General features: G+C 43.5%; 4 protein-coding genes and 3 long non-coding RNA genes across 11 annotated transcripts in view; 4 read left to right on the top strand and 3 right to left on the bottom strand.

The window, feature by feature from the left end:
• ndufa13 (NADH:ubiquinone oxidoreductase subunit A13) overlaps positions 1 to 1,558 on the top strand; it is a 7,718-nt gene extending 6,160 nt beyond the window's left edge. Inside the window, exon 5 of the mRNA XM_063207122.1 lies at positions 1,241 to 1,558. Within this exon, the coding sequence (XP_063063192.1) occupies positions 1,241 to 1,360 (120 nt within the window). The 3' untranslated portion in view covers positions 1,361 to 1,558. The remainder of the gene's footprint in view (positions 1 to 1,240) is intronic.
• Positions 1,559 to 2,065: 507 nt separating this feature from the next.
• LOC134455817 (histone H2B-like) lies at positions 2,066 to 2,675 on the top strand. The gene has a single exon (XM_063207151.1). It carries the CDS (start codon positions 2,251 to 2,253, stop codon positions 2,623 to 2,625), a length of 375 nt encoding a protein of 124 aa, XP_063063221.1. The 5' UTR covers positions 2,066 to 2,250; the 3' UTR covers positions 2,626 to 2,675.
• A 298-nt stretch (positions 2,676 to 2,973) lies between these two features.
• Positions 2,974 to 8,214, top strand: LOC134455680 (zinc finger protein 135-like). 2 transcript variants are annotated; one of them, XM_063206908.1, is made up of 3 exons: positions 2,974 to 3,094; positions 4,764 to 5,630; positions 7,306 to 8,214. In XM_063206908.1, the coding sequence occupies exons 2-3, from the start codon at positions 4,823 to 4,825 to the stop codon at positions 8,088 to 8,090; spliced, it is 1,593 nt and encodes a 530-aa protein (XP_063062978.1). In that variant the 5' UTR covers positions 2,974 to 3,094; positions 4,764 to 4,822; the 3' UTR covers positions 8,091 to 8,214. The 2 variants fall into 2 exon arrangements, with proteins under 2 accessions (XP_063062978.1, XP_063062970.1); XM_063206900.1 differs by having other exon boundaries at positions 2,974 to 3,103.
• Positions 8,215 to 16,062: 7,848 nt separating this feature from the next.
• LOC134444336 (uncharacterized) lies at positions 16,063 to 20,919 on the bottom strand. 3 transcript variants are annotated; one of them, XR_010033944.1, is made up of 6 exons: positions 19,007 to 19,753; positions 18,815 to 18,915; positions 18,413 to 18,523; positions 18,241 to 18,315; positions 17,474 to 17,565; positions 16,063 to 16,100 (listed from the first exon to the last, which is right to left on the bottom strand). It is a non-coding gene; the product is annotated as an uncharacterized LOC134444336 (long non-coding RNA). The 3 variants fall into 3 exon arrangements; XR_010033958.1 differs by lacking the exon at positions 16,063 to 16,100 and adding an exon at positions 20,652 to 20,919 and having other exon boundaries at positions 17,196 to 17,565; positions 19,007 to 19,117; XR_010033971.1 differs by lacking the exon at positions 16,063 to 16,100 and adding an exon at positions 19,761 to 19,808 and having other exon boundaries at positions 17,196 to 17,565; positions 19,007 to 19,117.
• An 11,708-nt stretch (positions 20,920 to 32,627) lies between these two features.
• LOC134444266 (uncharacterized) lies at positions 32,628 to 33,139 on the bottom strand. Its single transcript, XR_010033921.1, has 3 exons — positions 32,954 to 33,139; positions 32,768 to 32,852; positions 32,628 to 32,658 (listed from the first exon to the last, which is right to left on the bottom strand). It is a non-coding gene; the product is annotated as an uncharacterized LOC134444266 (long non-coding RNA).
• Positions 33,140 to 38,434: 5,295 nt separating this feature from the next.
• Positions 38,435 to 40,770, top strand: LOC134444128 (uncharacterized). Of its 2 annotated transcripts, XR_010033894.1 has the most exons (4): positions 38,435 to 39,200; positions 39,306 to 39,403; positions 39,609 to 40,229; positions 40,334 to 40,770. It is a non-coding gene; the product is annotated as an uncharacterized LOC134444128 (long non-coding RNA). The 2 variants fall into 2 exon arrangements; XR_010033892.1 differs by having other exon boundaries at positions 39,609 to 40,770.
• Positions 40,771 to 53,845: 13,075 nt separating this feature from the next.
• LOC134458496 (uncharacterized) lies at positions 53,846 to 56,242 on the bottom strand. Its single transcript, XM_063210832.1, has 3 exons — positions 55,904 to 56,242; positions 55,011 to 55,102; positions 53,846 to 54,910 (listed from the first exon to the last, which is right to left on the bottom strand). The coding sequence occupies exons 1-3, from the start codon at positions 55,962 to 55,964 to the stop codon at positions 53,846 to 53,848; spliced, it is 1,218 nt and encodes a 405-aa protein (XP_063066902.1). The 5' UTR covers positions 55,965 to 56,242.
• Positions 56,243 to 71,202: the final 14,960 nt, after the last annotated feature.

Raw genomic sequence — 71,202 nt, 5'->3', positions numbered from 1 at the left:
AGGTAGGAGCTTCCTAGTAGGCAGCAAGAAGGCAGCTACCTCCCACTTGAAAGCGTTCCAACCAGCAAGTCGAACAAACTACAAACATGGAGGGACAAGAACTACATATCCACTTCTCAAAGATGTCAGCAATGTAAACAACATCATGCATGATTTTCATTTAGCCGCATTTCGTCTTTGAAGTACGCAATGTCAATATAACTACACCTTAGAATAGTTAATAGGCTGTTTTGCAACTGCTAACCTGTTTGAATCAACTTTATTTGTCCATAGAATGGTGATGTGCAACATAAACTATTCCTAATACTGTGCGCTGCCATTGCTGTGGTGACATCACGATAGTCAATGGGGCAAAGTTGGTTTGCTTCGCTTTTGCCCCAGCTCGCGACTTGAACATTCCACTTCAACAGGCGTTCCAATGCATTTCAGCAAGTAGGAGGTCAGAAACACCCCATCTCCCAACCCTGGGGAACGCACCATTAAACAGTGGACACATAATTAACTAGGCTATAAGTAGGCGGGCGGAATTGGGGGACGGGCAGGCGACTTGGTGTCACCGTCACCAACAATCCGCCCGTCATTGATAAGCGCTGCATGCTGCGCACAAGCTATCATCTTACACTTCATTATTATTGTTGTGTTGGTGGATAGTAGAGCTTAATCTTAATTCTTTTCTCCCAATAATGATACAAACAGTAACAACTTGATACAAATTACCAGTATGGGAGGAACAGTTGAATTATAGCCCCTACATGACTAGATCAAAAAATGGGAGAAAAAAAAAAAAACCCCGGGATTTCCCGGGATTCCCGGGAAATGGGTCGTCCTATCCCGGGATTTGATTCATGCCATTTTCGGGAAAAATATTAAACCCTAGTGTGCACCCCTGTTCCAGTGACCAGTGACAATTAACAAGGTGCTGTACGGAGGAGCTAGACAGAGCACTCTGTCACACGACTCCTTCACTTGACTGCTTCCTCTTTCACTTCACTTTCCTATCTCCTCCCTTCCTGTCCCATCTTTTCTTCTCCTCTGCTCTTTCTTCTCCTCTCTTCCCATCTCCTCTTGTCTCCTCTCCTCCCCTCCTCTATCCTCTCTTCTCTTCCTATCTCCGCTTGTCTCCTCTCTTCCTATCTCTTCTCCTCTCCTCCTAACCCCCAAGAGTGCTACTTATTTAACCCCTTAGCCCAGAGCCCATTTTATTTACATGCGTGTGTGTGTTTGTTTGTTTGTTTTCCAGGTGGGTGAGAGCGTGTTCCACACAGAGCGCTGGGTGAGTCCCACCAATGAGGAGCTTTTCAACCTTCGTCCTCGCGAGGAGCTCATCCGCAGCGCGTTCGGCTTCCTCAAGTACATGTAAACACACACACACACACGTGCGCTCACACACACTCGTGACCTGGACCACCATCGTTCCGCTGCCTGAACCCTCGACCGTCGGCCGTCTGTGAAGCTCCAACCAGCCGCCAGCCAAGAGGGGACACAGGCTATAATGTCTATATACTGATGTAAATGTTTAAACTATTAAAACAATAAATGTTTTCCTTTTTTTCTTGTTTCCCTGTGTCTTTCTAGTGGTGATTTAAAAAAAAAAGTCCAGTCCAGTTAGTTGTGGAATTGTGTTTTTTTCTCTCTCTCTTTAAATTAAAGATTAGTTATGTGAAGCTGGGGGTTTCTGTGGCTCACTTAATGTTATCGATTTGCTTCTTCAAACTTCAGAAGAGTAGGCCTATGCCAAAATCCTGGCTTAGTAGTAGGTTAAATTAACCTTGAGGTAATTAATTAACCATCTAATACAAGATTCTTTATTTACTTAGCCATAGGACAACTTCACGATTTATGAGTGAATTATGAATGATCAAACAAAGTGAGAAAATATATTTCACATTATGGTTTTAAGACTGAAAGACATTTTAAATCAGTTATTCACACACGTGAGCAATTGCACCCGTTGCTAACCTACACAGATTCTAAATAAGCTAAGTAAAATGATATTCGTTTAACAATTTCTATATGTAGAAAATTTTTACAAATCCGCAAGAAACTAGCAGCTGCTTTTAGATTGACCGCCTAAAAATATATCCATGGTGTCAATCAGGTCCGCGCCATTCACTTGAACCAAAAAGCCGTTGGTGGAGTTCTCAAACAGGTCCGCTACACGTCCTTATGAACTGATGAACTTGCAGTGGGTCAGTCATTCAGCGTTCTACTTTTTCATCCGTGTTGCACTAAAGTTAGAAAGTTATCATCATGCCTGAGCCAGCGAAGTCTGCACCCAAGAAGGGAGCCAAGAAGTCCGTTGCCAAGCCGGCGGGTAAGGCCGGGAAGAAGCGCAGGAGGACTAGGAGGGAGAGTTTCGCCATCTACGTCCACAAGGTCCTGAAGCAGGTTCACCCCGACACCGGCATCTCCTCCAAGGCGATGGGCATCATGAACTCCTTCGTGAACGACATCTTTGAGCGTATCGCGGCCGAGTCTTCCCGCCTGGCCCACTACAACAAGCGCCGCACCGTCTCCTCCCGGGAGATCCAGACCGCAGTGCGTCTGCTTCTGCCCGGTGAGCTGGCCAAGCACGCCGTGTCCGAGGGCACCAAGGCCGTGACTAAGTACACCAGCGCCAAGTAGGCTGTCAGCGCAGCCCGCTCAAACCCAACGGCTCTTTTAAGAGCCACCCACTTGTTTGCGAGAGAGAATATTCCATGTTCCCAGTTCGGTCTCTTGTCTAGCTGTGAACCGTTAATCATTTCGATAAGAAATCTTAGAATGTATGGATAAATGTGTGAAAACATATTTTAGTCCTAAATCCAATAGAAATGGGGAAAAATATGCAGGGAAGGATATGTGTTGTGAAAAGCATTTATGGGACACACCCATACACGCACACGCCTCACAATGCAATCAGCCAGGCAGTGGGGCACACAGGCTACCAAAAGGAGGGCTTTTATTTTGGCGTTGTTGTCGCCATGCGATGTCATCAGTAATGCGACTTCTGTAATGTTTTGCTGAACATGAGAAAATGATCTGTACCAGAGTGTACTGTTTGGGACAGTTTGGAGTGTGTGCCCCAGACCTCTTCTGTGTGTGTTCGTATTAGGTGAGCAAAGTAAGTTGACCTACTTTAAACCTGTTAATTTACTTACTGCCAAAAGTATTAGATGTTTCAAAAGAACGCGCTGCAGCCAGTTTCCTACCAACACTCACACTGCAGCTGGTCTACAGTCAGTGTAGGGACACGTACCTACCTTGCGATCAGCTGTTTCTGAGCTGTTGGTTAAAAATTAGGTAGGTCTTTCAGTGGAATAAGTGTTGCAACAAATATGTAATGTCATACTACTAGTGTTTACTGTACTTACAACAAGGATTTATTTCTACATTAACTTTACAACTCTGTGTAGCCTGCTGTTATAATGTTTATCTTCTTTATTGTCCAGTGTCCCTGCAACCATTTTTTAGTGCAGTTAAGTGTTGCCTACTCCTATTCTGTAGGACTCACAAAATTTAGTGATCTGACTTGGCTTTCTGTACGAGAAAGTGAATAATGTGGGACAAACAACTAGTGTGCCTGCTTTAAGATGAAGGGTTGAGGATTTGTGCGAGGGTTTTTCTTTAAAAAAAAAGAAAAGAAAAAAAAGTTAATTCTGATATGATAGCCTGACCTGGGCCAGTCATGGGTAAGCGCCGGATAGGGGAGTCAGACTTGTAGCCCAAAGGTTACCGGTTCGACTCCTGACCCGCCAGATTGGTGGGGGGAGTAATTAACCAGTGCTCTCCTCCATCACCCTCCATGACTGAGGTACCCTGAGCATGGTACCGTCCCACCGCACTGCTCCCTCGGGGCACCATTGAGGCCTGCTCCCTTGCACTGCTGAGGCATACAATTTTGTTGTGTGCTGTAGAGGGTGACATTTTTCAAGAATTCCCGTGGGAGTCAAAATTTTAAAGACGAACAGGAGCGGGCAAGAGTAGGAATAAAGATGAATGGGAGTGGGCAAGAGTGGGAATAAAAATGAATCGGGAATGCCAAAAATAGATGATTGATTTTTCCATTTTAAAAAACCTTGTTTATTTGACGAAACGGGAGTGGGATTGATTTTGAGTGGGAGTGGGCAGGATTGGGAAACATTCTTTACTGGACTGGATGGGATGGGCTTTGTTTCTTTAACTCCAGTCCGGGATGGGACGGGCATGGGATTTTTTTTTCTGGGACCGGGATGGGACGGGAGTGAAAATCCACTCCCGTGTCATGCTTTAGTGTGCAGTGAACACTTGTGTGCTGTGGAGAGCTGTGTTACAATGACAATGGGAGTTTGAGTTTCCCAAATGGGCTTTCATTTTCACATATTCCACCTGAATACCTATCCCCATCACTAAGCGATTGTAAATGTCGCCGGCTGTGGTCTAATGGTTAAGGAAATGGTCAGAGGGTTGCAGGTTTGAATCCCACCCTTCCACTACCACAATTCATGGGACAGCATACACCCAAACAGTGTCCTTCAAGTCTATTTAAAAAGTACCCCATTTCCACATTTGCCTCTTTGTATAAAATGCAACAGGCTGACCCTACAGTGGCTCTAACGACAGGGCACTGGGCTGCTACGCCGGCGACCTGGGTTCGATTCCGGCCCGGGTCATTTGGCAGTCCTTGCCCTTCTCTCCCCGCTCCTTCCTGTGCTATCACAAATAGTCATAAAAAGACCAAAAAATACGTAGTTCAGAAAAAAATGCTAACTGACTGATTCTTTTCGGATTCGTTTTTTCTACAGACAGAATACAGAAGAGCAATGCCTGGACCCGCCCCCCATCTCCACCACCACCACTGCAGATGACTGTAAAGGACGAAGAAGAAATAGAATTACATCATTTCCTGTTGGAGTTCCCCTGTTCCACAGAGACAGGAAGAGGGAGCTCTTCACTGCAGCACGGTTGTGAAATGGAGCTGGGTGCTGAACAGTTTTCACCGAAGAGTATTAAAATGGAAGACAACTCTCTATTTCCACAAGATTGTAAAACGGACAACTCAGACGTGTTCTGTTTCCAAAGCTGTAAAGTTGAACAGTGTTCACTAAACTGGATTAAAAGGGAAGAGAGCTCAGAAATGCAACCAGACTATGGAACATTTTCTTTTCAAAACTATACAGACGAACCGTGTTCACCAAAGAGAATGAAGAGGGAAGATAGCTCTATATTTCCACAGGGCTTTAAAAGCGACACCTCAGACACATTGTGTTTCCAAAGCTGTAAAGTTGAACAGTGTTTACCACCACTAATGCACACAGCTGTGAAGAAGGAAGAGAAAGAAGGAATAGAATTGCATCACTTCCCATCCGACCCCTGTCGGACCCCTCGTCACAGAGCCAAGGCCAACATGGCAGAGACACCAGACACTGGAGAGACATCCAACACAGTGACTGGTCATCAGGAAACCAACACTGCAGAAGGGCTTTATAGAGGGACTGGCCATGAGGAGAAAAGAAGAAAAGCCAAACAAACTCCAAAGAGAGTAGCTGCAGAGAAACATCACACTGGAGAGAAATCTAATTCAGGGACTGTTAATCGCAAGTCCAGTGCAGCAGATGCAGGAGGAACACGCAGTGGGTTCATCGCCCACCAGGAGACCAGCACCAGAGATGGTAAGATTCTATAGAACCATCGTGAATCAATTTGCTTCAGCAGAAAAAATTATACTTTCACACAATGGCTACAAAAAGCCCACACGCCCCTTTTCAATTGGCGGGTTTTTGTATAATGTTTTTTTTTTTAAATCATCAAAAGGGTGTTGGCAAGCTCGTGATTAAGTGCAGAGGATTGCACCAGAGACCGTCTATAATTAGAACTAAGAAAATCTTTGATTGTGCTAAACACTAACATACTGTACATCATATGGGGCGGTGGTGGCTCAGGTGCGGGTAGAGGAACTGTTCAGCAGCCAGAAGGTTGCAGGTTCGAGCCCCCCTCCGCCTGACTCCATCAATGTGTCCAAATTGCTCCTGGAGGCAGGGTGGTACCTGAGAGAGTAGAGAGAGAGAGGTTCCATTGGCCCATTGTTTCTGGGTTCCATAATTGCAACAGACCTAAGGACTGTTCTATTCAATGCTAATGTATTATGACACGCCCATTTAGGCAGACCGGAACCTGGTCATGTTAGGTGCCCATAGCAACCTATTACATTGGCATATCTCTATATACTTAAAGAATCTCTGGTGGTACCCTGCGTGGCAGCTACTACCACACCAATGTGTGTCCGAATGGGTGAATTTGAGGCATACAAGGTTAAGCGCTTTGAGTGCTCGACCCCCACAACCCACACCCCAAATTTACTCGGCGGCCATCAGCTTGGCTCCGCCTCAGGGTTGCAATTTCAGATTACGGTAGTAAGACCATGGGCATCTTTCCCAAAAAGATTACACAGAAATGGAACAACGGAGCAACCCACAGCCCATATGGTTGGAATCGCAATGAAAACTAGTTTATGACGGCTATCTCCGATTGGCCGTATATGAAAGCAGCACTGCAAATCATCATTTTCTTACTGATGTGTTGAACTGCACATGCACAGAATTTCATGAGACACGTTCTGTGCCGCGGTCTTTGGGAAGTGGCCGCGGACTCCGTTGCAACCTCACGAGTAGCTACCTGATGTGAACCGCACATGTCATCAGCAACTCACCAGCAGAGGCAGATTCTGAGGGCATATCGATTGGGTTTGAGCAATCACAAAAGCTTACGCGTCGAGGCAGCGAGATGATTGGATAAATGACAGCGCAGCTCAGCAAGCAATTGGCTCTTGTTGCCGAACAGGTGGGATATGTGCAAGCACGCGTCTGCATAGCGAATTGTCCCCGTTTATTCCTTTGTGCACTTTCTGAAGTTTTCCGTCTCCTTATACAGACTGTCTCTGCACACACCCCATCCCACTCAGTCTACCAAGTGTCCCACAGTGTTTCCCAACCAGGGGGCCATTGCCCCCTTCCATGGCGGTGGATTTTTTTTTAGAAAAAGCTCTGAGCGGCTCTTCTTGTCACACTTGTACTTTTTCAGGTGCTGGAAATTGGAAATCTGAAAATTTGGTGCTTGGAGATGCTTGAAAAGTGCTTGAATTTGCTCATGTAAAAGGCGTAGGAAGTTACCCTGCCAATGGTTAGGGAGGGGGTCTTAAGATCAGAGGGTTGCTATGGATAAGCCTCACCTGTGTCCCCTGTGTGTTTAATGTGCAATAATGTGTATTAGGTTTTATGCGTCGATTTGTATTAGTAATATTAGGAGTAGGATTAGTAATAGTACTCGACTCTGGTCTTCTCTGTGCAGGTGGTGTGGACAGGCCTCACCTGTGTCCCCTGTGTGGTCACGGCTTCACCCTGAAGACCAACCTCAGCAGGCACATGAGGATCCACTCTGGTGGCCAGTGGAAAGCCCACGCCTGCTCCACCTGTGACAGGAGGTTCAGGGACAGCACTGACCTGCGCCTACACCAAAACACACACAAAAACACACACTCTACGACAGACACACACTCTCACACACACTCTCAGACCCACACACACTCTTTAGATACACATTCAACAGACACACACCCTCAAAACCCAAACTCTACAGACACACAACCAGACAGCATCCATCAAAACGTACACCAGAAGAGCACACACTCTCAGCACACACACATTCAAACACAGTCTCAAAGCAGCACATCCTCACAGCCGCAAACGCACACTCAAAACACACACTCTCAAATAACACACTCTCCGACGCACACACAGCATCAGTCGTTGAAGTGTCCAGACTGTGGCAAAGACTTCAGCAGGGCCGCCAACCTGAAAAGGCACCAGTTGATCCATTCGGGCCAGAAGCCCTTCGCCTGCTCCGCCTGCCCCAAGCGCTTTAGAACCCGAGCGGAATGCGGCGTGCACCAGAGCACTCACACAGGGTTCCGGCCGCATGTGTGTGTGTCGTGCGGAGCGTCGTTCAGCCAGGCGTCGGATCTGAGGAAACACACGCTCATACACACGGACGAGAGGCCGCATGTGTGTGAGAGGTGCGGGAAGGGGTTCAGGAGGCGCACACACCTCACGCAGCACAGGAACACACACATGTAGACACAAACACACACCTCACTCAGCACAGGAACACACACATGTAGACACACACACACCTCACGCAGCACAGGAACACACACACATAGACACACACACACCTCACGCAGCATAGGAACACACACATGTAGACGTAGATGCATGCACGCACACACACACACCTCACTCAGCAGCATCAGAACAGTGTTGTGTTATAAGAGAACGTGCTATGTGTGTGTGTGATTTTTGTTGTTGTTGCAAGAGCTCCACAGATTCAGTGCAATGTGAACAAATGTTGAAATGAATCGACAACACATTTGTATAATGTGTATCTACAAACCCAACTCCGATGAAGTTGGGACGTTTGGTAAACAGTGAATAAAATCAAAATGCTATCATTTTCAAAACATTCAATCTATTCATTAGATGGAGAATAGTGAAAAGACAACATATTAAGTGTTAAAACCGAGAAAAAATATTGTTTTGGGGGACATATGTACTCATTTCTAATTTGATAAATCCAACACGTCTCAAATAAGTTGGGACGGGGATCAGTGAAATTTAGTAAACATCCAAATAAGATCAAACAACAAAGAAGAACATTTCAAAATGAATTGTACTGACGGACAATATACAGTATATCACAAAAGTGAATACACCCCTCACAGTTTTGCAGATTTTTGAGTATATCTTTTCATAGGAAAGCATTACAGAAATTTCACTTTGACACAATGATTAGTGACCTTTTAGCAACATATTTAATCGCTTAAATTTCTTGTTCACTCAGAAAAAAACTAAATACAGCCATGAATGTTTGAACATGTACTCACAAAAGTGAGTACACCCCAGATTAAAATCCGGTAGAGAAGGGGCTGTGTTGGCTCGAATCGTCTCGAATTGAAACGAAGTCATCAGTCATCAGTGTGCGTTTCAACCTTTCTTTGCATTGAACTTTTACATTTTGAGTCTGCATCTGGCTTAAATAGATTGGTGTGAGATTTGAATGCAATCCTATGGAGAATATCAGGATCTGCTTCAGTAGTCACAGTGCATGTTGACATGCATGTTTCTTTTAGGTGTATTTCAGATTACCAATGTTGACAGCATTCATGCATCCCCAAACCATGTCAGTCCCACTACCATTAAGTAGACATTTAGTAAAACATTGCAAAACATGACAAGGAATACACCCACCATTTAAGCTGGTGAAATCATGTCCAAGATAGGAATTAACACTGTTTTTATATAAAATCATCTCATCGGTTAATGTATTTAACTGTTAAGTGTTGTCTTTTGTTTTGTTTTTAGTCTTCCTCGATATTTGCTGCCATTTATTGTCCCCGTCCCAACTCTTTTGAGACTTCTGTTGGATTTATCAAATTAGAAATGAGTACATATGTCCCCCAAAACAATATTTTTTTCTCGCAGATTCACAGAAAATAAGTGGATTTAAAAAATCTCTTTACAGTATTTCTCAATTGGTTTTGTACATTTCTCACAACAAAATAATCATTGTCAGAACGTCTTGTTCAATTGTGATTTCCTGCTGTTATCTGTGCACATGGTAAAATATGTTTCTCATAGTTTTCAGCATTTAGCAAATGCTTTCATCACCATGCAGATGGTTGTGTACAATTCTCAGCTTTTTCGTACATTATCAATTGCTTTTGTCATATCACTCAAAAAGCATTGTCACTGAATACACAAAACTATCTCACCCCCCAAAACATTTAGGCCCTATGTCATAGTTTAAGTCTTGACATGCAAAATTACTTACCAAGCTGTCATAATGTGATAAGCACTGTATAATTTCCATTGGATTTTTATCTATAAATGTGATCTGAATTGGTAAATTGCTCACAGGTAAATATTGACTCTCTCTAATCAAAGGCAATAGAAGGGATAGAGAAATGGCCTTTTTCTGGAAATGCCTCTAGTCTATTGTTTGGTCTTGGAGGGAAAATGTACATTCAATCCTTTCCGTGACTGTTAGTCAGGTACACTATGTTAAGATATATGCGTTCGTTCAATTTTTGTGGGGATTTGTAAAACTTTATATTTTTGGAATACTTGGACCCTAAAGAGTCAGAAAAGCGATGTTTGACAATTTTCAAAAATCATTAATGCAATAATTTGGGGTCTGCTAATTTGCTAATATCTTGATAAATTGAAAATAAAAGTAGGTGTGAGGTAAATATTTGTATAGGAAAAGTTGTCATTCAACATCCTTAGATAGTTCAAAGGGCCATCTACACAGATTTACCACAAATAATTTAGTTCAGGGCCCCATTTTCATGGATTTTTCATTCAAAAATGAAGGTTTTTTTCTCAAGCGAGGAAATACTTCTACAGTAGATTGGGTTAAAAATAAAACTTACATGCCTCACCACACTTTCCAGCTTATCACTTAGGCTACATTGAAGTACAGGGGTTTTTTATATAAAAAGTTGTCTTCAATGGTGTGTGTGTGTCAATATGCAAACGAGTTGTAATGTACTTAAATATGCAATAATTTACATGCACACCCAAATTTGACATGTAAACAAAGGCCCAATTGGATTAAGCAGAGACTATACTTTTTAGATAGACTGAGAGTGTTTGGTGTTAAACAGAGGATAATGTTGTTACTTTTTACCGTGCTGTCCAATCCAGTGGGGTGCACAGACACTTTGGGGTTCAAGTGCTCGAGGTGGGGGGAGGAGGGCATATGGAACTTTCCGGCTGCCTTACAAGGATATAGACACAGTTGTATCAGTTGTACCTTAGCCCCATAAGACACGGCATTATAAATAAGCTCTTACCAGAATGGCAATGACCAGGTCATAAATTTATTACCATTACTAAAGGCCTCGTGCACTGTCATGATAGTAGAGTACAATAGTAGTTAACTTTCAATGTCTATTACAGCGTGCCACTGGAGGTAAGGCGTGCATTAAGGGGCTGCATGATCACGTCAACATGGACCACAGTGCGCTGTGAAAAAAAGATCAACAAAATAACTCAAAAAGGGCCTTTTTTGGCCAGTAGGGCAAAGGGGCAGATGCTTTAGCACCACCACGTCCCTGTCTGTGCACGCCTATAATACAATCACTGATTGGTTTGGAAATCTAACAGAATAAGTCAAGTTTTAATCAACAGACTGATCTGCACTGAAAGTAGTAGGGGTGAGGCAACACCCCACCCTCCAAGCAACATACTGTATGAATAGTCTGTACTCAGGAGGCCAGTAACGTGGAGTAACTGATTAGGCCTACATGTTTCCAAATTCCATTATTAAAAATACAACATTTTGAGAAGAGCTGTATTTCCTTACAGTTACTACTTCCGTGGGTGGTAATTTATCGTGAAAGTATGTGGTAGTTTCTAAAATCACGTTTTGATTTTTTATTTTGATCATTTCACACATTTGATCATTTCATGCATTACCAGAAACCACAGTGACATAATGTGTTGGTGTGGCAGTGGTTGTGTGTCTGACAGAAGGAAATTAACATGATGGACTGAACTGCGTGAGTCTTCCTTCATTTGTCTCCTGCTCAGATATCTACCTTCATCTGGCTGTCCCTGCTGGTAGCGCTCCATATCCTCCTCGGCTGAGTTTCCCAAAAACACTTTAGCCCTGCTACCTAAGTACTTGACTGGGATGAAACATTGGGCCGGGCATTTTTAACCAAGACCGATCCGACAGGCATTGAGAGAGACAATGAAGCCTGTGTCTATTACAACCTATTTTGACCACAAAAGACAAAATCAATATTTAAATCCGACTCTGTGAGGTAGCTGTAGCGGCATGAGGACTGATTGAACTGCATTGAGAGGAGGAGCAGGCAAAAATCATCGCCAGTCCACCGGGCAAATGCCCTATAGGCCTTATGAACAGTCCAGCCATGTTAGGTAGTGGTACTAAGTATGAGGCACCCCTTAGACAATATACTGACAGGGGGCCAACTCATAATTAAGTGCTATAGCCTCTTAGTGCAGACGGGCCTGTAAGCAGGGCTATTCACTCTTTGCTGAAAACAATCAACTGACATCATGACAACATTGCTATGAAAATACAGGGAGTCTTCGGTACAGTACACGATTGAGACTTTGACATTACCATTTTGGTGACAATAAGGTTATAACAGAGGGACTGTGCTAAGTGGTTAAGATTAACAACGCCTTAATACTAATTTATTTGGGGAAACCTAGCCCTGGACAATGTGCAACACCATCCTGAACAATCTGCTCCGCTACAGTCTCTCACAACACTGGGCAGCCTTTCTACCCAAAGGGAACATGGCAACACAGTGCAACTTACAGTACTAGAGCTTTGAGCACCACCCTGCATTATATGACACTTTTATACTTGGGACGGATTACCATTACACATTATTAGTCTTTTCAACTACTTGCTGTTTTCTTTTTGACAGCTAAGTTAAAGTTTCTATGTATGTATGCAGATGTCTCACTGATATGCTGCATTTCTGCAGTGTCTTTTGTACATGCCTATGTCGATGTGTTTATAAATAATATCTTGGATTTCTGTAATGTGTATTATAGAGGGTGTATATTTTGGACACCTGAATTTCAACTAGAATTAGCCTAATAGGTTCCCTGTACACACACACACACACACACACACACACACACACACACACACACACACACACACACACACACACACACACACACACACACACACACACAGACACACACACACACACACACACACACACAAACACACAGTTAAAGGATTTATCCGGAGTTGGAACAAGTTTGCCTCATTTTTGCATGTTTGGGATGAAATACAGTCACTCTAGAGCAAAATCAAGGCAAAAGGATGCATTTTGAGAAAGTTTGATAATATCCCGTTAGCCTCAGCTATATCAGCTATGCAATATGATAGAATGGGGGTATCATATCTCGGTGGTTACACACAAACATTTTAAAGTCTTGCACAACTCAAAACGACGTCGTAATACACTGTGTGCAGAATTATTAGGCAAACATGTTTTTTGACCATATTGTCCATTATATGCATATTTTCCGCCACCAACCTCTATGGACATGAACACCTATTGGATTTAAGCATTCCAGGTCATGCATATTTGTATAATAAGAGACGGTGTGATCGAAGGAGCCCAATACCCTATATCAGGTGTGCATAATTATTAGGCAACTTTGTTTTCCTCTGGGAAAATGGGCCACAAAATAGATCTAACAAACTCTGAAAAGTCATAAATAATATAAAAGATTGAAGTCTTCCAGAGGGATGTGGCTGTCTTGAAATTGCCCAGATATTGGTCATATCCATCTAATGCACTGTTACGAAGCTATCAGTGTCACATGCATTGTGCTCACAAAGTAACTGCCGGATTGAGAAGAATTGAAGGTCAAACTACCACAAAATTATTACCCTGCAGTGCTGTTATATTCCAGAACTGAAACCTACATCGAGTGTCCAGAAGAACATTGTATTCAGCACTCAGAGACATGACCAAGGTAAAACAGGTTGAAACCTGAAGACCACTCAACAAGAAACTTAAGTCAAGACTGGGTCAAGAAAGGTCTTTAGACAATTTTGTCAATGGTTTTATGAACTTGTGAAAGTGACTGTTAATGGACCAGATCGATGAGCCCATGGCTAGATCGGTAATGTGCACATACTCTTAAAAAGGCTGGGTCAAAAACAACCCAAATTGGGTTATTTTCTGACCCAGGCCCTGGTTCAGTATTGGGCCTACCCTTTGCCTGGGTTAAAATATTTTAACCCTCAGATTGGGTCATTCCTCTAAACCAACTAAATGGGTCATTCTGACCAAATTGCTGTGTTAAAAGAACCCATTACATGGGTCAGACCTACTACCACATTATTGGGTCATATTGACTTCTTTGTTGGGTTCATACTTTAACCCAATATTGGGTATTTAAATTGCAAGGAGATTTACAAAAAACAATTATGACTTTACATTAGTACATTAAGGTGAAATATACCAGAATTGTTTACCAATACAATTGAGATCAATTTAAAAAACAAAATACAAGAATGCATAATATTTCAGATCTCTTTTTTTATTGCTGAACAATGTAGATAATTAACAATACATTTCATAAAAGTATACTATAAAGATGCAAATCACAGTAGTGTAGCATTAACACATCATAGCATTGAAGCAATAAAACCTTAATTGAATTTACATGCATCTTTGTAGCCTCTATGCAAAGATGGGTTATCAGCAAGACTGATCACCCATGACCGAAAAGACTCAAATACATCACAGCAACATTGCTACGACATTACCAAGAGCCTTAAGTAAAGGGGAAGTCCAGTTTTTTTAACATTGAGGCCATTTTCTGAGTGGTCTGCAATGTTTTAGAGTCCCCCTCACCGTTTATTTCATGTTTGCTGCAGTCTCTGTTATTTGGCTGGTTTGGATTTGATCTCAACCAGCTTTAGAATGGCCGTCTATGAGCACCTGCAACTCTGTTCTTAAAATCACCTTAAACATTTGTTTTCGAAACTCTACAGCTCACAAAGTGGTTAGGGGTGTTCACTAGCAGTCCCTAACAAGTTTCAAGGCGAAATTTGGCTTCTGTCATTTTTTATTTGCCATTTTGTGAAAGAAAGTGAAAGTGAAAGTGAAACTTAATTTACAAATTGCTACATAAAACACACATAAAACATGACAGATGCCATATTTCGCTACAAAAATTGCTAAGGAACACCAGTGAATACTGCTGAACACTTGCTGAGTTGCATATTCTTCAAAACAAATGTTAAAGGTGATTTTAAGAACAGAGTAGCAGGTGCCCATAGACGGCCATTCTAAAGCTAGTTGAGATCAAATCCAAATCAGCCAAATAACAGAGACTGCAGCAATCATGAAATAAACGGTGAGGGGGACTCTAAAACATTGCAGACCACTCAGAAAATGGCCTTAATGTTAAAAAAACTGGACTTCTCCTTTAAGTAACAGGTTAAAACTCAGTCACTACAATATTGGTGACAGTAAAGTTAAAACATAGGCTCTGCTAAAAGGGGTTAAAAGGACTACTGAAGCAGATCATGATATTCTCCATAGGATTGCATTCAAATCTCACACCAATCTATTTAAGCCAGATGCAGACTCAACATTTGAAAGTTCAATGCAAAGAAAGGTTGAAACGCACACTGATGACCTCCCTTGTCATCCCTTTTCATTTCGAGACGATTCGAGCCAACATAGCCCCTTCTCTACCGGATTTTAATCTGGGGTGTACTCACTTTTGTGAGTACATGTTCAAACATTAATGGCTGTATTTTGTTTTTTTCTGAGTGAACAAGAAATGTAAGCGGTTAAATATTTTATATATAGTTGTTAAAAGGTCACTAATCATTGTGTCAAAGTTACATTTCTGTAATGATTTCCTATGAAAAGATATACTCAAAAATCTGCAAAACGGTGAGGGGTGTATTCACTTTCGTGATATACTGTATATATATATATATATAGCAGGAAGGCAGAGGAAGAAGAGATAGACAGAGAATGTAGAGTCATAAGGTCAACGTAGGTTAGTACCAGGATTCTTAGATGTGTAAGGTCCATAGTGGCTGGGCCTATCATAAGTCATAGATAGTCACACAGAGATTGGGCGCTCAGGTGCGGCCCCTGGTGGCATCAGGGGTGAGGAAAAACTCCATTTCGCTTGATTCATAGTTTGTAAGGGGGAAAAAAAAGCTGAGTGAGGTCTGAGAAAAAAGACCCCCTATAGTCAGGAAGAAACCTCAGGCAGAGACCAGCGGCCACCTAGGGGAGCCCCCTGCCAGGGCTGGTTGCGAGTAGTAAGGGCGCTGCGGCAGCTGGGACACTATGACGCCTTGGCAGCTAGGAGTTGGCAAGGATGAAGAGGTGGGTCTTCAGCTGCTTCTTGAAGGAGTCGACGGAGGTGGCTGATCGGATCTCGATGGGGAGGGCGTTCCATCTCTTGGGCGCATAGCAGGCAAACGCGGCGTCGCCGATCTTCTTCTGCAGGGGGGTGGGGGTCCTTAGCAGCTTGGCATCAGTGGACCTGAGCAGGGGCATAAAAAGAGAGCATGTCTGAGATATAACTAGGGGCAAGTCCATTTAATGCTTTAAATACTGTGAGCAGAATCTTAAAGTCGATTCTGTATGAGACAGGTAACCAGTGCAGGTCTGCCAAGACAGGAGAGATGTGCTCTCTCATTCTGGTTCTTGTTAGGATTCTTGCCGCAGAATTTTGAATGAGTTGTAATTTGTCAATTAATTTTTTTGGGAGACCAGAGAAGAGAGCATTGCAGTAGTCTATCCTACTGGTGAAAAAGGCATGAATAAGTTTCTCAGCGTCTTGTCGGGGGGCCAAGCCGCGCACTTTGTTGACATTTCTAAGATGGAAAAAAGCAGATTTTGTTATCTTGTTGATGTGAGGCTCAAAGCTCAAATCCGAGTCTATGACCACACCTAGGCTAGTAACCTTATCTTTAATGTGTATGCTTAGGTCACCTAGGCTTGAGTGGAGTTTTGCATGTTTTTTCTTAGGCCCAATGAGCAACACTTCGGTTTTATCCTCATTTAATTTTAGGAAGTTACTGTTCATCCAATCTGTGATGGCAGACATGCATTTAGTCAAGGCATGAATGCCAGTGGTTTGGCTAGGCTCGACAGAGATATATAGTTGAGTGTCATCGGCATAGCTATGAAAATCAACATTGTGCTCTCTGATGATGGAGCCCAGGGGCAACATATATAGAGAGAAGAGGAGAGGGCCCAAGCAACTACCCTGAGCAACTCCAAAAGGCACATCATACTTGTTTGAGACGTATTCTCCGATGGTGACAAAAAACTGCCTTCCTGTAATATATGTTTTGAACCACTCTAAGATGTGACCGGACAAGCCTACCCAAGATTCAAGGCGGTCAATTAGTATGTTGTGGTCTATCGTGTCAAAGGCGGCACTGAGGTCGAGGAGGATAAGTGCTGAAACTTTGTTTGCGGCAGTGCTGAGCCTAAGATCACTTATTATTATGGTTAGTGCTGTAGTGTGTGTGTATATATACACACACACACACACACACACACACACACACACACACACACACACACACACACACACACACACACACACACACACACACACACACTGGTATATAAAATGTTATTTCTGACTTGACTGCACCGGAATGACTGTGCCTACCGGTGCCCAAAGAGGAAGACAAAAAAAAAGACAACAAGTTTGAGAGTTTGGCAAACAAATAGACAGAACATACAGTAAACCGTAGCAAAATTGTCTTAAGTGACACCACACAGTAGGCATTCCATACACATTCACAGAACCAAAGAACAATATCAGGCCTCATTGTGTGTGTGTGTGAGTGTGTGTGTGCATTAACGCCTGCTGTTGTGCATTGATATAAAAAAACTTACTTCATACATGCCGATGATATCCAAGAGCTTCTTGAATAAGTAGTGTGGCCGCCGACCCAGCTGAACAGCATTCTTCTCCTTTTACTTGTGTCCTACAGCCAAAAAATAAGCAGTTATTGTGATTTTATTGTTAAAGTAATAGGCCTACAATACAGCTGACATACACATTTATCCTGAACTGCGTTGTTGGGTCCTGACAAGCCAGTGGTAGTGAGAACAATGTAATTGGATGTTGAAACTAGTAGGGATTTTCCTTTAAAGGGACACTGTGCAGGAAATGGTCAAAAAAGGTACTGCAACTATGCTGCTCGTTGAAACTGGGCTGCCTATTGCCAAATTTGATCTTTGCATGAAAGTTTACTAAGTAATAAACAAATATTTTCTAGCATGGTCCAAGTAGTCATTTTTGCAGCTAAAAATGGCTATTTTTGGAAATTCAAAATGGCGGACCATGGAGAAGATCCCCCTTTTCATGTATGAAAAGTGCAATTTTTCAAGTCATAATGAATGCTTAGAATTTGATGGTGGTGGTAAGCATTAATGAAAAAGGTAACATAAGTGAATGGGCAGCATGAATTCTGGAAATAAACAACTAAAAATCTCACACAGTGTCCCTTTAAGGTTGTGTGTGTTTATCTGTGTGTGGTGTAGAGTGGGGCTGTGCATGCGCATGTGTCCGCATGTGTGTATGAGCATATGTGTGGTGTGTGTGTGTGTGTGTGTGTGTGCACGCATGGGCTGTTATGCATGACATAAAAAGATCTTACTTCCTACATCCTGATGTTTGAGGACTCCTCGGATAAGTAGTGTCACAGACCCAGTAGAGCAGTAGTCCTCTTGTCCTACAGCAGAAAAAGAACTATGAGTAATTGGGATTTTACTTTGAAATATATAGTACAACTGGTACACATGTTTACAATTCTTGGATCATACACTCACATTTCAGTGCCGCGTTCTTTCCTCGATGCAGACACAGCTCCATACACTTTAAGCGGTTTTGGTGCCAGGTCATCACGTCCATCGAGGAACGGACTACCGGAATGACTGTGCCTGCCGGTGCCCAAAGAGGAAGACAAAAAGACAGACAACAAGTTAGAGAGTTTGGCAGACAGATAGACAGAACATACAGTAAACCGTAGCAAAATTGTCTGAAGTGACACCAGACAGTAGTCATTCCATACACATTCACAGCATCAAAGAACAATATCAGGCCAGCTCTCATTGTTTGTGTGTGTGTGTGTGTGTGTGTGTGTGTGTGTGTGTGTGTGTGTGTGTGTGTGTGCGCGCACGCGTGTGCGAGCGCATTCACGCCTGCTGTTGTGCATGACATTAAAAACTTACTTCATACATGCCGATGATATCCAAGGGCTTCTTGAATAAGTAGTGTGGCCGACGCCGACCCAGCTGAGCAGCATTCTTCTCCTCTTACTTGTGTCCTACAGCTGAAAAATAAGCAGTTGTTGTGATTTTATTGTTCAAGTAATAAGCCTACAATACAGTTGATACACATTTATCCTGAACTCACTGACTTACATCTCTCAGACAATCCAAATCGGTTTTCATCGGTTTACTTCTTCAGTGACTTAGTTCCAGTTTCCTACACACCCAGCTGTCTTGGTAACAGGTCAGAGGAGAGAAGTCCACCTTATCCAGAGCAGAAGAGACAAAAATGACAAAACGTTTCAGAGCTTTGCAGACACACCTTCAAACAGACAACAGACAACCTTAAATAAATGTATGAAAGGCTTTTGTCTCACTACTACACACAACTTTACATTTTTCATTTACATAAACAAAACTATAAACCAACCAGTCTCTTCGTAAATACTGCAGAGTACAATATCACACACTCACACTAGAACTAAGTTACACACGCACGATTTCATGCAAAGCTTGTTGAAGTAGCTGTTGCCTATAGCCACAACTTTCTTTAAACCAGGAAACTTCCCTGTAGCGTCAACAAAGCAACACATCCCTGCTCGTGAATGAAAGAAATTGGATAACTATTCCCTCCGTAATTTTGGAACACAACGACTGGTGAATGTAAACACGTTTTCCACGCGTAGCCTTCATCCGCATTTATCAAACAGCTACGTAGTAGAGCCACAGCCCTTATAAGTCTCTTACAGAATCTGTGGTAGAGCTACGACTCTAACCAAGCAAGCAAAGCACATACGAGATAAGAAACGCCAGTTGACACACAAACAATAAACAATTGTCGCGACAACATTTTCTTGCACAGGCAAGCTGCCCGAACACACGATGCGACTTACCACACCTAACATACCGGTAATATTTCATGCGCGAGCTATCCCTCCCTCTGCCTTTATCAGAGTTCGGGGTTGTGAAAGGTGCAAGTCGCAGTGAGCTGAGCTCGGAAGAACATCGCAGGAGTCAGGAGAAGTCACACAACACAAGCACTTGCTCTCATAAAACTAGTTCTAGTTGACACAGAAAACGAAGAAAGCCTGTCGACTCCCCTACAGTATGTAGAACTAACATGACACTTGTGGAAACCGAAGACAGTCTCCAGATGCCAGCTTGCGGACCCCAAACGAAAATGCTGTCGTTATGAACTGAATTCTAGGTCGAGTGGAGCCAGGTAGCGGCTAGATATAGTTAGCTAATTTCTCAGATTTGTGTCAGTTGCGTCCTACATTAGGCTAGTAGTATCACAGCCCGTATAGAAAGTATATCGCCTCACTGTGTACTGAACCTCAATTTATCGTTGAGTAGACACACTTAGCCCTCTACCTAAAAAGAATCTGCCCAACCACTGACAGCCAACCAGCCGTTATAAGCTATGCGAAATAGCAACCAAATGAATCCCAGAGGGGCTAACATTATGACTTACCGTAGTGTCTTGGTTATTAGCTACGGTAACTGACAGAACCTGGACGAAGGCTGGACGAACATACTACTTTCCAATGAAATGTAGCAAATATATTCCCAAATCCACCACAGGATAGCAAACCGCTGCAGTTATGACGAAGTGCTTATTCATTTGCTCCTTGCCCTTAAAAGAGTAGTTACCGTTTCCTCCTATTCGAAATGGGTATAGCTTTCTATGAAATGTGCCTTAATATACTCGCCACAAACAGGAACTCACGGCTGACGCATATTTACACCGCGAAAAGCAATATGGCAAGTTTATATGTAATAAAAGGCGCACACTTACCGAAACAATGCTTTCACATGCCATCCGGTGTCCTTTCTTCTGGACGTTGGTAGTCTACTGGTAGCCGTTTTGGCAATGGCGACCGGGCGGTAAAATTCAAAATTCAAATATCTTGACAAGATAACTTTATTACAGGGTTGAAATGACCCAGGGCCTGGGTGCTGATGTGGGTCTAGCGAATAACCCAGGTAATGGGTACGGAAAATGACCCAATATGGGTTATATTTAACCCATTTTTCATAGAAAAGCAATTGACCCAGGGGTTTAGTCAAAGTAATAACCCAGCTCTTTTTAGAGTGTGCACTCATATGAGTTCCTGAGTTCTACTCAAATGCCAGCAGAATACTGCATAAATACCATTGTCTTCTTGAAAGTTGCAAACTTTTCCCTCACAGATCCAGCTATGGGCTCATCCACCCTGTCTGTCAATAGTCACTTTCACCAGTCCATAATACCTTTAAAAACTCTGTCCTAGGGTATTTCTTGACCCAGTCTTGACTTAATTAACTTGTTAAATGGTTGTCTGATGTCATCCCTTCTTACCTTTGCTATGTCTCTGAGTGCTCAACAACCTGTTCTTCTGGACACCTGATGTAAGTTTGCATTCTGGAATATGATAGCACTGCAGGGTAATAATTTTCTTGTAGTTTCACCTAAAATTCTTCTCAATTTTTGTCCGTGACATTTCATGTGAGACTGATGACTTTGTAACGGTGCATTTGATACTTCTGTGCTAACGTGACCAACGTCTTGCCAATTTCAAGAGAGCCACATCCCTCTGGAAGACTTCAAAATTGTTTATAGACTTTTTAGAGTTTGTTAGATCTATTTTGTGGCCCATTTTCCCAGAAGAAAGCAAAGTTGCCTAATAATTATGCACACCGGATATTGGGTGTTGGGCTCCTTTGATCACACCCCATCTTATTATACACATATGCATGATCTGGAATGCTTAAATCCAATAGGTTTTCATGTTCATAAAGGTTGGTGGCGGTAAATACGCATTAAAATGGACAATATGGTCAAAAAACATGTTTGCCTAATAATTCTGCACACAGTGTATGTTGGGGGTATCCACACACAAACCGTAGTGTCCCAAGCCCTTCATGTATTCTTGAAAGGCCTGCAGAATGTGTTTTGTGAAGCCAGTACCTTGACAATATCTACAGTTAAGCCAACTTTTTGACACAAAAGTCCACAAAAGTAGATTGCCGAGTGCGTCGCATCATCAGCTGTGGTTACTCATAGCTCTGTAATAAGCACGGAGTTAACACAGTTGGTGTGGCCAAGTTTTTGGGTGGTATTGTAGATAGTATTGATGTGAAGGGTGTAGGCGTACCGAATTATGTGTTAGCAGAGCAGATAAGGCCGAAGTCAGTTCACTTTGGTATGCAAGCATGAAAATTGGCACACTTGTTCTTATATGCACTCTTTCAGCAGAGGGCCTTGTCCAAGCAAAAATCCAAGATGGCCACCATTTTTTTCAAGATGGCCACCCTCTCCAATTGAAAATAAGGCCAAAAATAGTTCACTTTGGTACACAAGTGTAACCGAGGGTCTTAAAGGGTCCTGGCAAAGTTTTTTTAACGACTACGCCACTGGTGGCCTTTCACCACCAGATATACTTGCATACCAATGGTTCTTAGACCATGTGTTTGACAAGAGGGTTCCCACACGCAGGCAAGTGAGTGAAAAAGGCAGAGACGTAAGGCTTCAGTCAACATAAAAGTAAATATTTATTGAAACATAAACAAACATAAAAACAGAAATATGCTGCTGATTAAATAAAATAAGGCACACAAGGGGTTTAATAAAGGTTGCCACTCAGGTTACCAATATTACATGACCAATAGGGCTAGACTAAAGCATCTCCAAGGGTTGGTCGGTTACCTGGCCATGGATGGTACTGACACACTCAAAGCACTACAAGCATAAATCACAGCAAACACTATGGTGTTCATTTACCACTACAAATATGGGGACGTGCGCAAAGAGAACGGCCCAGGTTATAGACAGATCAAACAGGCTAGGTGGGACCAACCATTGGAGGCATTCAATTTAGATACTAACTTATAGTGGCAGTCGATACCTCCCAAGGCCATGGGGTGGTGAAGCTGTACAGCAGCAGCAATTAAGCATAAGAAAATAACAAACTAAAAGAAAGAAACTCAAGATAACAAAACAGGGCAATAACTGGATCTATAAAATTCAGGCAAGGCAAAGCAGCAGTAGCATCTCTGCTGAGACAAAATCACAGTTAGCTGCATGATCACAAATGTTTACAATTTAAAATAATCACGTATGAGTGCTCTTACAAAAGGTTATTAAGATCTTGCAACTACAACATCGAAGTTAGGAGCAACATACAAATTCAATCTTTTAGAATGTTTTCCCGCTGAGCACACATGAACAAAACAAAAACATTTTGATTTACCTCCAGTCACCAGACTCAGCCTCAAACTGGCACCTGGCGTCTCAAGTGGTCACAAGGAATGCCTACTTCACATAACGAGACAGTTGCACAGATAGTTAGGCACTAGCCACAAATAAGTCTGACATTGTAAACATGTAAACATGCACTTGTAGCCTTAACATACACATCACATATAATGTAGGAAAACAAGTAGTTCATTACCATGTACAAGCCAATCAACACAACCAGCAGTCAGTGCACTCTGTGTCCTCCTGGCCAAACCTTCAGTAGAAGTTCAGAATCTACTCGGAAGCGTTTGGCAAGCTGCAGAGGCAAACCTGATTATAAAACAGCTCATTAAGATTCACTACAGATAAACGGGTCCACAGTAGTGCACGAGTACAAATATAACAACACACCTCCCGTTAAAAGCAGCGAGGACCCAGGCACAGATGACAACCCAAACTTCTGCATACCATCAGTGGCCTCAGGACTAAAGCTTTGGTAGCTGGGTCCAGTCTACCCAAAAGCGTTTAGCAGTGATGTTCCCAATGACTCTCCTGAGTCGAAGCGTGTGTCAGAAAACTGAACCAGCGCACAGCAAAGCAATGTATCGGAGCTTGATTCGTTGGCAGTTGATCACGTGATTTGTGACGTTTGAAGCTTCGTTCAGCGCTCATTCACATGACGCTTTGGTATACCTTTTGAAAGGTTTAAAAGCGCGCATTGCAGTGCGCGCGCTTGTGGGTTTGACAGTTCAGGAGTTGAGTCAAAGTGTTGCGGAGAGAGAGAGAGTAGTCGTTTGCGTTTGCGTAGTGAAAATAATAGCCTAGTGATAATACTTATCATGTTGCCTGCTCCTAAAAGAGCTCGCTCTGAGATGTGGCAGCACTTTAAACTCATATCACTTAAAGAGGTGTGCGATAGTTGTATTTTATTTGTTTTATTGATAATCGCTTTGACTCGCCCTTCATGGTAGGGGTATTGTGTTTGGCTGTTTAAGTAGGCCCTAGTTTTAAAACATAGACAAACACTACACGGATAATCGTGTAGTCGATTTTTTTAGGCTTATGTGTTTTTTTTCTTCCTTGTTTTTTTGTTCTTGTGCAATAGGCCTACAAAGGCATTACTTTGGCTTGGATGGCGTGTCTTAGCCTATAGGCTAGGCACACACACCGACTTGTTGTTCATGTGGGATTGCCGTTTAATTAGCCCATTATTGTATCAAACATTTATGCATATGGATAACAGTGCTAAGCTGTTATATGAGTTGTTTTTATTTTGATTTCATGTCCCTGCATCATCTAGTGAGTGGACCTAGTTTGAATGACATGGCTTATAAGGCTACCCCTCAGTTTTTATGTCATTTAAAGTTACCTACTTTTGTGTTGTCAGGTCCAGTGCATGGTGTGTGACAAGGTGTTGGCCTACAACAACAACACATCTACTATGCTGAGACACTTCCGTAATTATCATGGCAGTGGTGCCCAAGCTGCACCGGGTGCCCACAGTGAGTATAGGCCTACCTACCATGTTGTAATTTCATTTCATTCGAATTTATTGCAATCTGTCAAAATTCTTTGTTGTGTTATAGGTGACCTTAAGACCCAAATTGATGAGGCCATTTTGAACTTCATCGTGATGGATTCACAGCCTTTCAAGGTAGACCTAATGTTCTTTTTTTTGTGACACACATAATGGAAGTACTTCAAGCGTGTGTTAAAATGTCCTTTTCTGTTAAGGTTGTGGAATCTGAAAGTTTCAAGGACTTGATGAAGCTTGTGGCACCAACTTACGTGCTCCCATCCAGAAAAAATATCAAGGCCATGGTGGAAAAGAAATTTAACTTGGAAAAGCAGAAGGTCAAAGCTGAGGTCGAAAAGGCTACTGCTGTGGCCTTCACTTCGGACATGTGGACGTCCATCCACATGGATGCCTACCTGGCCTTGACATGCCACTATGTCAACCAAGACGACCAGCTGGCATCTGTGCTGTTGACGGTGGGCAAGTTTGGGCAGCGCCATACAGCTGCAAATATTGCTGCCGCAAAAGCCAGCATCATGGAGGAATGGGGAATCTCCAAGTCAAAGGTGATGTGCTTGACCACGGACGGAGCTGCCAATATGGGGCTGTGCAGCAATATGCTGCAACTACGACACAGCCACTGCATTGCTCATAATTTGAATTTGGTGGTCAGGAAGGCAATTCAGGCCACAACAGGCCTGGAGTCAGTCCGTTGCAAAGCCAGGGATGTGGCAACCTTTTTCAGAACAAGTACAGTTGGCAGGGAGCGTCTTCAGGCCCTGCAACTACAAATGAACGCACCAGTACACAAATTAATGCAGGAGAATGAGACAAGATGGAACAGCACATACGACATGCTAGAAAGGCTCCACGAGCAAAGGGAGCCGGTGGGTGCAGCCCTGGCCTCTCTCTCCACTGATATTGTGCCACTCAGTGCCACTGAATATCAAAGTATTGCTGAGTGCCTTCAGCTCCTGGCTCCCCTTAAAGAAGCCACAGTGGAGCTGTCCGCAGAGAAGGTGGTGTCAGGTTCTAAAATCATATCCCTCGTGAAAATGCTCCGCCACAACACAACTCTAAAAGTCAACCAACTCACCAATGACATGGCCAAGGACCTGGGCCAAAACCTGCTGACCCAGATGTCAGAACGACTTAAAAATTATGAGATGGCAGGGCACCATTCACTGGCAACCCTGCTTGATCCCAGGTTCAAGACCATGGCATTTTGTAACATAAGCAATCAGCATAATGCAGTGAAGAAACTGACTTCAGAATGTGCCTCAGTCATTCGACAAAGGACACCTGTGGATGCAGAGCAGGCTTCAACGTCGACTGCACCTCCAGCCGCAGACCCATCAGGTAAAGACCGTTGTTAGTACTGTATTGTTATTTTTCATAATTATTATATATTTTAATGCATTACTATTCTCGTTGCAGGATTGTGGGAGCTGCTGGACACTGAGGTGAAAGAGAAGGCCAGTGCTCGCAGTGCCACTGCAAATGCATCGGTGGAGACTACCCGCTACCTTACAGAGCCCAATATAGGTAGACAGGAAGACCCCCTGCTATATTGGGCTAAACACAAACATGTGTACCCACATTTGTATGTTCTTGCACGTAATCTACTGTGCATTCCGGCCTCCTCAGTGCCATGTGAGCGTGTTTTTTCAAAGGCCGGGGAGGTAGTCTCCAAAAAAAGAAACAGGCTCAACCCCAACACTGTCGAACAGATCATTTTCCTCAATAAAAATGTGTAATTCCCATCTTATCCACTCCCACCCACAACCCCAGTTCACAAGCACATCATCATTCACTTCCCCATCATTCCTCACAATCATCTAAGAGCACCACCACTGTCTCACTTGTAAACAACAACTCATTTGGCTAACTTATTTGGTTAGGCCTATAATATGACTGAATATAACAGTCTTAGCATCTTGCCTGTTGCACATACGCACAGTTCCACACACTTGGTTCATAGTGTCTTTCGCATGTAAACATTTTGCAAAGATTGTGGTCACTGAGGCCTAAGTCAAATCCATAAGGTTAAAGGTTATGGCCAATAGGATAGGCCTACAATAAAACGTGCAGTGCATGCTTCTCCGTTCTATTCCAAGTTTAGGTTATTCAACAAACAGGACACAGCAATTAACTGCACATTTCACACAGTAAATGAAATCATTGTTCATACAATGAGCAATAATTATTTCACGTTCTATTATTATTATTCTTATAGAGTAAGCCTATTCAAAGCACTGAATTAATGAGTTTTTTTTCCAACACAATTGGTATGACAGCATCACCGGTGCATAAAGCCTCAATTTCCTATCACCGCCAATAGGCAGGGATATGCCCAATGACTTCTGTGTCGAAGCTTGTATTAAAAAAACAAAACAAAAATCAAAACAAAAAAAGCAAGGGGAACACTACTATTGGTTTTGATTCCATTAGTGACGTTTGAAGCTTCAACAGTCACGTGACGAGTCGACTAGACCGAAGTGATGCCTGCGATTTAAGGTTTTCAGGCTGAAGGATTCACCGAATTCAGTGCAGATAGCGTAGTAAAATGAACAATGAGGAAATTGTGCCATATGACAACTGTAATTTGGCTTTCAAAATGGAACAGTTAAAATAAAATGTCATTACATTAGGCATTGCATTTGTCTGTGCACACTTAAGTCGTACCCTTTTTCATCTTGCAGGATTGTGTTGCCGTGGCGTAGCCTAGTGGATAGAGTGATGCGCTTCAATTCAAATGATCGCGAGTTCTATCCTTCATTCAGGTTAGAGGTAAGAAGGTTGGGACATATGACCAAAGTGTAATTAAGATTGGTTTTTACGTAATTTAGGTATGTTCATGAGCCGTTGTGGGATAAAATATTACTCCGGCTACTGCAATGCAAAAAGTGGCAAATTGGTTTTGACCGAGACATTTTATGTCCATTAGGCTATGACTCATAGGCCTATCCGTCACATTTCACAGATTAAAATGCACGCCGTTAATTTGTACTCGCAAAGTAAAGGCGAAGGCATTTTTTCAGTAATTTTATTCATGCACAAGAATCCATGCAGGCATCCATTTGGCGATTTTGGTTCAAACTGCAATTCAGCGTGTTTGCCAGCAGGTGTCATCATAGAGTATTCAAAGCACTGAATGAATGACCCATTACTCGAAGCAATTGCTACTGAAGCTTCGTGCTTCAACAAAGCTTCATTTTCCCATCACTGGCGTTTAGGTTTACTGCAGAAGTGAAACTTCTCAAGTTAAAAGCAGCGAGGACTGGGGCAGCAGTGTGACAGCAAGGCTTGTGCCTAGCCAACAGGTTAGTGCCCTTTTTATGACTGCCAAGCTAATTGCTGAATAGCCATCAACCTGCTACCTGGAGGGGGTGTGTCATCTAGAGGAGGAGCTACGGTGGCTCCAAGAGGACAACACACAGACAGTTAGACAATAGGTCGGTTACACAAGCATGAAAATTGGCACACATGTTCATTAGAATGATGTCTTTCAGTAAAGGGTGTTGTCCACGCAAAAATCCAAGATGGCCACCATTTTTCAAGATGCCCACCCTCTCTCCACTTGTAAATAAGGCCAAGAATGGTTCACTTAATGATGCAAGAATGCGGTAAGGCACAAGTGTTCATTAGAATGCACTCTTTCACAAAAAACATTTGCAACACAAAAATTCAAGATGGCTGCCATTTTTCAAGATGTCCACCCTCTCCTCTTGTCCTCTTGAGGAAACTTAGCTCAATGATGCAAGAATTAAATATGGGACAAATGTTCATTAGAATCCTCTCTTTCGAAACAGTGTGTTGGCCATAGTGGCTGCCTCTTATTCAAGATGGCCACCCTTTTCACTCATATACTATATGGCCTAGTTGACTTAATGATGCAAACATGACATTAGGCCGCACAACATGTTTTTTTAGAATCCACTCTTTGAGTAACAGGGTGCTGGCCAAAGGAAAATGGAAGATGGCTGTCTATTTCCAAGATGGCTTCATTCCATCAATGATTCCTTATAGTTAACTGATTTGTAGTATCTATAATTACTTCATGAAAAACTAAAAGCATGATCGTATAAATCAAAGACCATTTTTTTGTACAATAGTGTAACGGAGGCTAACTAGCACAGAGTTGGCGTGGAACGTTGGTAAACCTCCCTCCAATAGCCTCATACAGTCTCGTGCCGTTGGGCCGAGAGACTAGTCTCTTGGCCCAGCGGTATCGTACTGTGTCTCCCATTGCCGGACCGTTGTAGTTGACAAGATCGCACGTTCGATCCCCGAGGGGGGTGAACAGGTGCAAGATGACCTCCGTCACAGTGGTGCCGCTGACCCGGGATGGGAGTGAGGTTTAAGGGGGAGAGTGTAACGGAGGCTAACTAGCACAGAGTTGGCGTGGAACGTTGGTAAACCTCCCTCCGATAGCTTCATACAGTCTCGTGCCGTTGGGCCGAGAGACTAGTCTGTGTCTCCCATTGCCGGACCGTTGTAGTTGACGAGATTGCATGTTCGATCCCCAAGGGGGGTGAACAGGTGCAAGATTAACTCCGTCACAATAGCAAACTTTTTTCGTAATGTGGCAAAAAAACACTTGAAGTTATGAGAATCTTAACAGAAATATGTACAGGTATAGAAGGACCAGACAGACTAAATTGAACATGTTAAACTTCATAAGGCTGGGTAAATTAGACCAAGCTAGCATTTGCACCTGTTTGAGACATTCTCAACTCTGCAATGGGAGGTCCAGTTACCCAGAAGACTTACCAGTTTTCAGCAATCTTTTGGATTTTAACTGGACATATCCACAGATAAATGCCAACATACCACAGAATAGCCAACTTTCTCACCCTCAGACAAGTCAAGTGTATTGTAGTGACTGCTCTTTTAACTCTTTGCTGACCAGTTGAGGGAACCCACAGCTATTTCCTTTTGGCCTTGTTACTACACTGCGTTTACAAAGGGAAAGCCATTGGAATTCAGGTATAATGCTATACTGGTAACACCACCCCCTACACCTCTAATTGAGTTGACTGTGGTCAAAAGGTTTGACCAGGAGAACTGTAATGGTTTTGAGAATGTCCTGACCAAGTTAGAGCAGGTTTATTTTTTGGTTGTTCAGATGTCTACACCAAACTGATTGTGCTAGTGGCAATTTTCCCCACTCAGCAAAGCATACATGTGCAGCAGCTGTGGCTGATGTGTGCTCAAAGCCAGAGCCTTTGATTGATTGACATTCACCACCTTTACAGGACTGCTGGCCAAGAGAAGGTCAAAGACATGTTGTTCTTTAGTTGTGATGTGGTCTCAGTCTTCAAAACCACTGATGAAATTTTAAAAAGAAAAGGAGACCACAGTTTTACAGAGGCCACTCCAGTAACCAGCTCTCCCCAAACATTGAGGAGGACGACATTAGGGTTCTGTATGTGACAGATTGGGCTCCACCCCTCAATCTGACTGATTTTGGTCCTTTGTCTGTGATTGGCTGGCCCATTACTGGCAGGACTTTTATGTTGATAAATTTAGCTTTGGGACGTGACGTGGGTCTCTCTCCGCTCAGCTGTTGCTTTGAGGGCGAGGATGCCGGCTGGCGTGTGAGCTGCTGCTAGCCGTGATCATTATCCGGTAGATTCGGTAATACTGCACCGGTGTGTACCTCTCTTTGGTTGGTGTGTCACCCCTGTGCAGGCCTGATTTGTGGTGCTTGCGCCGGCTTTGGAGTGGCCAAAGGGGTTGGCCCCTGTGTACCTGACTGCAGTCAGTGGATGGTAAGCTGGCCTATGCTATTGTAGAGAAGTGGCTGAAACAGGAAGTACTTGTAATCGACTACGCCACCCTTAGGGAGTTTAAGTCCCCAAGGGAAAATTGTGTTTGAGTGTCACACAGCAAAACACAGGTTCGCACACCACAAAAACACAGGTTCGTGCAGAGAGAGAGTCGGAGACATTGGCTGTACTCTGAATCATAGAAATCTTTATTTTCTTTCTTGTAATCTATAAAAATATACGTTTTCACTCTTTTCTTTTAAAAGTATGTCACTCTGGTGCAGGATTAACAGTTCTAGTGTGGCAGAGATGGGACCAAGTCACTAATTTGCAAGTCGCAAGTAAGTCTCAAGTCCTTCCAATCAAGTCCGAGTCAAGTCACAAGTTACAACACATTTGACCAAGTCAAGTCCAAGTCCAAGTCGTGCCAAAGCCAAGTCAAGTCCAAGTCTTATTTTTTTCCAAGTCCTTAACAAGCCACCTTGTATTCTATGTGCAATATTGACAATTACCATTGGTCATAAATGCATTACCTCTCCACACTGCTTTGCATGTCCCCCTTCGACAGTCATGTCCCTTACGAAAATCGACCATGATTTCAGTTTTTTGAGCATGGTACGGCATTGGTTTTTGGTTTTACTAGGTTTAACTATAAATTGAACCATGGTTTTACCACGGTTTATAATTATTCATTAAGTTACTTTTATTTTTTATTCAATGCACATATTGGTGACAGTCCTTGGAACAATGTGGGGTTAGGTGCCTTGCTCAAGGGCACTCCAGTCATGGATGGAGGTGAAGGGAGAGGTGGGTCTAAGGGTGGGATTCAAACCTGCAACTCTGTGATCTTCAGTCCAACTCCCTAACCATTACACCACGGCTGCAGACACGCTTTCATGTTTTTTTTGGGTGACCAACCCACAATTGATCATATATTTTTTTAAGCATGGATTCATGTATTTTTTTCACATACAAATGCAAAAAAATGATATATTCATTGACTTGGAGCACTATTGCAAGTCATTGCAAGCTAAAACTGTCAAGTCGTGTCAAGTCACAAGTCATGGCGTACAAGTCAAGTAAAGTCACAAGTCATTCCTAATATTGGCAAGTCAAGTCTCAAGTGGAGTCATTTGTGATTCAAGTCACAAGTCAGTCCAAGTCACAAGTCCACATCTCTGCTCAGTGGGTCTACCTACTAGCCCACACACACACACACACACACGTCATACAGGGGTTGCCACTAGGGGCCGACAGTTGGCCCAACTGTAACAGGGCGCTACCTCAAAGTTAATAAAGGCAAAGAAAAGGACACAGCAAACCGAGAATCAAAGAAAAGAAATCAAACCGCAACAAACCATGCAAAATGAATGAAAGGTGCACACAATTAAACAAAAAGGTTAGACACAAGAAAAAGAATCAAAATAAAGAAAAGAGGTAGGCCTAATTTTTCCAGTCACCCCCCCCCCCCCCCCCCCCCCCCCCCCCCCCCCCCCCATGGATCCCCTCACTCATCCACTGAACACACACACCGTTCATTCACACACACACACACACACACACACACACACACTATGCGGAGCACCCACACACCAGCGCACGCGCGCACACACACACACTATGTGGAGCGGCCCACACACTAGCACACCCACACCGTACACACACGCACACTGATCGGAGCACACACACACACACACACACACACACACACACACACACACACACACACACACACACACACACACACACACACACACACACACAAACACAGTGGAGTCACCCCCACCAACACAACACCGAGCACACAATGAGACACTTAATGCCCACAGGCACCAGTTTCTGCAATACAGCAATCGTTCCCACTCTAAGCAGCAGCCGGGGTCTTGACACGGATGGCTGTCACAGCAGCAACCTAAAGCCAAACAACAGGCCAACATTAGCTAAGCCCCAGTAGTGGTGCCGGGGGCAGCAGTAAAAGTATTGGAGCCGAGAGGGACTTACCATCAGTTCGAGGTTGGCGAGCGTGGAGCCCTTGAGTACAACGAGGACACTGGTCGAGATGGGCAGCGTACTATGAAGCCACCAAGCAACAAGTAAGGCTGAACAGTCTAGAAGCCATGCAGAAGCCAAAATTAGCAATCACGAAAGAGCAGAAGAACAAGGCGCTAGCCGCCAAAGCTAGGCAAATGCACAATGCGGTTACATACCCGAGTATGGATGATGAATAACGCAAGTAGGACCAAGGCCACCTACTACGAGGTCTAGTAGGAGCAGGTAAAGGTTGAGTGCCGTGGGCAGTCTGAAAGCCATGCAAAACCAGGGTTAGCAACCATGAACGGGCAAGCCAAACAAAGCGCTAGCCGCCAAAGCTAAATGAGCACACATTTGCTAAACAATACGATACGTACCGGAGTGAATAACGCAAGTAGAACTGTGGCAGCCTACCAGGAAGCCACCAGTAGAAACAGGTAAAGGTTGAGCACCGTAGGCAACCTGAAAAGCTGTGCAAGAGCCAGGGTTAGCAGTCCTGAACGAGCAAGCAGAGCAAGAAGATAGCCACACAAGCTAGGTAAATACACAGTGCAGTTACGTACCGGAGTTCGGACAAAGTGAGTGCCCAAGTGAAAGAGACTCGAGCCAGAGGGACGACAACAGCTGCAGCCAAGAAGTCGGAAGACGCCAAAGTATAGGCCAAGCGTGCTTGTCTGCCTCTGAACAGACCGCTCATATTTATGGAAAATTGCCTGCCAAGAGATTGAGGAAGTGACACCCCCATGACGCTGAATGGCTCCGAGCCTTAAAGGGGCCAGCATCCCACTACACTACGTTGATGTTGTTGCTCTGATGGTAATGATGACCCTATTCACTAAATCTTCCCTCAGTGTGTGGTCCAAATTGCGATTGTTCCGAACCATGGATCTATGATCGGGTTAGCGGTGCCTCTTTGACGCCTTAAGTATTAATTTCTTCCTCTTGATTGTCGCTGTCACCAATTACCTCTAGGCTAGTGAGTAATGGGTACCCGTCTGTTACAGGTGGGATTGCTAGCTACACTCCTCGGAGGTTGCTGTTTTGTTGCCGTCACACTCTGCGCCGGTTCCGAACTGGCTCCACCTGCTCGTCCTGCTTTGGGCCCATTGTTTATTTGTTTAGTTTTCTTGTGACCTGACTTTTGTTTAGTTTAATTATTTTCATTTCTGTTGGTTTGTTATTTTCGGGCCCATTTCTTGGGACACCAGCCTCCTTGCTGCGCACTGCGCAGGTCTGGTTGCTACTTGTGTGTGTTGTGAGTGCGTGCGTGTTCTGTGCGTCTGTGTGCGTGTGTGGTTATCATCTAGGCACGGCGCCGGAGGCAAGTGTACACCCCCTTCAGTCAACCTACGGCGGTGTAGTTCTCTCCTCTCTCTTGCTACACGAAAGTTAAGTTGCATCTAGTCCTCACTTTGTATGCAAATGGTGTAATACATTAGCACGTGTCATTCTGGCTATTGAGTGTCTCTCTCTTCTCTCCTCCCTGGATAGGTATGGAGTTGCCATAGCGCGCCGGTCTTCAGGTGGCGGATTCCCTCACTTTTCCATCACTGTGTGCACTTGGGTGACTATTACTATTTTGCTGTGCTTAGTAGCAGTAGTAGATGTGTGTTTTATTTTTATTTTGTGTGCCTACTTTATTGTGTGTGTTTATTTTGTGTGGCCTTTTCCCTAGTCTTTAACTATCCCTTTTCAACCGTGCTGCTATTGGTTAGCCTAAGCCTAGCCCCCCCTTTAAGAGTGACACCATTGCCCTGTCTTCCCCGTACTGGGGCGTTTCGTAGGTCTGAGTGTAGCCTCCCTCCTCCCTCCTCTCTCGCAAAGGTGCCGTGCGTGTGTATGCGTGGTGTGTGTGTGTGGCCATTGGCCATATTGCTCCACATAACGGCCCGTCTAATAGGGATCAGTGCAATATTGTCTTTAATACAATTCAGTCATATTGTATTTTGGTCAGGGCTTTGAACCGTTATTTTTTTCCAAAAGTTCCGTTCCGAACAGAAACGGAATTATAACGTTTCCGGTTATGCGTTCCACCAATAAATTGACGTTCCCGAACCGGTTAGAACAAAAAAATACTGTTCCCGGAACGGTTAATTTCGTTCCTGTCAGCTGATTACTCCCCATTGGTCTAACTGACGTTAATTAACCAAGAAAGACGGAAGTGCAAATGAGGCAGCCTACTTCTTAACTGTTTATTCAAGCGGATGAAAAGAATATCCTCCAGAATGTTGTCATTCAGGGACGACCTAAGAGGAGAATAAACCTCAATGATGAAAATGCGCGCTCCACGCTGACTTGGGTCACGGCGAGCGCTATGATGGACATTGTGAGTTTGTGCATATTTGAAGCGCCCATGGATGCCCAATAACGTCAAACATTCTCGGTGCGCTTTACACACGCTTCTCTGCAATATCTTACAATGATTCAATGGAGACTCTGCCCTTTTGTATTGGTTTCTCTTATTTAAGATGTGGAGTGGAGACTTTGTAATCCACAGCTCTCTCTCCATTCAGTCAGAGAATGTCTGATCACACAGGACGTGAACCTCAGCCGTCATGGTAACGTGCACAGGAAAATAATTACTTTTTTTTTGTTTGAGGAACGGTATTAACCGGTATTAACCGGTTACCATTATTTTTAAATAAGTGTTTCCGTTCCCGAACATAAAAAATAGTAACGTTTCCGGTTTCGTTTCTGTTCCCTTTAAAATACAAAAAGTTTCTGGTTTTCGTTTTCGTTCCTTGAACCGGTTCAAAGCCCTGATTTTGTAATGTATTAGTATTTGTTCCTTTGCATCACCACTGCATATTTGCACATTTGAATTCACCTGACTCCACTGACCTGGATGTGTATTTTATTGATCTGCATGATTACTGTATTGACGATGTGTATGGACTGAACCCTGTGTCGAATGTGAAACCACAGTGTACTTGTTTGCATCCACAAGACTCATGATTTTGGCCTGATCAGCCAACACTGATTTCGAATTGTGCTGTACATATCATATCTGTGAAAAGAGAATAAACACTTGAACTTGACTCCTGCCTAAGAGTGCTCCGAACCTGTGTCCTGGTTTACTAATTTGGGGGGTAATTTCACTCCTAGGTTGTCTTCCCCCACCCTAGGTGGCGTAGTCGTGCAAGAGCTGAGTTGAATTTAATTAACTGTTAACGTGCCACTGTTACATTAGAAAGTAGTGGTGTTCATGATTGGGAGGTTCAGTACTGCAGAATATATTGATGATACAAGACATGAACATTTTGCCAGAAAGATAAGACTATATGAAGAAATTCCTCAAACAATAGTATAACTGATACATCACACTAAACATGCAACAAAGAAAGAAGGCAGGTTGTGGGTTTAGACTAGTCTGTGCCAGCCAGAAGTTAAAAATCCAACTGACTGAAAATGGGAGAGGGTTGATGAAGAATGGAGACGGCAACCAGTGCAAAGAGTTGTGAAGAGTTTGCTAAGTGTAGAAAGTGTGAATGCTAGATGCTTGATCTTACGTGCAAGGCCTAGTGAAATTGCAAATGTGAAGTGTAACTCTAGGACCTGCCTGGTCCTTTTATATCCCATCTGTCAAGGTTTTGTCAAAAACAACCAACCTTTTTTTAGATGTATGTTTTGTTTTCAATGGAAGTAACTGTACTTAAAAGCAGGCAACATTAGGAATTATTAGTTGAGAGGATAGCCATCTTGAAAAATCTCAGCCATATTGGATTTTCCTGTGGTCAATGTCCTTATTTCAAAGAGTGGATTCTAATGAACATGTGTTCCAAATTTCATCCTTCCGTCTTTAACTGAACTATTATTGGCCTTACAACTTACAAGTGGAAAGTGTGGCCATCTTGAACAATGGTGGCCATCTTGGATTTCCCTTTGGCCAACACCTCTTTTTGGAAGAGTGGATTCCAATGAACATTTGTGCCAGATTTCATGCTCACATTGTTAAGCGAAGTATTCTTGGTCTTGTTTACGTGGAAAGGGTGGCCATCTTGAATGTTACTGAAACCAATGCCCATCTTTCAGTTAACATTGAGTCCTATGAGACCAGTTAGCCGCGAACTGGTCTCATAGGACTCAATGTTAACTGCTGCACTGCCATACAAAGAGAACGGTTGAAAGTACAGGAGAACGGTAAAACCCTATTATTAAAATCAAAGACAGGTGTAAAAAAAGCTTATTTCCAAAAATGGGACAGTATCACTTTAAGCTTAGTTGATGCTTTTTATCCAAAGCGACTTACAGTTATTTAGAGGCTATTGGTTACAGTCTCTGGAGCAATGTGCGGTTAGGTGCCTTGCTCAAGGGCATTTCAGCCATGGATGGCGAGATCATAGGTTGGGATTCGAAACTGCAACGCTCTTATTTTAATACCACCTCACTAACCACTAGGCCATGGCTGCCCCACTAGGCACTTCTAGCTACACTATGGTATGAAAATGTGCTTTATAAATAAAATTATTATTATTATTATTATGGCTGTCCATGCATGAACACAAATGAATGGTAACAAATTGATGGCTGGACATTGTCCTTCAGGATTTGTTTGTAGAGAGAGCAGAATTCATGCTTATTCAGTCACAGCCGGCTGTCCGAAAAAGTCTAAACAAAAGTTTAAAAAATGTGTTGAATAATGCTAGTAGTGATTTAACTTTGTTCATTTTTTATGTCAAACTATTCAGGTATGTGAAACACAATGGTGGCATGGTGCACTGCATGAAAAGAGGAATATGTGGATGAGTTTTGCACCTTTAAGCTGGGCTTACACTGTGCGACTTTTGCCCCGATTTTGCCCTGATTTGGCACTGGCGCGACTCTTTGGGAGTCGGGCCGATTTCTTGCTCAATCGCAGGTCAATCGTGAGTCTCGCATCGTGCAGTGTACATGGGGTAACGACAAGCGATTTCGCCTCACGATAGTGCAATCGCGGGGTCGCAAGAAAATCAAAACGGTTTGATATCCAGGTCGTGGCTCGTGCATAAATCGCACAGTTAAAGCAGTGCTACGACCCGATTTGACACTTCACATGCACAAATTAATAGGGCCGTGCGATTTGCTGTTGAGCGCGACCTCATCTCCACCTCAGGTGCGCAGGTTCCCTCCTCTGCATACCGGGGAAACATGCCTGTTGCGTCGCGCAGTGGAAGCATTTGGCTCGCATCCGACTGTCGGCTCGTATAGTGTGAGGGCGTGAGTCGTGAGATGTGAACTTTTAAATAGTGAAATTCCATCGTGCAGTGTGAGCAGGAGCTTAATACCCACGAGCGAAAATATCGCACAGTGTATGCCCGGCTTAAATTGCCTCATACCTCAAGCCACAGCATTTGCGGCTCCCCCATGCCCCCCTCCCATCCCCTTCTTAGGAGAGCCTTTAATATGTAAATGCCAGTGATCAGGTCGGGAGCTGCTACAGTCAATTTCAAGTGGGGTGGGGTGGGGTGAGGTCAGGTGGGTGGGAGGGAGTGGGGGGTCGGCAGGCCTGTTTCTAGGATTTTGGGGTCCCTAGGCAACGGGATTGTTGGGGGCCCTAGGGCATTTTTTGGCCTTTTACTAAAATGTGTGTGTGTGTGTGTGTGTGTGTGTGTGTCTGTGTGTATGTTTGTTCACGCTGCCCAGTGGTGTTTTTCAGAATCACTAACCATTAAACCAGGGGTAGTGAACCTATGTCTCGAGGGCCCTTGAGGCCGTTTTATCCGGCCCCTGATATCATTATAATGTTTTGCAACTTCACATGAAATAGGCCTATGACATATTTTGCAGGCCTAAAGGAATCTTAGAAATTACATTTCCTATGTTAAGTATACTTGTTGGTGGTAAATTGTTTGACATTGCTCGTTCTCAGTTGCCTTTCCCCTGCCTAAAGATAGACAAAGGCTACCGTTAGCATGCTATTGCGTTAGCTCATCAACTAGATGCTGGGCACTGCTCATTTTTCACGTCTGCCCGGCATTTCGCTGATGAACTAACGACGTCTTGCCAATGTATTTTACAGTGGTAAAAATGCATCTAGGCGACGTTGGCAAGACTGGTGTGCCGTCTGGGTATGTTGGTTTTCAGTGCTGGGCAGTAGCGAAGCGACTAGTTTAATTACATTCCCTAGTAGCTTGGTCGTAGCGTCATTACTATGTATCGACTAACGTCCCTGTAGTTAGGAAATAAATAGTTTGGAAATCAATGTGAAATACCCTGGCATTTGCAACAGTAGGCAACCTGTCCTTAAAAAGTATGGGTCCTCAAAACAGCACTTGTTGCACAAATAAGTGTTGCATAGAGCAGTGTTTCCCAACCAGGGGTACGTGTACCACTAGGGGTACGCGAGCACCCTGCATGTATGGAGCATAGTCACATTGGGATATAAAGCATGAGTCAGGGGGTACTTGTGGTATGAGAAAAGGCTTAGGGGGTACTTAAGACAAAAAAAGGTTGGGAAACACTGGCATAGAGCACGCCACCCCGAAATCAATGTGAAATACCCTGGCATTTGCAACAGTAGGCAGCATGTCCTTAAAACGTATGGGTCCTCAAAACAGCACTTGTTGCACAAATAAGTGTAGCTGGCCTCTTCAAGAAATTGAAATTATGCATGGTCACTTTTTCTTATTGTTTCACGTGGAGGTCTACTGACATTGTCTAAATAATGTAGGCTAGTTTATGTCCATGCATTATATTAGGACCCAAGGTTAATGGGTTATTCTGTTTACCATGTTTTCACAGGCTGCTGTCTCATAATATGGCGAAGACGAGTCACTTGAAGGCCTAACAGCTCTTATGAGGAGCAGTCTTGCCATAGAAGACTGAAAGAATGTAAGATTAACTTCTTTGTGACCAATATGACTTGCTCATTGATACATTAGCTATGTCAATATGAGATGCATGGCGAAGTATTTAATTTATTTGTCTCTCTTCTAGGAGCTGTAGAAACAACAGGGTGCCTGCTGCAGTATGACGAGGACGCCCTGATCATAGAAGGTCCAGTGTCTTGGCAGGGTGAAATGGCACTGATATCGGTATGTGGTGATATCAGTTAAAATTAATGAATTAATTCTCATATCTGAATAATGTGAACACTGGATTTACCACACTCACACACACCCCTAGTCCTAGATTATACAACCAAGGTTACTTTTACCACAGCTCTGGCACTGCATCAAATTTCTTTTCTTTTTTATAGAACTGGACAGGTCATTTATTCGTTCCCCTTGTTTTTTGCAGTGTCCTGCAGGATGCTGTGTCCTGCAATCCTGTGTGCTGTGCTACAGACGCGTGTGGAGGTCAACCCGAAATGGGCACAGTAGAGTGAAAGAGGGTAAGCTTAACCTATAGCCTACGTCAGGGTTGGGGAACCTTTCTCATTCGAATGGCCACTTCAAATTCATCCGAGGGGCCATAAAAGTCCTCCAAGGGCCGTACTATGAACACAAACCAGGATTTTCCCTTTCACTTTAGGCCTATATTGAAGGCAGCCACATTTAAACAAACGCCAACTTCTTCAGGTTCCCTGAATATAACTTAATTGTATTGCTAATGTATTTTCTAAGATTCCTTTACAAAATATGTCATATTTCATGTGAAGATGGAATTGCATTAAAATTATATCGGGGGCCGGATAAAACAGCCTCAAGGGTCGCAAACGGCCCTAGAGACATAGGTTCCCCACCCCTGTCCTACATTGTCAATATGACTTGTGCTACTTTATAGATAAGTTGTCAATGCTGTGCATTGCTATGTTTTGATTTATTTTCTTACATCCTACAGATCCTGGCAGGGAGACGGTAGTGTCCTGCAGGATGGTGATGGGCAATCTTACAAGAGACCACAGAAAACTGATATAGTGTAAGATTATCCCTGTTGGGCTCAATATGTCTTGCTTATTGATATATTTGCTATGTCAATATGAGGTGCATGACGAAGTATTTATTTATTTGTTGTTTCTACAGCTCCCAGAAGTGAGACTGAGTGCCTGTTGCAGTATGACGAGGAAGCAGTGACCAGAGACCTTCAGTAGACCCTGCTGGCATGATTGGCGGCTGAAGAACATAATCAACAGCAATGTTTATAATATTGTACATACCTGTATAGTCTGCACTAAAATGCTGTACCTGTACTATTTTTCCTCTTACTTTCATATTTACCACGTATTTACTATGAATTGACAACTTTTACTCAAATCCATTTTTGTATGTGCCCTGACTAAAACTATCCTTAAACCTAACCTGTCAGAGGTGTAATAACAACCTGCTCTTAGCAATGTGGCAGCAGTCTACTTGGATGCAGCGGGGAACATAGAACCCTTTTTTTGAAAAAGCATTGTATGTTTCTGAGTTTTATGAATTGTGCCCTTCCCAAACCTAACCTGTCGTAGGGGCCTATGAAATCCGTTTTTAAAAAAAAAAAAATTTATTTACATTTTTGAACTTATTTTCCCCTATCTAAAAATAAAAAATAAAATACAAAAATTCTTAGTTATTTAGTTCAAACTGGTGGGTGGACAGAGCCAACCACTCATGGTTGAATGGTAGGTAGAGAAAAGAAAAGTAAAATTACCTACTAGCTTTTTGTAATATCAGCCCTCAAAAATATTCCAGGTAATAAGGTAGCTGTATTGTACATGCGCATATATTCTATTAAATACACGTGACGCACGCACCCAACTAGAAGGCGAATTCACTTCTGGTGCATTGAAGTTGTTGGACTCTGGCTGCATCAGGTTTTCTCGAATACTTGGCTATATTGCAACGTGCAGCTTAGAGACATTTTGGGTCACGTTATATGTAGGCATTAAATAAATAGCCTCGCAAAGTCCCTACCGTCTACCGTTTCACTCAAACACATGTTTTACAAGACGGCCGTTTTCTTCTGATGGTGACTTGACCCTTTTTCAAAGTTGATGCTAACTTTTAGTCACTATGCACGGAGAGCCGCCCGTCTTTTCTGTGTCGCATCGCATTGTCTTAACAGACGGTCAGGACAACGCGTTTATGCCTGACCTCACCTGTTCTACTAGGCAAAATTTGAGTGCTGTTGAGTATTAAGATTTCTTCAATGCTCTGACGGCCAGTGTTAGGACGTGGGAGACAATCGGAAACGCCGCTTGGGAGAGAGATGCGTGTTTGTTTCTGAGTTGTACAACCTGAGTAGGCTACTGTACATCACTGCATATAGCCTAGAGTATATTGTTTGCAGGGTATGTGTGTAGTTTTAAATTATGTATATTTATGAAATGCACGGTTCCTGTCTAAGTGTGTGTACATTGTTTGGTGTGATATTAAAAGCATTTAAAAAATTCATTTTCATTTCATTCATTTTCATTTTAGCAATAAATTCACATCATGCATGCTGAAGCCCCATCACAGTGCAGTCTATAATGATGTGAATATACAAAGTAAAATCAACCTAGGTATATTAGTAATAATAATTTTTGCATAATTATACGGACCTACCGTATAGGCCTACGGTATGCATAAATTAATCCAACGTGACCAATAGAAGGTCGTAGCTGCCGACCCTGCTAACCAACAGCGCAGCTCTTTTACTTTGAGTCACGTGTCTTTTTCGTCCAATAAGAGCAAGGCTAGTCCGCGTTCCGGGCTGGCTGTCATTGCCTTTCATGTTAATCGTTGGGCCATTAACACCCTGCTGTGAGACCTCTCCACGGCTCTGATTCGCTTCCGGGCGAGTTACGTGTCACCAAAACTTAATTTCGCATTCTCACAACGCTCAAAATCAGACGAAAGTTAGGCAAGTCCGTGGGCGATTTGGGACGAGTTCATTGTCACAAATCCCCCTTTTCGCCCTGTGGTGGATGCGCAGATTCTAGTGGAGGAAGGTACTAAGGAGACCTGTGCACTTGTCTAACGGTCAGCTCACTCTGTACTGGTCAGGATTGTACAGGTAGCCTTTTAATACCTGCTGGGCATTGCTATCTGTCGCACCTCCTCCGGTCCAATGGGTCAGCGAGAGAAAATAAGACTTGTGACACAAACATCTTTATTGTATCAATTACTACAAACAGGGAATACACATTCATAATTCATGCACAGGAGGTGCCTTCCTCAACCACCTTCGCAGGTAGCTGTAGCCTTACGCCAGAAGCAGATGTCTTCAGGTGGTGTCCAGCCTTCTCTGCTGTCTTTCGGCCCTGAACCACAACACCGCCAACTCGAGCCGGTGGGCTGACAGTGAGTGGCCATTCTCACTGCCAATCTGCTCCTGGCGTACATCTTGCACCAACAATACATACGTTCCATACATTTGATAAGCATAAAAAAACAGGAAAAAATAAGGCAGTTGAGCTGTTTGGTGTTCGTTGTATGTATACCACAAATTTACTTTTAGTTTTGACACCTCTGGTACATTCAGGTACATAGCATGGGAACTAATGATTCACACACTGTAGTAGCTCCCAGTTTATGATGGCCATCAATTATGGACAACCAAATATCACAGTCAGTGTCGTATGATGTATCTTTAGGTTGAGCACAGTGGAAGTAAACCATATTTCTCAACCTAACCTCATAACTGTAAATCACTTTGGCTAAAAGCGTCAGCTAAACGTAATGTAATCTAATCTCTCCTGCACTTTCAGTAGAAAGTGCCACTCCTGGAGTACCACTCCTGTAGAATGGCCATGCCAACCTCCCAGCACAGCTATGGAAAGACCATGGGCACATAACAGGTAAGCTTCCTCACACAATGGTTGCTCAATAACCTTCTTTTTTTCCTGAAGCTTAAGTTAGGTTGACTTGTCAAGTTTCCTACAGTGTTTTTCACAGGGTAATGTAACCCCTCATATAGCACTTGTTTTTCATGATTCCATATTTTTTGATTCCATACCATGAACATGCAGAAAAATAATTATAACAAATGAATGCAATATAGTCACATTAGGAAAGAGGAGGAGATATAGTGCATATGGGGTACTCATGATATGAAAACAAGGCTTAGGGGGTACGCTGGAGAAAAAAGGTTGGGTAAAGGGCTCTGCATACTTCACGTGCGCACTTTGGCGCGTTTGACGCGAGAACCATTAATGACGTCATCACTGGCGACAGACTATTCATACTTCAAAAGCGCCCTTACAGGCTTTCGCTCGCATTGTCGGAAGTGCCCTCTGCTGTTCATGAGAGAAACGGCAGTATCTTTCGCAACTCGCAGCGTGAGTTCTACCAAAGAGGCTTGAGACAAGAGGGCTTACTCACGTCATAACAGCGTAGTAGGAAATGATGGCGAGGGGAGTACGGAAATGTTATTCACTGTGGAACAGGTCATAGGACAGCGTGAATGTCTGTCAGCTGTCCTTAATTACCCCCAGCAATTACTGCTGACCAACAGCTGCCGTTACTTGGCCACAAATTGTCCATCATGGTGTCGCCCCCACTGACCATGTGCAAGGGAGTACGAAAATGGCATCCATCGCACTCACTGACCAATGACCATGCGCAAGGGAGTTAATTTTCCATCCACTCGTACTCAGGCAACACCCACGTACTACACCTTGGCCAATGCATTTACCTCCAAGAGATTGTTCTTTCTCTTGAGTTTCTTTGGTTCTACGGATGTATAAAATAGAAAGCCAAACACGGCTGCTGTAGGGCTACTGAACGTCTGACTTGTGACTTACCACATTGAAACATATATTTTTTGTTGTAGCCTACATTGCTAGATCATTCCAAGACCATGTGAGAGCATTGTTCTGGCGGCAGAATTTATAAATAGATCGCCGAACACAACGTGCTTCTGAACAAAGTAAACAATTGTTTCACTGAACAACATATAAGAGAGAAGATAAAATAACTCTCTATGACATTTTATTATCCTCAAAATGATGCAGGATCCATTCTGTAGTAGCCTACAGTAGTTGTAGCCTCTCTTCGCAACTCCTGCTTTGTCTGCCTACCTGCATGGTCGCTGGTGGCGCACGACAAGTTAAAAAAAATGTGGGGTGCACGACGTCGCGCCACGGCAGCTCGCGCCACGGCGTGTGACGTCATTTTGGGTCACGTGACAGCGCGAGTGAGGTCGCGAGTGAAATATGAAGGAGGCTAGCGCCAGTCACGACAAGTATGAATCCCCCTTAACACTGGCCTAGGCTGCCTGTTGATGGCTCACCCGTGAGGCAGTCCTCAGCTCTCCACCAGTGTCAGTGCTCAGTTCACCTCGCGCCACCTTGTGGTAAGCCTTGAAATAGCTGCGAACAAGCAGCGAGTGAACAAACCAACATGTGAACAAACCAACACACAAACTCAGGCGAGCACATAATCTTCTAGGCGGAGGTCATAATAACGAATGTTACCATTACATCCTATTATTTGTAGTTATGATTGTATGTGTTCTAACCTTCTGCCATGTAATCTCAATGGTAGAAAAAATATATATATGTAACCGAGTGGCAAATAGAGGTTTAAGTTTTAGGTTTGTAAATGTAATTACCGACTACGCCACCAGAGGGCGCCACAGTCCCTCTGGAAAATTGAGCTAACCCACTACTAGCACATGAATGAAGACTCACAGGTTCTCATGAAGACTCACACGGAGACAGGATGTCAGGGGAAACATGTGCTTTTCTTTTAATAATACAAAATGGTTATTACAACCTCTTTAATATATATACAAAATCACACGAGACCAACACAAATACACCTGAGCCAGTAAATGCCTATACCCCAACCTTCCAGCTTCTGTTCTAGCTAAGCACGGCAAGACAGTTTCACACAACAAACACTTCTAGTGAAAAATAAGCATGCAGGGAGAGGATAGTCACACTTGTACTCAACTCAAACGCCCATGAAACACACTCAATATCAGGTGTAATTAGGCCTACTCATTCACACATCATCCACACATAATTGGTCCGAAACTCAACCACAAACAGCAGCCCACCCAGATGACAGTCACTCACTGGATCATCCGGTCACCGTGACCGGAGAGACATGGAGGCTAGAGCTACCCTGTAGCAGCAGCAGTGAAAAGGGCACAACACCCGAGCCCAACCAACGTAGGCTGTACAGGTAGCATCACCAGCAGTCTGGCTAAACCAGCTAGCAGCCACACTCCAAGCAGCTTCACGAAGACACTACACAGGACTACCAATTTCCCATAAGTGCAGATCCGTCTGGGCCTTGACGGCCGAGCATGGAGAAAGGAAACTGGCAAGACTGCCCAAAACAGTAAAAGCTGTCACCCCCAAGGTTACCTGTTGCCCTGCTTTTAAAGATAACACCAAATGCTGCCCATTGGTGCCTACCAGTCACATGGTGAGCCATGTCACAGCAGAGTGCTGTTGGGAATTAAAGGGACATGTCTCATTATGCTACATATATTTTTTTCTACTTTATTTATGGTAGGACAGTGATGGTGGTGACAGGACGCAAGTGGAGAGAGAGATACGGGGAAGGGACGGCAAAGCACCCGGGCAGGGCATCGAGCCCGGGTCAGCCGCATGGTAGATGAGTGCCCTACTGTTTGGCCATGACAGGGCCGGAAAATTCGTTTGATAATTAATAATTCGGGAATCAAAACCATTATGTACACGTGGCCCGATGACATCACGATAGTAAGAGGAACGAAGTTGGTTTGCTTCGATTTTGCCCCAGCTTGCGAGTTGAACATTCCGCTTCAACGTGCGTTCCAATGCATTTCAGCAAGTAGGAGGTCAGAAACAGAGAATGGTATAGAGAAGGAGATAAGTCCGGCCCGTTGTTTTCCGGTATCCTGTTGACGTCAGGTGAACGCCCCTTTCGGAGACCATCCGAGTTTGAGAGTGAATTACGCCTCTAGAGTGCAATTGAATGGACAGTTCAGTTGGATGACAGTTCAGATTTCGGATGTCAAAATGCAAATTGACGTGTGTCCTCCTCGACACTTCCACCTTGAAATGCTCTTATGGAAATAAAATAAAGGGGTGAAATAGGTTTGTGTTGTGTGTCTTATTCATTGCACATCATCCAAAGACGGAACACAGGTGTGTGGAATACCTGCAGCATAGGTCGCCAAAATCCGTCCACTTCACTGAAAACGTGATATCACTATTTCAAATACTATTTAATTATGCCATCGTATATTTTTGGGTAGCGGCAACTGTGCAGATGAGGTAATGAGCAATATTAGCTAACATTGGTTGCTCTTTCTATCGTAATTTGGCGATAACGTCCAGCATGTTCACAATGTAGGCTAGCTTCAGCGCAATTCACCGGCAAAAGGCTCCCAATTCCGCCCACTTTTCAGGTCACGTCGGTATTTCCGTTACTGTTTATTATTCCTTTATACTGTTGTGCTGATTTCGCTCACACTTGCAGTCCTGGCTTTACCGCTGCAGGAACTGTGATTAGTTTGGTCGTTACTGTGGAAACGGTTGAATAATTTTAGTCCTAAAGTTAAATAGGGAAGCAGCAGGGCGAGTTTGAAGCCAGAATGTCGTTGTGAATGTGTGTATTTGTTGACTCAGAGGGCCTGCACAAGAGTTCCTATGTGCTTGGACTACTAGTTTATGCACAAATGGCAAATAAAGTACTTTGAACTTTGAACTTTAAATTAAAGTTCCATCTCTTTCCAGCTGCCGTTACGACACCCTTCATTACAATGCTGTCTATGGCCGTTTGACTCGGTTTTAAATGTCATCACCGTTTCAAATTGTAGGCCTAGGTTATAGCCTTGACATCTCTTTACCCTAGGCTATGGGGCACCTAAGTCTCCACCCCTTCCGGGCGGCTTCTGGGGCTGGCAACGGAAAAACTTTTGACTGGGTTGTAATGGACTGATCAAAGCTATTTTCCCACCCACCTCGCATTTCCCCGTGAATCACACATATGCTGTGCCTCAGAATTAATAACAACCAATGGTGTGCTTGTTGACTTCACTTGGCAAGCGATTTTTGAGTTGTGAATGTGCAAAAATATGTAATTATTTGGACTACACAACAGACGTCGCATGTCCGACGTGCAGCCACTTAAGCCACGGTGCAGCGGTAGGGTTGGCTGTGCCTCGGTTCACGTCAGATATGCGAGGCGCAAGTGTAGTCTCCAACACAGTTTTGCACAAAAGCTAAAATAACGTTTCTTGCGTGCCGAAAATGAGTGGTCTTACGACGCAAATCCAAACCTTTCAAATTCACGGTCATCATATGTGAAATCCGGAGCACATGCCAAACGGGATGAGGATTTAGCTTGACTCGCTCCATTGACTCGCATTCAAAATTTTGCGAGCTCCTGCCCCATGTATCGGAAGTAGAAGGGCGTGACTTAGGTGCCCCATTTCATTCACTTAATGGTGTCCCATGTAAAGTGGATGGTAGCCTACAGACTTCTCACGAATATTTCCTCACTGCCTAGTGCCAAAAAAGGGGGAAACTAATGTGGCTTCACTGACAACTGCAACAGTTAGCCTACTGCAAGCAACTGATATCTACCTGGAGTTGCATAAACAAACCAAAACCAAAAGTGCATTAAACACCGCGCACTGTGTAGGCATGTAGCCTGGGTTAGTTCTGCCAGGAAGACTCAGAGCACCTGTGCATTTCGCAGAGCCAATCAGCGGCTGCCATATCCTTTATAGTGACGTGTCTAACTCTCCTTTCTTGCTGGCTTTAGGCATGGCCGGTCCGAAATCTGCGCCCGCCAAAACTTTGTTTACTGCGGTTAAATGTTTCCTTTATCGTAGTTTCAGGAGCATTATCGTGCTGTCACCTCTCCCATTACTCCACTCACGCCCTTAATCGAAGGCTCCCGTACCGTTTCGCTTGTCCTCGAGGCTATTTTCGATTCAGTTCTAGGATCTCGCCATGTCTGGGAAGCTGGCTTCGGTGTCTTCATTACACTTGAGTGGTTTCGCCGGTGCTACGTTTTTCCTCTCTATCATTATGCGCCCTGTCCTACTATCACATCGACTTCTGGTTCGGACGCCCGCAGGGACAGTTGGTCTAGGAAGGTTGGCAGCGCGTGCTTTTTGTGATCACATGTGCGTAAGTCAGCGAGGCTTGCCCTCATTGTCGCTTAAAATGCATTGCTTTCATCAACCTAGGCTATTGGTTCTCAGTTTATAGTCATGCGTTTACTATCTTCTTATGTCTCGTTTCCCGTTGCCGCTGTATCTCCCCTCTGACTGCTTAGTTAACTTGTGGAGTGCCCCCTGTAACGAGTTACTAGTGGTCTTGTGTCCTCCTCGCCGACCTAGAAATATTCATAACTGGTTCATCTGGTTGTCGATTGACTGAGCGCTTGTGCACTGGTCTGTAGCCTTCGTGGCGTGGTGGCAATGTGTTATACGTCACGGTGCGTTATGTGTAGCCTACTGTCGACTCTCGACCTCTATTTTAGTCATGCAATTTACTCACGGGGTTCTCGTTCCTAAGGATCGGCTCGTTATCTCTACGGGAGCGGCTCATTGTTGACTGCTACATTTTGTGTAGTCAGTGTAGGCCTACTTATCTGTTTCTGGTGAGGTTGCCCACCGGGGTCTTTGGTGTAGTGCTGGTGGAGTTATTCGCTGGCGCAGTGGCATTAGGCCTACTTGATTAATGACGTGAACCAACAGGCTATATCTACAGAACGATTTTATTTATTTCATGATCATAGTGTAGGGTCAGATTTTCCCCCTAGTTTTTATTTTCGTCTATTTATTGTCTTGACTTTGATTTATTGACTACTTCAGTTTGGCGAAGCTGTATTTCATGTTAATTCTTGTCCTTTCGCGTTTTTCTGTTGCCTTCGCATCGAATTGCGGTGTTAGGCCTTCATGGCCCTCAGTCCTTCTATTTAGACCTGGCTGCTGGCTCTCTGGTCAGCTGCCTTCGTTGTTTTATGCTTGAAAATACTTTGGCATAACTTGAGGTTTAGATATATCATTTTGTAGACGTGGGTATTCCGGCTCCTAGGTAAATGGCTTCAAATGTTCATAGCTGTGGCTGTAGCACGTTCTGCTTTTCGCTCATGATTCAGAGACTTTGTGCCGTGGTTTCGCATGCCGGCACCCATGTTTCTCTCTCTCTGTGTGGCATGCTAATTAGCTCTGTCCATTGCCGGGACTCTGCGCAGTAGCCTAATCAGTGTGATTAACCACACATTAAAACGATGTGTTGATAATTGCCATGTTCTTTCGCTCTAGGTTCACTAACGATTGCACGCTGCATGTTCTGAGTACACGGCTGTCGGAATTATCGCATCTACGTTTGCAGCTGGAGCCCTTTCCACCTCCGATGCATAGTGTAGCAAAGTGGGCTTTGACGTTCCCTTTTCATTTGCGGTGCGTGCGTCATCACGTCACACCGACCTATCAGCTGATCTCACAGCTGATTTCACTCCAGCTGAGACGCCGGCTTTTCGCAAGCTAGGAGGAATAGCTGTCGGTCAACGTGCTTTCCTTTGTCCATCCAAACGTGCATTCTATTCTGGTCTACTCTTTGCACTCCGATCTGTTGCCAAATTCAACTTGGCGTGACACGCTCTCCGCCTCGTACAAGTGTATCTACCGGTGCCATCAGCTGTTTGTTGGCTACCCTGTTCATCTACCAAAGCTCCGAGAGCTCTCTCCTTCTGGCTCAGGTAGGCCACTCAAATGACTGCACACGTTCGCTAACATTTTGATTTGTTTGACTCGGGTCTAACCGATGTATTTTGTTGTAGCGTGGGTTTGAGTTTCCTCTGACTCGTCGGCCTTTATTGTCTCCCTCCTCTCCTCCTCTGCTGCTGTGGAACGTGAGTATACCGCTTCAACTTTTCATCACGTTGTAAAATTGGTACAATAGCCCAGTTACATCGCATTATCCTCTGTATTTGTAGGCGCCTGGGTGTAGCTGCAGACTCCCGGTTCGCTCTGAATTGCTGCTGTTTTGTCCCCCCTCGATACGTGCTTGGACTGACGCGTCGCAGTGTCTGGTCATCCGAGGGCTATCACTCCGAAAGCATTCAGCAGCCCAGCATAAGTTAACTTGCGCAGGTGGCGCAGGTGGCCGAGTTCAGTGTGTGCGTGAATGTAGTCTGTGTGAGTGAGTGTCCTGTTATGTCGTGGTGAGAGCACGATTAATTTGTTTATTTTGTACATTTTCTTTGAGGGATGTTTCTTTCTTTTGTTTGATTATTTTCTTTTGACTTGAGAACTTCAATTTGAATTATTTTGTTTTTGTTTCTATAACTACTGAATGTGCACGGCTTGTAGCCTAAACCAATGCCCCTGGCCTGAGTGTCGTTACTAATTCTCATCAGTCCTGCTCTCGCCTGTAGCAACCTCTTTCTGTGGCGAGTTAGATTTTGCTGGTGGGCCCTGCAATTCAGTTTATTTCATTTTGTTTGTCTTTATTTGCTGGGCAAGTGGCAGGCCCTTGATTACCCCTTCATTTACCCTTTCCTTTTCTGTTAACAGGTGCAGGTAATCCCAGAGGGAGGTCCTCTTCCCCCCTGGTGGTGGGTCCGGTCACGTGGTGTGCAGTGAATTGCAGTGCAGTGCAGTGTTACCTGTGTGTGAGTGCAATAATTCACCTTCACTTAGTGTGTGCATGGGCACGAGTGTTTGTGTGTACTTATCCAAGGCCTATACAGGGGGCTTAGTATAATTCCCCCCTCTTGGGTGCACCTGCCCTGTATTTGAGAACCCTCCCTTTTGTACCGATTTGTGTGAGTGTGTGTGTGAGTGTGTGTGTGCATTGTGGTGGGAAATATTTTAAATTGTCCGGATTTTTATATTTTGTTACGGAATCCACGTTTCCTCGTTAATGCAACAGAACTTGTGTGGGGGTCAAATCTAAGGTTTTCATACAGTCCCTGGGCTGTAGTTCCCATTCTTATCCCAGGGTGGCGTAGTCTATTTAGTAAGAAAAACTGTGAAATTTAGAGTTTAAAACTCTCCTGTCCTTACCACTTGGTTACACATAGTGTAGTATCTGTCCCTCTCTTTCCTCCGTCTCATAGGTTAATTCAATCAGCACTGCGCCGCTGCCTGGAAACCCGCGCGACGCCGCTTTTAACTGCTTCGTGGTGCATGGCTTCCCGTGGCTCACTTAGTTGTCGTCATGCAAATGGGCCCGGGATTCTTTTGGGGGTATCAACATGCGTACAAAGCATTAACTAGCCACACGCTTGTCTACATTTTAAGGGCGCACCTACCTAAGTGCATTTTATTTCAAACTATTACAATTGCATAACTTATGATCGTTTTTTCTTTTTCGTGCCAAGCATGACTCTACTATCTGAAGTAGGAGGACGAAATTGATGAATTGACAAAATTCGACACGAGTATCCAACCCTTTAACCATGCACAAGTTCCAGTTAACCTCTCTGCTCTCGTAGGCATGCCCAGGCCCTCTACTGCACCAATGAATCAACCGTTGCAATTTGTTCTCGCTGCTAATTTTACCCGTTCTCTGTTATCTCGTGGCTGTCTCATTCTCCTCTCTGTGTACATGCTGCATGCCAGTTCTGTTAGCAAACCACAACGTCTGCCTAGTCGTGGCAAGGAAGGGAATGCTCGCCTAGCTATAGCAAACTGTCATTGTCGCGGGTACAGGTCTTTTCGTCGAATGGATTCTTGAGAGGGGACCATTCGAACAAAACGTTGGACCATTAGTATAAGGCAGGGGATCTTTAGTCGAGGACGGTCCGTCTACCGCAAAAGCCTACGAAAGGTCATTAAAATTGAACTAAAGATCCTTAGGTTTCAACTAAAGGTCCCTTCAGTCTGCCTATATTAGAAATGTAATCAGCTTTTTTAATGCGGGTTTTCTTAGAATCAGCTTTTTTAATGCTCATTTTAACGGTTTTGTCTATTTAAATATGTTCATTTTAACGGTTTTGTCTAGCCTATTTAAATAGGCCTAAATCAGCTGTTAAGTTTTGTTTTTTGTTGATTTAAACATGTAAATCTATAAATAAAATGTACTTACTCGTTTTTACTGGTATGTTGTTGTTGTTTTTACGATTAGGCCTACGTCGTTACATTTTTTGACAATTTAGCCTACGTTTACGCCCTTACATTTTTTGACAACAAAGTTCGGCATGAACCAGAACACTAGGCTTATGTAACAGTGTTGAAAACATTAAAGAACCCATGCACCTGTGTTAAGTCCATGGCTACAGTAAAGAGAGAGAGAGAGAGAGAAGTTAAATCGTTACATTAACACTGCATAGGAGCGCGCTCTCTCTCGCTCTCTCTGCCCGGCGAGGCAATGTTCTTGGGCGGTAACTTTTTAGATGCGAAGCACCAGCAACAAGAGAAAGCTGTCTGCCGCCCCTTTGATGTTTCTGATTCTGAATGACAACAAAGTTTGCGCATGAGCCAGAGCACTATGCATATAACAGTGTTGAAAACATTACAGAACCCATGCACCTGTGTTAAGTCCATGGCTACAGTAAAGAGAGAGAGAGAGAAGTTAAATCGTTACATTAACACTGCATAGGACCGCGCTCTCTCTCTCTCTCTCTCTCTCTCTCTCTCTCTCTCTCTCTCTCTCTCTCTGCCCGGCGAGGCAATGTTCTTGGGCTATAGTTTTATTAATTGAATAAGCTGGTAGCTGCCTATTTTGTTTCATAGCCTGTCTTTTATTGTTGGAAATCGTCCATCGATCCAGTCAGGCTGCCTATTTTATATCCTATTATTCCCGTGTGTCCTAGGCCTATAATGGCACAAACTGAATGACAATAAATAGTTCGCGCATGAGGCAGAAAAAATAACAGTGTCGGAAAACATTATAGAACCCCTGCACCCGTGTTAAGTCCATGGCTACAGTAAAACAAAAACAAAAACACTAAGAGCGAGAGAGAGAAGTGAAATCGCTATATTAACACTGCATAGGAGCGCGTTCTCTCTCTCTCTCTAGTAATGTATCTAGTAGGCCTATCTAGTAATCTAGTATGTAAATCAACTGTTTTTTTTTTTTTTGCTGTTTTCAGATGTGCTTCATAAATAAAATGTACTTAGGCCTACTCATTTTAACTGGTATGTTGTCGTTTTTTTACGTTTATGCCGTAACATTTTTTGACAATTATCTAGAGAGAGAGGGGCCGAGGCACTCTGAAGTCAATATTAAAAGTCCTTTATTTAATACATGGACACCATAAAGCCGACGCGTTTCGGTCGCGTACCGACCTTCTTCAGGGCTAATTAAAAAGTGAAGCAAACAGGTGAGTCCTTAATAATCTCAAGACAGGTGACCACATCACGTGACAAGAGCCTGTCGCTACACTATTAGACACATAACACAGAACAAAGTGACAAAAAAAATAAAAATGTAAAAAAGCACATCAAGAAAGACACCCCATGATTAACTTTAAGACGAATTATAGTTTAAGACAAAAGCAATGTACAAAGCAACTCTGGTCATCACAGAAAACAGTAGAGCCCGGGACATAGACACTGTCAAACAACTACATAGGGATACCTAGGGCAGGAGTGCCAATCATACATCAGGAGAACAGCACAGGGCTTCAACAGGGGTACAGTTCAGAATTTACAGTTTTTTTCATTATTTACAAGAACACAGAAAAGTCCAGCTCCTCGTTAAGTCCAGGGAATGACACCGCCTGTAACGTGTCAATACAGAAGGATTCTCTCTGGGCCAATGTCGTCAGGAAATCACCACCCCTATTTTTTTTTTGAATTACTTCAATAACCATCACCTTAAGATCAGTGGGGTTACACTGTGTGGAGGACTGACAATGTTTGGCAATGGGGTAGTTCATGTTCTTAGTTTTTATTGCATACTTATGCTCCCCAAACCTGTCCCTCAGTCTCCTTTTTGTGAGGCCAATGTAAAAGCAACCACATTTGCAGTCCAAACGGTACACCACATGGGTGGAGTTACAATTGGCAAAATGCTTGCAATGAAAGGATCTTGTACCCATAGCATTTGTGAATGTAGTAGACTTGTTAATGTGTGGGCAGTGTCTACAGGCTCCGCATTGAAAGGTGCCTATGGGTTTCACAAGGAAAGTTTTGGGTTTGGTGGCCGGAATGTAGTTTTTGACCAACTTATCCTTGAGAGTGGGGGCCCTTTTCACAGCAAATTGCGGAGGCTCAGAGAAGACAGGGGCAAGAGTGGTGTCACTCCGTAGAATGTCCCAGTTGTTTTTGATGATTTGTTTGATACTGTTGGTTTGGTTAGTGTATTGTAGAGAGCAAAAAATTCTGTTACTCACAGGTCTTCTGGGCTTGGGTTTGAAAAGGTTTGTTCGTTCTGTTGATCTAGATTTAGACAATGCACTATTCAGAGTTCTGTCCTTGTAACCCCTTTGTTTAAATCTTTCATACATCTCAGCAGATTGAGTTTCAAAGTCAGTGTCAGAGTCGCAAATTCGTCTAAGTCTCTGAAATTGTCCGTATGGGATGTTTGAGATTAAACTGTTAGGGTGAAAGCTGTCGGCCCTGAGGATGGTGTTCCTATCGGTAGGTTTCCTGTAGATGGTGGTATGAAGAGTCCCGTCCGAGTCCACATAGATGTTCAGGTCAAGAAAGTTGATTGAAGTAGTACTGAACTCCAGGCTGAGTTTTATGTTGTGGTTGATGCTGTTCAGGTACAAATGGAAGTCTTTAAGCTGTTGGACAGAGCCAGAGAACACAAAGAGGAGGTCGTCAATGTAGCGTCCATAGTACTGTATATGATGTCTGTAAGGGTTATTAGAACTCAGAACGTACCGTTCCTCCCATAGTCCCAGATAGAGGCCTGCGTAGTTTGGAGCATATGCAGCGCCCATTGCTGTTCCCATGACCTGCCTGTACAGCTTGTCCTGAAACAGGAAAAAGTTGTTGTTAAGTGTCCAGCGTGTCAACTCAACCAGGAAGTCAGTAGGGGGGCTCAAATCAATTCTGTTTTGCAGGTAATGTTCAAGAGCACATAGTCCTTCTGAATGATCTATATTTGTATAGAGCGCTTCAACATCCATCGTCACCAGTATGTAATTAGGGTTGTAGTTAGAACTTAATTCCCCCAACTTTTTCAAGACATGTGTTGTGTCCTGGAGGTATGCTGGCAATGCTTGTGTGAGTGGCTTTATGTGGAAATCTATGTACTTAGATGTAGGTTCAGTGATAGTGTCCACTCCACTAATGATAGGCCTGCCAGGTGGAGAGAGAGGGTCCTTGTGTATTTTTGGCAAAAGATAAAATATGCCTATTTTGGGGTCAGATGGTAGGAGGAATTTGTACTCGTTAGCATTAATCCAGTTTTGCTCCAATGCCCGATCCAAAATGTTTTTTAAGTCATCTCTAACCTGTGACATGGGGTTAGTGGAGAGGGGAGCATAGTAAGAGGTGTTCATCAATTGTCTGAGAGCTTCTTGGGTGTAAGCCTCCTTCCCCCAAACTATGGTAGCGCCCCCTTTGTCCGCTTGTCGAATTACAACATTCTCATTATTTTGGAGCCACTTTAACGCATCACACTCCCCACGGGAAAGGTTGGGATAGGTGCTTAGTTTAGTGTCCATTAATTTTTCCACATCGTGGTTGACCTTTTTTACAAAAGCATTCAGACATGCATTGTTACTGTGGGGGAAAAACTTGGATTTGGGTTTGAAAGTGGGTTTTAGTACCTGTGCGTTTGGAGACTCCAGCACCGCGTTGGCCGTCGCAGAGGGCTGGTTGTGGTACCATGCCTTGAGGTGTAAGTTGCGGTAGAAACGATATAGATCCACTTTCATCTGGAACGGGTTGGCTTGGTGTGTTGGAGCATATGATAGACCTTTAGCGAGTAGACTGGTGCATTCTGGAGAGAGTTCTGTGTCCGACAAGTTGATCACTGTTTCCTCATTTTTGTTTGGCGTGGGAGCACCTCCCGAGGCTGTGCCCCCCCACCCCGTCTTCTTCCTCGTCCTGCCCCTCCGGGTCTTCCTCTTTGTTCGTTGATGTCCACACGAGTCTCTAAAAAAGTATCCCGAGATTGAGTGGTGGGTTCGTCCTCATCACTTGTAGTACAGTTGGGCAAGTTGAATGATACTGAGCGTGTCCGTCTCGGAGCGCGACTTGTGTGCCTCTGTCTTTGCCACTTGTAGACTTGGCCGTCAGTGTAATCTTGTAAATCCCTTTTGAATTTGGTAATTTTAACCTTCGTCAAATTTTGTGAAAGTTCATTAATTTGGTCACTGAGGTGGTTCTCTAATTCAGCTTTATCTTCTTGATGTGCTTTTTTACATTTATTTTTATTTATTTATTTTTGTGTCACTTTGTTCTGTGTTATGTGTCTAATAGTGTAGCGACAGGCTCTTGTCACGTGATGTGGTCACCTGTCTTGAGATTATTAAGGACTCACCTGTTTGCTTCACTTTTTAATTAGCCCTGAAGAAGGTCGGTACGCGACCGAAACGCGTCGGCTTTATGGTGTCCATGTATTAAATAAAGGACTTTTAATATTGACTTCAGAGTGCCTCGGACCCTCTCTCTCTACAAGTTTGCAACTTTGGAAACCGATGAGCACCTGAATATTTTCACACTACCCCACAGATGCACTCATCCATTCTCTTCTATTTTTTGACAATTATCTAGGTTTTTCTACTCCTTACATTTCTGGAACAATATTTGAGAAGCTTTTTTTCACTTTTACGCCCTTACTTTACTCCGTTACATTTTTTGACAAATATCTGTAGGCCTATGTTACTTTCTACTCCTTACATTTCTGGAACAGTATTTGAGTAGCCCCAGCTGCGGGGAGAGAGGCGGGACCAAGCACAGCCTTGTAGTTTTGAATCAGGGCAGCGTGCATCTACTGAGCACATTTGGTTGTCATGCAGCGAGTTTTCTGACTTTCCGGTAACTTTTTAGATGAACGCTTCTAGCTACCGTCTTCTGTAGGTCTGGAATATACCTACGTGTGGAGTAGGCCTAGAGGTGCGCGGTGGATGTATTATTTCATCCGCAACCGCTTCTTAGAATTTCTAATCCACCTGCTATCCACCCGCCCTAATGTTTTTTCTCCAATTTCCAAAACCGAATCCACCCGCCTATTAGTTTTTAGTATTTAAGATGCCTGAGGCACATAGTCGATCGTCTTTTTCAAGCAGTGCAGGTCATTTACATCTTGCCAGCCTATGTTTTAAAAAAAATCTCTAACTTACAGCGATTCCCAAGTTGTCTCCACCCATCGCACAACGTGAAAGTTGAAACGTGCGGATGCTTTAATGCAGCCTACATTTTAGCAGTTTAAATACCTCCAGTCCAAGCAGCACAATCGAAACTATTGGCTATCTAGGTTACAATTTTGGCTGGTATCCAATAAGACGAGTCAAGTGACAGTAGAGTCTTGCAAAGAGTGCAGAGAATTACGTCGCGCGTGTGTGTGTGAGCGAGAGAGAGGGAGCGATTCCAAACTTGTCTCCATCCATCGCACAACGTGTACAGTATGCTTTAATGCAGCCTAAATTGTACCAGTTTTGCCTCCTCTCCAAGTACCTTTTTAAGTGGTGGCAACCATGCATGTTTTCTGTGGAAAACATCAGGTCCTCATGGCGACGCCAGGCTTGCTGAAAACGGCGACAAACACATTCAGAATACACATTTCTTAATGGGAAGTTGTTGAGAACAAAGTGTTCGCTAATGGGCATGAAGTCTTCCCCCTCCCGCATAGACAAGGCAACCCTTTCAACAGGGCCACGCAGTGGACAGTAGAATGCTGCTTAATAAGTCGATAATTAATAAAATATTACGCACAACGTCTACAAGAAAAGTAATGGCTATTATTACCGTTGCGCGTAAAGATGAGGAAGGGATGGATAGATGGATGGATGCTGTCCTATGGAAGGGGCCGTCAAACAGTCTACATGACATCTTCATTAAAGTCGTTAAATAAGTATCCATAGCCTACTGTGTTTGACGGCCCCATCTTCTTGCAAATATTTACGCGCAACGGTCATAATGGCGTCTGGCACTACACATGCTCGGATGATGCCAGAGGCGAATAGCAAACAGCCAAATTAAGGCATATTCGACATAGACTACCACGACAAGTTACCGTTTGGGTCGCAGTTGGATGTTTATTCAGTAGAATTATGTGCGTAATATCAGCTCCATCCACCAAATGCAGCACAATCCCCGTTACTTTCACGTGAGGTTCAAATGGACATTACTCGACAAAAATGCAAGTCTGGGTACCAACAACTGAAGTAGGCTACAACATAGAATATGTACCACATATAGGGGTATTTTCATTTTCAGTCCTTTATGTGCGTTATGCCCAGCTTTTATTGAATACAGCGCAGGTTTTGAAGTTCACCAAACGAGCATCAACTTTGTGCAAGCACTGACCTGTACACTGTTTCATTTATTAACTAATTGCACTTTCTGCCTTCTCGTTTCACATGTGATAAATCCACTTAGTATGTTTTATCCAATTAGCCATGGATGCAGGGTCATTCACTGGACTGGACACTATTGTAAGAGGTGAAATTTAGACCACGATTCAGGAACGACAGACAACGGGAGTAAAGGTTATGGTACTTTTATTTTTACAATTTCATAAAATACAATTAGGAGGGAAAACCACCACAATATCCATGCAACCAGCAGCGTCTGTAAACTGCTATCTTCTTTGAATAAATGAATAAATAATCACAATCTGGAGACACTCGGACGATAGTAGCCTACAAAAGTTAAGTTAAGTTAAGTTACACACTCAGCCACTGCTGCCGGACGTTGGCTCGTCAATTACTTAATCAACTATAACACGCGCAATAGCCTACCCAAATGCAACTTACACACAGTTCCCAGACCGGCCGCGCGCAATGGATACCTACAGCAGCCCTGCCCCACCCCAGCGTGTAGCGCACAAGTCTACACTATTGTCCGAATGTTGTTATTTCAAGAAAGCAAACTGTCACTGTCCGCCGGCCGCTGTCGTGACATATTTTATTAACACTAGTATGTGAGTAACAAGTGAGGAGTTCCTTGATAGTTTCCTTAAGGGTGAAGTAGCCTGGAATACTGTCGCAGATCAGATAGAAATGATCCTGTTATGAACCCGAGTTTAGTAGATATCGCGCAGTGAACGAGGCAGCCTGCAAACAGTTTGAAGCGCAATGTGGCTGTAACAAGTTAGAAAGTAGCCAAACTCTGTTGCTTGTTAACCTTTTTAAATTATGCGCGTAATGGTGGGGTGGCGTCCGCGCCAATTTCATATCCTGAGCTTATTCGGTGCGTAATTCCAAGAGCAGCATGAAAAGGAAGAAAAGGAAGATGATGGGCTGACCGAAACGTTTGTCCCCTGTCTGTCGGTTTTATTTACTTTTTTCGGCTTTGTTTAATACAGTTTTTGATTCTGCATTCAGCTCCAGTGTGCTACTCCTTTCTTTCTTTTTTAATTATGAGCGTTCCACGAACTATCTTTCTTTGCGCATGCTATAAAATGGCAATAAACATGTTACTATAAACTACTGGTTTACTATGTATGCTTTCTAATGTTGGTAAAGGCGGCATAAGCGGGATAATGTATTGTCCACACGTGACTACGGAAAATATATTTCCTTCGAAGCGGAATAACAGCACTCCGCCTTCGGCATTGGGGGTGTTATTCGCCCCGTAGGAAAATATTTGTAGTCTAGGTGTAGTCTACTTTTTTGAAGTGGGTATACTGTATATTCTCGCATTTTTTGAAGTGGGTATACTGTATATATTTATGCCATTCTAAATAATGGATCAATCAATTTTAAGTTGGTATACTGAATCCCCTAAAATTTAGAAGTGGGTATCAGTGATGCGCGGGCTGACCCGAAAGCAGCGGGCGCTTGCAATTAACTGCGGTCGACCGCAGGCACGGGTTATGAAATATTATTTTTAATGAAATTCGGGTCGGGTGCGGTCGGTCAGGACCTTTGAAATGATGCCGAATTTTAAAGTAGGCTATAGGCTAGCCAATAGGCTATAGTTTACTTTAGCAGACAGGGACATTTTTTGCGAAATAGATCAAAGTTTATATGGCTGAATAACTACGATGGTGCCACGCGCTCTGCAGGAGACTCAATGAGGCTCCTGCGTCGGCCGAATATCTTCTGCGCGCAACTGGTGCAGCAGGTGCAACCATTGAGTGCATTTTGAAGAACACAGAGGGTGCTCTCTAAACAGTGCAGTGGTGGATATAGCCTACATATTTTCTTATACAATTGTAATGGTTTCGCACTCATGTGTTGCTTACAGAGTTTGTTTTCATTTCCTGTGTCGTACCATGACTACGAGGCAATCCACTTGACGGCTGGCTCCGTCTGCTCACCAACCTACAGATTAATTTTCTCCATGTATCCAAACGACGATGTTACCGAAATAAACAGGTGACAGTCGGCAGTCCTCATTGCATGGCCTCAGTTCAAAAATCCAACATTTCCTGTTGAAATGCACAGCTGTCTTGTTCTTGACGCAAATTCCTTTTTTAAGACCTTTATTGACGTGATTGTGCTTTGCCAATGACGCTAGGGTGTTCATAAAGACGCACGGCTACTATTTTCAAAGGCGGGTCGGGAAGCGGGCCGGGTCAATATTTTTCATGAATAGGCTATTTCTTGCGGGCAGGGCAAGCGGGCGGACTAGGGAAAAAAGCGGTCGGGTGTGTCTTGTTTTTTCGTCGACCCGCGCATCACTGGTGGGTATACTCCGTATACCTGCGTTCTACCACTGCGTGTGGACAATACATTATCCCTTACCTTTAAAGCTGTTGTAGGCCTACATTTAAAAAAAAATCGTCGATATTGTAGCGGTGCAACCGACTTTAGTTTTAAGTTATGAGATGGGCGCCAGTCAGGCAGCAATAAGACTGCCGTTACTTTTCCAAAAATGAATACAAATCAGTGACCAACACGTTAGAAAAAACTCAGATCATCACAACGAATATCTTGTCTTATTTTTAGTAGTGCACTTTTGCAAAACCCTTGTTTGCAGACTTGTGCGCTTGTTCTCAATTTGGAACAGCTCACATCACTATTTCATACTGTATTTATGATTTAAAAAAAAAGAGCTTGCATTGACACGCTGTTTTCATTTCGCATTTCTTTCAAGTTCATTTGGCATGCTTTATGGAATTAAGCATGGTGGACCATTCATAAGACCTCATTCTAAGATATCTGTTTTTATAACGAATATAGGCCTAGATGCATACAGTAGAACAAATAACGTAACAGTGATGCGTTAATCCAGGACCAGTTTGACGTCTTAGGACAATTGTAAATGGCAGCTGTTTTAAGTTATGACATGGGCGCCAGCTAGGCAACAATAAGACTGCCTTTACCTTTCCAAAAATGAATACAAATCAGTAACCAACACATTAGAAATAACTCAGATATATATATAGACAGATGTAGTGCACAGGGGGTAACGCTGCTATCTCACTCCGGAGGAGGCAGAGGCAGTCCGCTACGATATAGTATATTTATAAAATAGGCTATGAAATGGCCTAATGATAAAAAACTTAACTAAAATGAAAAAAATAATTTAAAAAAAATAGAGACGCACGCACGCACTTTCTACACGGTTCGATTTTTGTTTTCATTGCATTGTGGTGGTAGGCACACAAGTTTGATAAAATATAAAAATAATAGGCTAATAAAATAGGCAGACTAAACTAAACATCTGCCCAGTTAAACGAAAGGTCTGCATGGGTTGAACGTAACGTCCTTAGGTCTTCGACGAAAAATCCTCAGGTACTGCACGAAACGCCCCATGCCTTCTACTAATGGTCCAACGTTTTGTTCGAATGGTCCCCTCTCAACAATTCATTACACGAATCGTCTCGAATTCATTGTCGCTGACTGTAAACTCTATCCTTCCGTTCCAGGTGCTCAGATGGTCATGCTCGTCCACACGTCGGGGCCCATCGCTGCCCATGTGCCTTTCCTTCCTACATGTATTTCCTTTATTTATCACAGGTTCAAAGGCCTGGTGCACTCTCAATATGTCCTCAGAAGGCCTACAGGGCGTCATTTGGGATCCGGCTTTATGCTCAGTGACCCTGGCTACCCTAATTCATTTTCACTCATCTCTATTCTCCCATAGGATAGAACATCTAAGTCCGATACTCTCTGGACAGGCGTAATGGTTACTTTGCACATCACTGCGCCTCTTTCGGTCCTCATGCTCTATACTGCACTACTTTTCCCCTTGATTCAACACTTCTCAGTCCTCACCACCCACCGGCAGGTGCATGTTTCTGGTCTTTAACTCCAAGCCCTGAAATTTCAATACGCCTTCAATTCGTACGATGTTAGGCATTCAATTTTATGAGCGCAGCTGGGATCCAGGTCACCCATAGTCTAGTCTCTGCACCTATACAGTATATCACGAAAGTGAATACACCCCTCACAGTTTTGCAGATGTTTGAGTATATCTTTTCATAGGAAAGCATTACAGAAATGTAACTTTGACACAATGATAAGTGACCTTTTAACAACATATTTAACCGCTTAAATTTCTTGTTCACTCAGAAAAAACAAAATACAGCCATTAATGTTTGAACATGTACTCACAAAAGTGAGTACACCCCAGATTAAAATCCGGTAGAGAAGGGGCTATGTTGGCTCGAATCGTCTCGAAATGAAACGAAATGAAAAGGGATGACAAGGGAGGTCATCAGTGTGCGTTTCAACCTTTCTTTGCATTGAACTTTTACATTTTGAGTCTGCATCTGGCTTAAATAGATTGGTGTGAGATTTGAATGCAATCCTATGGAGAATATCATGATCTGCTTCAGTAGTCACAGTGCATGTTGACATGTATGTTTCTTTTAGGTGTATTTCAGATTGCCAATGTTGACAGCATTCATGCATCCCCAAACCATGTCAGTCCCACTACCATGCTTGGCTTATGAGAGGATACACCTTTTTTGTACAACTCACTTGTTTACCGCCACACATGCTTGACACCATCTAAAGCAAATTTGTTTATCTTGGTCTCAAGAGAGATGAACAGACCAAGGATATGGATCACTGGAACCATGTTGTGTGATCTGAAGAGACCAAGATAAACAAATTTGCTTTAGATGGTGTCAAGCATGTGTGGTGGTAAACAAGTGAGTTTTACAAAAAAAGGTGTATCCTCTCATAAGCCAAGCATGGTAGTGGGACTGACATGGTTTGGGGATGCATGAATGCTCTCAACATTGGCAATCTGAAATACACCTAAAAGGAACATGCATGTCAACATGCACTGTGACTACTGAAGCAGATCATGATATTCTCCATAGGATTGCATTCAAATCTCACACCAATCTATTTAAGCCAGATGCAGACTCAAAATGTAAAAGTTCAATGCAAAGAAAGGTTGAAACGCACACTGATGACCTCCCTTGTCATCCCTTTTTATTTCGTTTCATTTCGAGACGATTCGAGCCAACATAGCCCCTTCTCTACCGGATTTTAATCTGGGGTGTACTCACTTTTGTGAGTACATGTTCAAACATTAATGGCTGTATTTTGTTTTTTTCTGAGTGAACAAGAAATGTAAGCGGTTAAATATGTTGTTAAAAGGTCACTAATCATTGTGTCAAAGTTACATTTCTGTAATGCTTTCCTATGAAAAGATATACTCAAAAATCTGCAAAACTGTGAGGGGTGTATTCACTTTCGTGATATACTGTATTCACCTCTTAAAAGTCTTAGCCTAATCCATGCCAACGCGACAGTTACGCTACCCATCACCCTCGGTATCTTGCACACGCTCATCATATCACTGCGGTGGCCAGTTTTCACCCTGCCGATGTCCTAAGCTCAAGCTCACTCCGTAACGGCCTACAAGGTAACCTCCCTCACAGGTGTTGGTGTTGGCTCTCGTCCCGGGAACCATTCACGCACGCTCGTTGCGCCGTTTAGCCCTCATTACGCACTGCTCTCCGTGAGAACGTCTGTCTGCCTTTGTCCGTTATTTTCTATCTGTTCCATACGTATGTTTACCTTCTATTTCACTGCCCCCGCGAGGCTCAATCACTACTTCCCTCGTAGGCACGCGCCGATTAGCGCTCATTACGCACTGCTCTCTGCGAGATCGTCCGCCTGCATTCGTCGTCATTTTCCTTCTGTTTCGTATGCACGTTTGCATACTATCTCACTGCCCACGTGAGGCACAATCACTGCTTCCTTCGTAGCCACGCACACGCTGCGCCGATTAGTGCTCATCACGCTCTGCTCTCCGTGAGAGCGTCTGTCTGCCTTCGTCTGCTATTTCCTTCTGTTTCGCGTTTGTCTGTATGTCTGTTGGTCCTTATCTAGCTCTCGCTGCTATCGTGCAGCTCTCTCACTGCTATCGTGCAGTTCTCTGCCTCCCTATCTTGCTCTCACTGCTATCGTGCAGCTCTCTCACTGCTATCGTGCAGTTCTCTGCCTCCCTATCTTGCTCTCACTGCTATCGTGCAGCTCTCTCACTGCTATCGTGCAGTTCTCTGCCTCCCTATCTTACTCTCACTGCTATCGTGCAGCTCTCACTGCTATCGTGCAGCTCTCTCACTGCTATCGTGCAGCTCTCTCACTGCTATCGTGCAGTTCTCTGCCTCCCTATCTTACTCTCACTGCTATCGTGCAGCTCTCACTGCTATCGTGCAGCTCTCTCACTGCTATCGTGCAGTTCTCTGCCTCCCTATCTTGCTCTCCGAGAGGGCGCCTGTCTGCCTTGTCTGTTGTTTTCTTTCTGTTTTATATGTCTGTCTATCTATTTCTCTGCCCCCGAGGGGCTCAATCACTGCTTCCTTGTAGACACGCGCACGCTGCGCCGATTAGAGTTAATCTCTCACTGCTCTCCGAGAGAGCGCTTGTCTGCCTTGTTCGTTATTTTCTTTCTGTGTCGTATGTCAATCTCCCTAGTGTTTCACTGCCCCCGTGAGGCAAATCACTGCTTCCTCATAGGCACGCGCACGCTGCGCCGATTAGAGCTTATCTCGCACTGCTCTCCGAGAGAGCGCCTATATGCCTTGTCCGTTATTTTCTTTCTGTTCTACATGTCTATCTATTTCTCTGCCCCCGAGGGGCTCAATCACTGCTTCTTAGTAGACACGCGCACGCTGCGCTGATTAGAGTTAATCTCTCACTGCTCTCCGTGAGAGCGCCTGTCTGCCTTGTTCGTTATTTTCTTTCTGTTCTACATGTCTGTCTATCTATTTCTCTGCCCCCGAGGCACGCGCACACTGCCCCGATTAGAGTCTCTCCCTGCCCCCGTGTGGCGCATTCGTGTAATTGCTCCTCATAACGGAGCCCGCGCCTCGCTGGCGCGTTACTCGCTCAAGCTCATGCGGCCCCAGCTGTAGCATTATACGCCGCAATCGGGTGCTGCTTTACAAGTCACAAGCACTCAAAGCGGTCTGTACCACACGTTAGTTATGGCCGAAAGTACTCTTACTTCACGTTTTCGAAATGTGGCCATGCAAATTCTAATCGAATAGCCCTGCTATAGGTTATTACAAGCGTGCCACTCTCCGTGAGGGCTCTTGCTTCGTGTTTTCATGTACTGCCCTCCGTGAGGGCGCCCTATATAAGTGCATAAGTGCCCTGCATAAGTGCCCAAGCTGCAACCACTGGTGGTGGTGTAGGGGATTTCCATGTCCACTTCTTCATGTGGCCGCGGGGGCCTGCCTGTTGCTGCCCATGGTTTTTGCAGTGTTTCATGTTTGTCTCATTTATTTGTCCTCCTCATATGCTCTAGGTGGGTTCCTGTCGTCGCCTACGCCTACGGTATTTTCTCAGCTCTACTGGATCCGCCAGCGCAAGACCCGGGCTGATGATTGGACCTACGCCAAATACTGTCTACTTATGCCAATTCCATTGTCAACTATGTTAACATTAAATCGTTAAATACGAATTTATCTCTCTGAGTCTTAATGGCAGAAATGTAGCCTGCGTTAGTTCTGCCAGGAAGACTCAGAGCACCTGTGCATTTCGCAGAGCCAATCAGCGGCTGCCATATCCTTTATAGTGACGTGTCTAACTCTCCTTTCTTGCTGGCTTTAGGCATGGCCGGTCCGAAATCTACCACCAGTTGGGTCCAGTCTTCCTGTCCGGGGGGTTAAAAGTCCAGTTCCTGCTGCACGGCTACGGCAGGCTCTACTGGATCCGCCAGCGCAAGACCCGGGCTGATGATTGGACCTACGCCAAATACTGTCTACTTATGCCAATTCCATTGTCAACTATGTTAACATTAAATTGTTAAATACGAATTTATCTCTCTGAGTCTTAATGGCAGAACTACTGTTCTCCCCCCCCCCTCTTCAAACCACGCGTTTCACCCAGTGCGTCTTCAGGTTCCTGAAGACGCACTGGGATAAGAGCGAATCTGAAGACTCACTGGGCGAAATGCTTTGCTCGCTCAGGAAAACAAAATGACAAAAGAAGTATCCAGTGTGCGATGTTTAATGAACTTTTCATATTGATCAAGTTTTTCTGCCTTGCACCTGGAAGGGTTGTGCACAAGGACTTCCATGCACAAATAAATAAATACTAGGCCTAGGCCTATATATATATATGACAGGATATTACAATAAATGTACAATGAAAAAAACGTGAATGTCAACTGGGATTACTATAGGGCAGATAGTGCTTAACTTCCGACAGTTACCATGAGCGACGCGTCCCATCCCATCCGTCTCCACCACGCCTCTTCACAGACTACGAATCCCACCTCAGCCCTTTGGATGCCGGTAGTGCGCCACCCTTGTCAGCTGCCACCAAACGCAACAGTAAGGGAATAAGAAGGGGGGACAACGCCCCCTTAGGAGATCAAACTTCAGCACATCCATTTACATTGTGTGGGCGGAGTTCAGGGTATTTCCTTCTTATACCATTCTCTGGCAGAAACATCCAATCTCTCACCCTTGGGGAATGAACTATTAAGTGCAGGGGAATATCCTAGTTTGTGTTCATACAGACCCGACTCAACACTGAAGTCATTTCAAAGGGCAACTGTCTGGCTTTAAGAAACACTAAAAGAAATCAAGAAAAACAATTGCGTTAGTAAGTAATAGTTACTTTTTTACAGCATGGGTAGGGAAAAAAATATGGAATCACTCAGCTCTGAGGAAAAAAATATACACACAAGCAAGCGCGTCAGAAACTTTTTTATACCACGTCTGGATTTTAGAACAACTTACAACCCTTGGCAGATGTGTATTCTTTTCCATGTTCATAACAATTTCTTTCAAAAAAGCCCACAAAAAGATTTGCATAGTTGGGTGCACAAATAGTTCCCATGCTTGTGCCCGATACCTGTAGATAGAAGTCTCCATTGAACATAAAGTAGTTTTTTCTCATCACAAAGGCAGCCAGGTCAATTAGAAATTCACTAGGTGGCGTAGCGTCACTCTCTCTGTCTTTTAAATAAAAGTCCAGCGCTTCCAGCCCGCTCTCATGGGGTATATTGGTGTCAAGACTGGCAATGTCAAGTGTGACTAAAAACACCTTGTCGGATAGGTCCGTCACCGTTGATATCTTGTTAATAAAGTCAGTGGTGTCTTTGATATACGCTGCAATGTGTGTATAAACTGGTAGCACATAACACACCTTGTATTACCGGTATATGCATGTCTTGATGGATACACATGCCCGAGATCAAGGCGGACTGGCGCTAAGGTGCGTCACATATTTTTAAAAACAAATTTTATTGTGTTAAAGATATAATCAATGCATTATTTAAGCGTTTTCGCTGCTGTTTAGAAACGGTTTGCTAACGCGAAATTACGTCTACTGGTTGGGTTCAAAACGTTGGCTAGTATGCTACACAAGTAGAAATATAAAGTAACCCTACACATATTTTTTTCCCCAAAGTAGGCTACTTAAGAACTACAAAGTACTACTCAATTAAAATACATGTTATGTGTTACTTTCCACCCCTAAAAAGATGACTGTTTTGTTTTTAATGACAGGTTTGTTTTAGTTGAAGTCCCTGAGTCTGTGCACTGTGGCACTAAAGAACTTCCGGTATGCTTGACCCAGCGCAATTGTAAAAAGTGCCGACCCTGTGCCAATAGAGTGTATTCTAATGAACATGTGTGCCAATGTTCATGCTTGCATACCAAAGGGAACTCTTTTTTGCCTGTATTTACAACTGGAGATGGTAGCCATCTTGAAAAATGGCGGCCATCTTGGATTTTTGTGCAGCCAACACCCTTTACCGATAGAGTGCATTCTAATGAACATGTGTGCCAATTTCCATGCTTGCATACCAAAGTGAACTATTTTTTACCATATTTTCAATTGGAGAGAGTGGCCATCTTGAAAAAATGGCGGCCATCTTGGATTTTTGCTTGGACAACGCCAGTTTTTGAATGAGTGCATACTAATGAACATTTGTGCCAATTTTCATGCTTGCATACCAAAGTGAACTATTATGGGGTTTCTGGGCAGTTAACTGCTCCACTAGATGCGCCATTCTGGAATGATCCCTTATGGCCCACTGTTTTAAATTTGTTTCCAACTTCATAACTGCTATCTTATTCAGCATTAGTGTTTTAAACAACACATTTCTACTGGTTTTGTCGCCTAAGGTGAAACTTGCGCCTATGGTCGAAGGTGTAGAATTTAAGTTCTAACTCAGTGTTACGTCGGAACTATCTGACTGCATGGTGCAACCAGTAATTTCTTAGTCATCCGTAAACTCAAACGTAGGCACAACTTACGACCAGCTGGTGCAACCCACTGCTGGACTATAATGACTCTGCTCAAGAATCCCTGGGCTGCACATGACTCTGCAAAACCTTAGTTGTCAATCTAGTGCATAATGTGAAACCGACTGGAATTTATCCAGCAGATGAGCGCACATCACACAAACACTGAACCGTAGAGGAAAATGCCCTTCACATAATATTAATAATAGCAACCACAATAAGAAACAGAAATGCAAAAGTATTGTAAATAAAAGGTGTTCCGTCCTATGCATTTTCCAGTTCTATCTGTGTGTGTGTGTGTGTGTGTGTGTGTGTGTGTGTGTGTGTGCGCGTGCGTGTGTGCAACCGGTGTAGCTATTCACAGCTCCGCCAGCTCACTAGGCTGCCCTTTAGATTGATTTTCATCACCAGATCATCGGATCAAACGGCAAACAATTTGCATGCACACACAGACCACCAGCTGCTTGAAAGCTATTTCTCTCACATCCACCTGATAACCTCTAATGGGCATTGAAACCTACAAGTTTTTAATTATGTCTTATAGTGAAATCGGCAAACGAGAGCAGAAATACTAGCCCCAATTTGACCTGTCCCTTCCTTCAGATAATAGGGAGGTAAAACAAAAAATTCTCCGCCTCTCTCTCTCTCTCTCTCTCTCTCTCTCTCTCTCTCTCTTTCTCTCTCTCTCTCTTTCTCTCTCTCTCTCTCTCTCTCTCTCTCTCTGCTATGAACAAGATGACCACTTTAGACCTATTGGCTTCATAATATGAGATGGGCTTAACCAAAATAAATCTCCACATTATCTTAACAACAGTCAAGTAATTAAAAGGTATAACAATATTTGTCCTTATATTGCCCTTAATGGTAGCCTAAGTAAAGTGTCATCTCTTTCACGGGACACAACACTACATGTAAGCCTACACAATAAGGAACAACAAAAAAGGAACTGTGCTTTCTTACAAAGGCAAACCGGTTCTGTTTCTGTTTGCTTAGGCAAATGTCATCTCTTTCACTAGACACAACATTACAAACGTACATGTGCAGTATATCACGAAAGTGAGTACACCCTCACAGTTTTTGCAGAATTACAGAAATTTCACTTTGACACAATGATTAGTGATCTTTTAACAACATATTTAACCGCTTACATTTCTTGTTCACTCAAAAAAAAATCTAAATGCAGCTATTAATGTTTGAACATGTAGGCATACCACAAAAGTGAGTACACCCCAGATAAAAATCCGGTAGAGAAAGGACTGTGTTAGACCGAATCGTCTTGAAATGAAACAAAATGAAAAGGGATGAAAAGGGAGGTCATCAGCGTGTGTTTCAACCTTTTTTGCATTGAAATTTTATATTTTGAGTCTGCGTCTGTCTTAAATAGATTGGTGTGAGATTTGAATGCAATCCTATGGAGAATATCATAATCTGCTTCAGTAGTCACAGTGCATGTTGACATGCATGTTTCTTTTAGGTGTATTTCAGATTACCAATGTTGACAGCATTCATGCATCCCCAAACCATGTCAGTCCCACTACCATGCTTGGCTTATGATAGGATACACTTTTTTTTTTTTTTAACTCACTTGTTTACCACCACACATGCTTGACACCATCTAAAGCAAATGTGTTTATCTTGGTCTCTTCAGACCACACACGACATGGTTCCAGTGATCCATATCCTTGGTCTGTTCATCTCTCTTGAGACCAAGATAAGCAAATGTGCCTTAGATGGTGTCAAGCACGTGTGGTGGTAAACAAGTGAGTTTTACCAAAAAAGGTGTATCCTCTCAATAGCCAAGCATGGTAGTGGGACTGACATGGTTTGGGGATGCATGAATGCTGTCAACATTGGTAATCTGAAATACACCTAAAAGAAACTGTTACTATTGAAGCAGATCATGATATTCTCCATAGGATTACATTCAAATCAAACACCAATCTATTTAAGCCAGATGCAGACTCAAAATGTAAAAGTTCAATGCAAAGAAAGGTTGAAACGCACACTGATGACCTCCCTTTTCATCCCTTTTCATTTCGTTTCATTTTGAGACGATTCGAGCCAACACAGCCCCTTCTCTACCGGATTTTCATCTGAGGTGTTCTCACTTTTGTGAGTACATGTTCAAACATTAATGGCTGTATTTTGTTTTTTTCTGAGTGAACAAGAAATTTAAGCAGTTAAATAAGTTGTTAAAAGGTCACTAATCATTGTGTCAAAGTGAAATTTCTGTAATGCTTTCCTATGAAAAGATATACTCAAAAATCTGCAAAAACTGTGAGG

This window comes from Engraulis encrasicolus, chromosome 1 (assembly GCF_034702125.1).
Source record: "Engraulis encrasicolus isolate BLACKSEA-1 chromosome 1, IST_EnEncr_1.0, whole genome shotgun sequence".
Lineage (NCBI taxonomy): Eukaryota > Metazoa > Chordata > Actinopteri > Clupeiformes > Engraulidae > Engraulis > Engraulis encrasicolus.
The sequence above is the reverse complement of the archived record's forward strand: the minus strand, read 5'-3'. Positions and strand labels throughout refer to the sequence as shown.

What these genes read in the sequence shown, in the direction of transcription:
- LOC134455817 (XM_063207151.1), top strand. Translation starts at nt 2,251, where the DNA reads ATGCCTGAGCCAGCGAAGTCTGCACCCAAGAAGGGAGCCAAGAAGTCC.
- LOC134455680 (XM_063206908.1), top strand. Translation starts at nt 4,823, where the DNA reads ATGACTGTAAAGGACGAAGAAGAAATAGAATTACATCATTTCCTGTTG. An exon ending in GGAGACCAGCACCAGAGATG is followed by an intron (nt 5,631 to 7,305) that starts GTAAGATTCTAT and finishes TTCTCTGTGCAG; the next exon opens with GTGGTGTGGACAGGCCTCAC.
- LOC134458496 (XM_063210832.1), bottom strand. Translation starts at nt 55,964, where the DNA reads ATGGTACCACAACCAGCCCTCTGCGACGGCCAACGCGGTGCTGGAGTC. An exon ending in TGGAGTCTCCAAACGCACAG is followed by an intron (nt 55,103 to 55,903) that starts GTACTAAAACCC and finishes TTCCTGTTTCAG; the next exon opens with GACAAGCTGTACAGGCAGGT. An exon ending in CTGGGACTATGGGAGGAACG is followed by an intron (nt 54,911 to 55,010) that starts GTACGTTCTGAG and finishes TCTGTCCAACAG; the next exon opens with CTTAAAGACTTCCATTTGTA.